Here is a 72089-nt window from a genome sequence, read left to right on the forward strand (position 1 = left end):
TCCAATAAAATCACCGCAATCCAAGCACAGCTTTATCCACAACGAGAGCACAATCTCATGACCCTCGAGTTATGGGATTTGTTAGGACAACTGATACTCATGGCTCATCCTGGAAAAATTCCATTTACACAAGACATCAACATGCCATGTTTGGGGCACTTTGAACAAACAATGTATATTGAAACTAACCCCTTTACGTGTAAGTTTTTTTGTGGTTGAGTATGTGTTGGAAGCAGATTTGATCTTGGGGCATAAATGGACTATTGCTACCTAAGCACCACTGTGCTTTGCTAGAAATAGGGTCATCATGATGGTCGATAACACAAAGTTGAGAATACCATACTTCACAAAAGAGGATCCAACCCTAATGGATTTCTATGACGCTGAACACAAAAAGCTACAAGCCTCTTCCTCGGAAGCCCTTCTACACAATGACCTACCATCTGCATCAATGATCGACTCCGATAAAGCATCTACTCCTTCAACTCCATCCTCACCAACAAAGTCCAATGCCAAAACCTCGTAATCAACTACTATTCTTGAAGAAGTTCTCCAAGCACAACCATCTATCTCTAAAAAGGAACTCAAAGGAAAAGCCTCAACCTCGTCAACTCCTCGTTGATCACCCTCACCACATGAACAGGCTACATTCTCAAAAGCCTCATCATCAACAACCACTCCGCAAGAGACTCAAGCCTTATCGTCAGCAACTCCCATGAGTCTCAAAACCACAACCTCAGCACCAACAACAATGTGAAGGAGGGACCCAAACTTTCTACTTAAACCAAAAAGAAAACTCCACCTAGGCAACCAAAATCAAGGTATCTTAATGGTATCAAAATGTGGGTGGAAGAGTAGCTACTTACAGGTCAGGGATACTACAAAATCATCAATCCAATTTGGGTGCCTCGATCATTAAATCCTCTTCCTTAATACGACACTCAAAGACCAAAGAAAAATAAAAGTACTCCACAACATCGTCCACAAAAGACTAAGCGAGTTCCTCAAAGACCTCTGGTAACTCAACAAGTGTGGATCCCAAAAATATTATTGCAAGCACAAGGATACTACCAAGGTAATAGCATAAGTGTAGAAGCTACACGACAAATATAAGAATCTATTCTCTCAAAAAGGAGAGTAGACACAAGAACCTGTTGCTCGCAAGGTGGTAACTTTTAAAAAAAAAAAGAAAAAGAAAACTACAAAAATACAAGGGAGTCACACATATGGCCTACCTTAAAATGGTAGAATATCACAAGGAACTCCCAAAGATCTCCAATAGCCATATATTTTTGTTAAGCTTATAGCTTACTATTCTTTTGGCTAAGTTAATGTAGCAGCGTCTCCATGAGTACATATGCATACTCATGTCCCTGGAGGACATTTACACCAAAACCTCATCATTGACAACTTTCCAGGTACATCTTTGGATGGGGGGACCATCGTAGGTGAAAGCCTGATCAATGGTACAACCCATCGCCTGAAATTTTCCTTAAAATTGCAAACCTCTCCAAATAAAAGCTTGAGTCTTCACAACCCCATTGACCTCTAATCCTTAGTAAAGATAGCTATATTAGCCTCGCAAGCCGACGTAATTATTTCATGCCTCACCAACCAGTCGCTACTTCAACAAGTAGCAACTCAATAAGAGTCCATTTGACTCATTTAATGTACTTTATGTATCTCTGCTTCACAGAGAACTTAAATATACATAAAAGCATAAAAAAGCACATGGGAAGAAGCATGTAGGAATAGACCCTACTCAACAACATTTGACAAGAATCCTGCCACAAAAACATACATCATCAAAAGGCCAATTTCTTCAAATAATGATCGTCGCTTCAATAAATCAGATGATGAACTGAGAATCATAATCTCGTTCTAATGATTTTGTCTACGTTCCTCCGGATCCTTCCTTCTCTTCTCTCCCATCATTAACATCTCTTAATTTCACAACTAACACAAATCAAATATAACTTTGCTTATGATTGCCCAAAAAAAAAAGTGAGCAAAAAATATAAACAAAAAAAATCTCACAAAATTATAAAAATGCAATCACTCGAAAAACCTCTACCACCCCCACTCTGCTAGGAATTCCCGCTAATCTCTAACCTTTTCATTTACTAACTAGACTTTCTTATTCCTTCTCTGGAGGAACAAGGACCATTGAACGGTACTCAACATCAAAAACCATCAACAAACTTGTTAATTCTTTCCACACAAAGGTCTTCAATGCGATCACGAGAACGGAATCGGCATTAGGAAGAGGGGAATGTTAACCCACTCGTAGGGTTAACAAAGCTACTGCCATTATCTTACATCTAGGAGTCAAGGTAGATACACCAAAAGGTCATATATTTAAGATATGTTATCTTATATCTAGGAGTCAAGGCAGATACACCAAAAGGTCATACATTCAAGATATGAAGCAATGGTGTCCAAATCTACAACTTGGGCGGGGGCACTAATGGTCCGACAGATACTTATGACGATTCCCGAGCGTGTGGTAGTAAGTTAGGATGAAGTCCCAAGTGATGTACTTCATGGATATATTATGAGAATAGTCATTATAATAGCATTAGGCCTCTTATGAGCCTAAAGTACCCAACGGCCACAATTTAAGTGCGTGTGAACACTTATGGCCATGTATATAAGTGAATATCTCTCATAATACAAAGGACTCTCCCATTGTGCAATAGAGTCTTGCTCTTGCTAATCCTCTTTTTAATCTCTCGCTAATCCATGCTAGCGAGTGTCACAATGTGTGAGTGAAGTGAGATGAGAGGAGGGACAAGTACACGTAGTGCAATGCGGCAGTGTGACAACGCTCCTGAGAGGCACGGTGCAATTGCTTCTCAAGGAGTTGTAGAGGTTGGAGACCTCAAAAGTTATGAGCTCTGCCATTAGAAAGATCCTCATGACAATTGCGGTTCACAAGGTAATCTTCTTGTTAGATGTGCTCCAAGGAGTATTTGGGTGAGCCATTACAATCCCTATTGTGTCTAAGGACTCTACTTTTTGAAGAAATCATCTCTCTCAATGTGGAAAGAGAAAGGTAAAATTAAAACCACATATTTCTTATTTGTGATGAAAAATATCCTATGGAATAAAAAATAAGAGAAACGTATTAAAAGTGTTACTTATTGCAACCTCCTATGCCTTAGTCTCCTAGACATGGCTATATATCCCCCGCACAAAAAAAAAAAAAACATGTGGCTTGCATGAATCCTAGGCCATAAAAGACTTGAGACGTTTTTCTATGTCGGTCAAAGTCAATCAGAGATGGTATAATCATTAATTATTCAAAGTACATCGAGGCACTGCTCCAAGAGGTTAAATATGGAAAGTTACAAACTGATTTTTACACTAATGGAACTTGGTATAAAACTTGGTCTACAGGATGCCGGTGATCCATTTGACATAACCACTTATGATCAAGCTCTTAGATACCTAATCTATCACGGCCAGACATCTAGTACGGTGTGTCACAACTTTCAAAGTTCATGCATTACCCAGGCACTAAGCATTCTCACGTCGTTAAATGTCTCTTTTGATACTTACAAGGCACTCAAGATCTTGGATTGTTCTATGCCAAGGGGAGTGATTTAGAGCCGCGGCCTTCAACAATTTTGGTTTAATAGGAGATTACGATACACGAGTCCACATCTGGAAAATGTTTCTGTCTTAGCAATTCGTGCATATCTTGGCTAAGCAAGAAACAACCAACTATAGCAACATCATCCTGTGAAGTTTAATACAGAGAAGCATTCACAGTGACAATTAAATGTGTATGGTTAAGAAGGTTAATAGAGAATCTTTATGTTTCTTCAAACACCCCTACTCCTATTCACCGATAGTCAGAGTGCAATGGCACTTGCAAAGAATCTTATCTTTCATGCTAGGATTAAGCACATTGAAATGCATTATCACCATATCATAGAGAGGCTCCATGTAGGAGAGATCAATATGATCTATTATAGTACACAGGATAATGTGGCAAATCTTTTCACTAAAGCCTTATCACGTGAAAAGTTTGAGGCCTTTTTCAAAGTCTTATCATGTAAAAAGTTTGAGGCCTTCCGCAAAGCCTTGGCCTCTTCTCTTTTAGAGATTGATCTCTGCAATCTTTATAAACGTCACATTTGCACTACAGGTTTTTTAGATATTTGGTGGTACTTCACCGTGAGGTCATACACTTATGCCATGGGCACGGTTTTTCCCAATGGATTTTTTTCCATGGCCATCCAAATGTGAACGGACATCATATGGTTAGCTAGTATACAAGCAACCTCATTTACGGTTTAGAGTTGCGTGCTCATTTGTACTTTCTCTTTGTACTTGTAGAGAGCTTCATCTCTTTCCCCGACTGTCAAATCCCGAAACCACCATGCGAAGCACGTGACCCCCAAAACATGGCATGGAAACACCCTATTGAAACGATTGAAAGTGGCATCTTTAGATAGTTTAGTAAAGTTTATAATTAAGAACTTAATAAATTAAAGGTTACCAATTGATTTATTAAGGTTACCACGTACCTTTTTTTTACACTCGTCCCCCAATTTGGGAAAGAGGAAAGTGCTCATTGAAATGATTGAAAGTGGCACCTTTTGATAGTTTACTCAAGTTTATAATTAAAAAATAAAAACAACCTTAATAAATTTAAGGTTACCAATTACATTTTCTTACACTAGCAACGAGAGAGAGAGAGAGAGAGAGAACATGGGGAATCTATTCATAAAGAAATTGCTGGCCAGTTTAATGCACCCCTCTTTTCTCTCTTTGTCTAGCATGTATAGCGCAGAGGAGAGAAGACATGGCAACGATTCTCAATGTCTAATTAATGAAATTTTCATTTTCCACTCGTTATGGCCCCCTAGCTTCTCCTCGCTAAGAACCCAATGACTACAAGAGAGAAAAAAAAAGGGCCGGTATCAGCTCAAAGGCTGTATCAACTCTACTTCTAGGGTGTCTAAAGATCATGATACAACAACGGTTCTAGGGTGTCTAAAGATCATGATACAACAACGGTTGGTGCCCTTAGGATTTTACCTACATAGCCTTTTCTGGCCCAATGATTACACGAGGCAAGACAACAAGCTTGTCCACCTACCAACTCTAATCACGAAGGTTTAGAGGCCAAACACCTTCGCCCCACCAATCGATTAGCACCGCCAAGTCTGCCACGAGGAATGCACCCACCAGTTATGATACCATGTTGGTTATATTGGGTGCATGCATATGGAGAGAGGCCAAGTGTCGTCCCCTTTTACATATACACCCACGATGCCTAGACACACATTGTGTATGGGACTATGCTAATCCACGTGGCATGGCCAGGTCTACTCCAAACTGATCACCAAAGTATGGTCAAGTTTTTAAATAGAAGCGTTACTCTTGTTGACCACAAGAAGAAACTCGTGCCGAACTTCCTGCCTGTTGGCTCAAACGGGTAGTTTTACTACTATGGAAGTGTGTCTTATCTATGGCACAGGATTCAGAAGAAAGGGAGAAGCACAAGTAGGCTGGCCGGACTCCAAAGCAATGCAGATGGCCTACGCACGTCGCGACTGGTGGCCTCCGTGCGGCCTAAAAGTAATTAGCCAGACGAAGAGGCATCTTGCACGTCTCTGGCCAATGACCTCCGTCGGACCAAAAAGAGCACGGGGCACGACTGAACCACGCCGGTCACTAAATCGTCCGTCCGATTGCTTCCCCATCTTTCACCTGAATGTACTCCTCACAATCACCCTCAAATCGAGAGGAGGTTGTCGCATGTATCCTAAAAAATTGGAGGAACCGTAATCGTTGAACTGACAAATCAAAGAAGATGGCAACGTTAGCCGCGGGGCGGGGAGGGGGGGCGCGCACCGGCATCCTTCTTGGCCGTCACAAAAAGCGGGGAAGCACGTAATCAATGAAGGACGATGACATGCCATGGAGGGATATTGCAAGAAATAATGCTCCCGATTGAATGTTGGAGATCAGCACTCGGATGAAGAAATAAGTCAAGTCAAGATGAGCACGTGGTGTGATTCCACAACAAAACTGCATTTTGCAACACCTTCAGAAACACACAAACCTCCAAGCGTGCCGATACCCACATCAACTTGCTAGAACACTCCACAATATATGCCTTTTTAACCTCTCCATGGAGCATGTTCCCAAGCTCTGTGACTTCAACAGGTTACCAAGCATCTTCAAAAATTAGCTTAGAACCCCTTTTCTGGGGGGTTGGAAGTGGCAACTTCTTCCACCACAAGTTTATCTTAAATACAAATGGCCTGAGCCACCACAGTCTGCAAGAATCAGAGCACATATTTTTGAAATACTACAGAAATGATTTGTATTTCCATTAGCTTACATCTGTGTAGTTCCCAGATATTAAGCCTTTACCAAAGAAAAATGACTCATGCTTGCTTGCACGAACAGCAACACAAGCTATACTACTACATTCATGGCCAATCTATTGTGCCCCACTCAAGCTTATCAAATCAAGAATGCATGAAAATACTTCGCTAATATGGTAGACAGAGAAAAGCGCTGATCATTGCCTGCCAAACGAAATAATCCTTCTTGCTTACAAGCTAGAAAGACAACTTATGGACTCCAGCTGATCCAGATTTCTGACACTGGGAAGGTTTTCAACTCCAGTTGTCAGATGAATTCAGAGCTGCATCACTACTAAACCCAAATGTAGCCACATCTTGCACCGCCAGACTACTCCATTCCAAAGCATCTCTGCATAATGAACCAGGAAAGCCTGATTCACTTGAGGAGGAAGTAGAGAGGTAGATACAGCCCACCTTCACAACTTGATATCTATAATACATATCAAACCCACAAAAGAGGTGTACCTGTGCATTTGCACTTACACAAAATCTCAGCTCAACTGAATACTGCTTATATTTGACACTCTTCTGCCATGTCAGATTCATACCAACATGGCACTTGGGAAGACTAAAATGTTGGCATATCCCCGATTGTACCTCTTACTAACATGTATTGTAAAGCTCCATGGAAAGCCTATTCATGCTGTCCAGAAGCACCTTGTACGTAGAAGCACTACTTGAATTCCTCTGAGTGAATCAAATTTCCCTTGAAAAAGACTGATCACACAATATGCAGCTCGCCTTTTAAGGCAGTGCAGGTGAGCACAGTCTAGGTTAGATCTCACAGTCTTTCTGTAAAACAAGCCATATACTTTACAAGACTACATGTATACAAAGCAATGCAACTGACATCACCAATCTGCATGGGAGGGTTCCATGGAAAGGTTGTACGATAAAGTATGGATGGAATCCCCTTTTGATCCAAGCCAAAGAAGTAATATCATTGACTGGTTGCAGCCTGCCTGCCTAATCCTGTCCCTTCAAGCCAAAGAATTATCAACGATTGCTTGCAGCCTGCCTGCCTGATCATTTCCATTTAAATCCAAGGCAAAGAATTTCGATCATTGACTGGCTGCGGCCTGCCACGTGTGGGTGTTGGGGGCCTTTGAGTGTTCAACTCCTACAATTATAGAGACCCACACAAGTGATGAAGATGTATGCACGAGCAAAAAAAAAATGTTTTCTAGTATGTTTATAGTTGCAAAAAGCTCTACCTGCATCCATGTGTCTTCAGCATGATGCTCTGGAGAGGTGTCTGGAGAGAGAACCATAGGAGGAAGGGGATGGATAAGCTTTGGTACCACAATCAAATCTCGTCCTAGAACCAAGATAGCTCCAGCATTATTTGCAGTGCCTGCGACCTCCACTTCATAAGTACTCTTGGAAACCGCTGCAGTATCTTTAGCTTACCTGAACCATAAACATAACCTAGCCTTACCACAATAATTAGTGGCCGAAAACAACGTGATCAAGTGGCCTTGTGCAAACCGCTCAAAACCATCCATGACACACTCGTGCGCCCTTATAATCAACTGCAAGTCATTGTTCTTGCAGAACTCCATCACTCGATCTGGCTGTTCAGAAAAGCAAAATGATTCAAGAGCCAGGCATGAAGCCCCACCTCACACAGTAAAGATCCACGGTTCTTTCCTAACCATACTTGACAGGAGAGACCAAAAACATAACATTCAATGCATAAAAGGCCCCGAACAAGGTGCATAGAAAAGTACCCCAAATGTGACAAGGCCTGGCCCTCTCGCATTAGGCCGTAAGCCCTCTACACTGTCATTTTCGGTTGGATCAGACCTGCACAAGAGAAGGGGTAGAACTTTATAACAAGCTATATTACTTAATAATGCCACTCCAAACTGAATGGCATGCAGCTTGAGACAGAGCCATGAGCTAGTACAAATGGATTTCTGTGAGCTTTGATTTGATCAGAAAACAATCATACCACAAAAGATCCATTAGCACGACCGACCCTGCCTCCATGGTGATGGGTCGTTGCAGACTCTCAATCTGCTCCACATGATTTATAGAACGACCAATCCCGCCATGCATGCAGATTATCTTTTTCTCAATAATAGCAGCTAAGGGAAGCCAATTGAATAGCTGGTTAATGCGGTGCCAAGCCCATATTCCATCACCTTCACCCTATCCACCATGTTTCGGGGTAACAGCAAAAAAAAAAAGATGGAGATTAGACCCCTGCAAACACTGTAACGCTTAAGTGAGAAAAGAAAAAAGACCCAATAACAGTTTATCTTTAAGCTTACCATTCGCTCAATGCACTCGATTCGAAAACCAAAAAGAGCATTGATGTCAAAAGCTTCATGGTTTCCCCGAATCAAATGTACATTCTGAGGATACTCAACCTGCGCAAAACTTATCAGGTTAAAATCGCCTACCTCTCCATGTTAGCAAACGTTCATCACAAAAGATTGCCAAGCCACAAAGCAATTAACCAACCTTGAGAGCAAGAAGTAGAATGATGGTTTCTAAGCTATGCTGCCCTCGATCCACATAGTCACCAAGAAAGAGGTAATCAATATACCTGAGGAAGCAGAGGCACAAAACAGCTGACTGGCATCAAACTCATTGCCTTCTTCAAAATTAAGGATAGGCTTTATGGTGCAATCAGCCACAAACAACACAATAGAATAAAAGCCTAGCAGAGCACACGAGTCAATAGCAGTATCAAGCACCTGATTAGTCCACTTAGTCTAAGAGAGAGTCACATGGAATAAATATGGGAAATGGAAACGGCGACCATACATGCACTGGAAACGGCCCAAAACTCAAAATGGAAACTTGCTGACCCATTAATTTGTATTTGTGCGGCTCACCATTATGAGGAGAAGCCATGTATGAACAGAAGTAGGAGATCAGGCTAAACTTGATGACAAGACTGAATCAACTGGGTGAGGAGGCAATAGAACCTCATACCAAAAAAGGCTGGTACAAAGCCCATTTGGCCACACATCACTAAATGGAGCTGGTAGCAGCGATTAGGCTAAGGCTGACAGCAACGCCAGACTGGACACAATGACACAGCGTACAACAAGATCTGGCTTTAAAAAATGCTTAATAAAACTCACTCAGCCAAACAGCACCAGGTGTTTTATAAAAGGGGTGGCTCTCACACAAGAAAACAAAGAAAACCCACATCACAGGAATCAGGTTTCACAATGAAAAATGTCGCAAAGAAAGGCAAATTTTGTTATCTATACCATTACAAAAGGATTTTAGAATGCTTCTATACCAATTCCAAAAGTTTTCAAAATGTTTTGTAAAGGTACAAAACGGTTTTGCACATGTTTCCTGAAATGCCTGGCAGCTATGCTAGTGGAGCTTTGTAGTAGGGGCGACACAAAACCCTCTAGTAAGGAATCCTACTGTGGCAATAGCACCTTGACCACAACGTGGAAGCCGCAGGTTGACTTGGCTGGCCAAACCTTTATTGTTGCTCCACTGCAAGCTAGGCTGCAGCAAGCAGCAACAACTGAATAAGAGCAGACCAGGCAGTCCCCCTCTACTGTGCATTTAAGCATCCACTCCTTCACTAGCATCCACCTTGTGGGTGCTCCATCCGTTCTGAGGTTTCAGCATGAAACGTTTTATTCAAAAGAAAACTCGGATTTCAGCAGCTTTACGTGATATCTCCAGCAGTCGATGGGGAGCCATACTCATCGAACAACCGCATCAGATCACCAAATTGACCATGCAGATCACCAAAAATTTTTACAGGAGCTCTAATTTGCAGAACACTGTGCTCTCGAGCAAAAATGTTCTGTGCCGCATCACACAGTTCTGCTATCTCTCCACAGTCTAGGATAAACTGCCTTCGCACAGGTGGCTTCCAACCACGTGGTTTTAACAATTGTTCTATCACCTGCAAAAAAAATTGAAAGGCAAGAAAATCTTACATTTGAGCATGTTGATGAACAGACCTGGAGTACCCCACAAAACAGGCTTCTTTAAGGGCAAGAGCTTAGGCACTTACCTTCTTAGATACGCTATTGACAGCTATCTCTCTATCCAACAACTTCCTTGCTGCATTAGCACTCTCAGGAGTCCCATAGCTCACCCTGCGTCCCTCATTTTCAAATTGATCAATAGAGAGCTGCCTAACTAATCCTCCTAATGCTCCTCCAGCCTCCGCTGCTACAACCACCTATAGCCATGAAAAATCAGAAACTGTGTGATTCCTGCCAAGTAACACCAGAACGCAATCTCTCTCTCTCTCTTTTATATTATCTTTCTTGTTCCACAGACAGCTTGTATCGGACCTTTGATTGTAACTTTTGTCTCATAGGTCATTCTAGCCTTTTGAAGACATTAATATGACATTTCATTCTCTCTCTCTCTCTCTCTCTCTCTCTCTCGCATACAGGGCTCACATAGTACGTAGGCCCTGTTCTTGAAAACTTAGCTTTTGTTTTGCTCACCTTCAGTCTACCCATGGTTGCCATGTACCACTTTTTGGTCTCATAAACCCTTTGGATCTTACTAAACGTTAATAAACCTACCTCCCCTCCCCCCCTTCTCTCTCTCTCTCTCTCTCTCTCTCTCTCTCTCTCTCTCTCATATGCGAGAGGAAAACTTGGAAATTCGACTTCTGAGATTTCTGATATTGAGATTTCTGATATCAAATCTTTGTAATTTTATGAACCTCTTAATAAGAGGTGAGATGGAAAGCTTGGGTGTGAGAGGAGCGTGAGTGTGATAAGTGCTCTATGGAGGCAAAATTGAACCTCTTTGGGAGTGTGATTGAGAATGAGAATGAGATAAGGTTGGGGATGGTCGCGTGGTTCGAGTTTTCTCAAAGCGGTTTGTAATTCATGACAAGATGAGGACATCTCGATTTCTTTAAGGGGAGAAGGATGTAACAAGCCCATCTTCAATAATAATATATGCCCATGAATTTATGATCATTTGTGGTGTAAAAATTAACAATTTTAATAAAATATCTGTTTCCACTTAGAATCTTAGAATTATGAGTCTAAATTCAGAGTTTGTGCACGATTTTATCCTAATATAGAATTTTAGAGTATCCAAAACGAACACCGGATCAAGCCTGTACGTAAATTTTTAATTATTTTCAATTAAAATACGGTAAACTTAAACCTTAAAAAAAGCATGACCATTAACAAACGGTCAGCACCCCTATGACCAAGAAGACACCCCGGACATTTTCGCCCAAAAACATTTTTTCGCACCGTCAGGCGCTCCGACGGTGCTACGACATGCATATCGAGGCCGGTGCCCCAAGTTAGATGTCCCGCCCCAAAAAGATGGCATACACGCACTTGGAAACCTGTACAGCGCCCGTGCAAGGAGTAAAGACCGATCACCCTAGTGCACGGTCCACATGGACCACCACGTGCACACCCATGCTGCCGTTGCTCCGGAAGGTACATGCATACCATAGCTTTTACATTGAATGGAGAATTGATTCTTCGCGATCTTCAGTTGCATGCTTTATCCATGAATTGAAGAAAGACTGATTGTGATTTAAGGCTTCATCAAGTTTCACTTTCATAATTTCAAATTTAGCATTATTTGTGCTTCGTTGATTTGGAACCTCACACTAGCCCATTATGAAAAGGACTTGCTATCTGTTCGCTATCAGAGAACACCACAGGTGATGATGGCAGCTAAGGAGGATGGAACTCCATCTCAACTGGAGAGAGAAATGAAATGAAATGTTATATTAACGTCTTCAAAAGGCCATAATGACCTATGAGACCAAAAAGTTACATCATGGTGGATCTGATACAATGTCTGGATAAAAAACCAGAAAATGAAAAATAAAGATGATACTACTGGCACATGGAAAATGAAACTGGAGCTGGAAGGAAAACAGAAACCCTTATAGGGTGTGAATATAGTGAGGGGGGGGGGGGGGGTACGCTATGGAGGTGAGTGGAGTACAGTGAGGGGATACAATATCATGTGGGACGGGGGGTACACTATGGAGGTGCCTCCATCTCATAATATGTGCCGCATCGGACGCTGGCGGATCTCCTCAATATCCTCGGTGGTCAGCACCCTGACTGGGTGTCGCGCATGTCTCGCAAGAATAATCCGAATCGCCACTACAACCTCCGTCTATGCTGGGATGCCCTCCTCCGTAGTCGTGGGCATTTGGACCACCCAAGCTCAATCCCACGATCAATCAATGTACCGCTGGTGTGGGTGGTATCCATGTCCTGCTGCTGCTATGGTCCATCTGGCGCAATGATGGCTGGACTAAAGAAGTCTGTAATGTGCGAGAGAAATGAAATGTTATATTAACGTCTTCAAAAGGCCATAATGACCTATGAGACCAAAAGTTACATCATGGTGGATCTGATACAATGTCTGGATATATATTTTTTTTTAAATAACCCAGAAAATGAAAAATAAAGATGATACTACTGGCACCTAGAAAATGAAACTAGAACTGGAAGGTAAACAGAAACCCTTATAGGGTGTGAATATAGTGGGGGGGGGGGGGGGGGGGACGCTATGGAGGTGAGTGGAATATAGTGAGGGGATACAATATCATGTGGGACGGAGGGGTACACTATGGAGGTGCCTCCATCTCATAATATGTGCCGCATCGGACGCTGGCAGATCTCCTCAATATCCTCTGTGGTCAGCACCCTGACTTGGTGTCCCGCATGCCTCGCAAGAATAATCCGAATCCGCCGCTGCAACCTCCGTCTATGCTGGGATGCCCTCCTCCGTAGTCGTGGGCGTCTGGACCACCCAAGCTCAATCGCACGATCAATCAGTGTACCTCTGGTGTGGGCGGTATCCATGTCCTGCTGCTGCTGTGGTCCATCTGGCGCAGTGATGGCTGGACTAAAGAAGTCTGTAATGTGCCTCTGAGTCTGGCTCTCTGTGCGCCTAAGCAGGCTATCTCCATGTCTCCGCAGCTCAAGCAAGAACAATCCCAAACACCTCTGGTCCTGGTACCCCATGACTCTGGAAAGTGGTCCAAAACCCTCTCTAAATAAACAGTGGAAACGACCACGTATCTCATAGTATGCAGTACAATGGCATATATAATGCAGCTCTGTCTCTGGCTCCCCATGGCATACTCGGCATATCCTGGCCTCAGCTGGTATACCTCTATATCGGCCAATCTCAATCTCAAGCTGGTGTGAGGATGTGCGAATCTGACCAATAGCACATCGTACTACATGAGACAAGTGCACATCCATGTAACTGGGTCTGATCACAAAACCATCTGCTGTGAGCTGAAGAAAATGCTCTCTGTAGAAAGCCATCTTCGTGCCCAGCTACTCAGTCGATTGTATCCATGTCCTCCTAATGTCCAGGTGTGATCTGCCCCTCGTGTCCTCTGAGCTGTGGTAAAGTGAAAAGAGATAGTCAATGTCAACAATGCATGATCCACTACTACCCCAATGGGCCGAGATCCAACTGTGAAGTCCTCAATGCATGAAACAAAGCTCGGCATAGCCATAACATAATCCACTGTGCTAGCACCATGTCTATGTGGAAAGCAAGTAAATCCAGCTGCTGACGGAAACCTCTGCAAGCCATTAAGTATGGCCAACCCATGTGCAATCTCCATATCTACCAAATATCTTCCATACTCTGTGAACTCCACATCCTGTGAGCGTCTGTCTAATCCCATATCCAGAGTGTCCAACTCTCTCAGCATCTCCTCCGAGGTATCATAAAAGGCTGTCTGTTGCCCGTCCGGGCATTAAAGTCCCCTAACAAGATGATGTCTCCATCCCTAGAGAACTCCCATATGTCATCATCTAGCATAGAGAAAGGAGACTGCCCTCTAGGTGCTGCATATGTCGATGTACTTGGAGCAAAATAGCATATGGCAATATACAGGAATCTGCCTGTGTCGGCCCTCAGTCTCACCCACATATATCTGGCCTGATCATCTCTCCGAACGATGTGTAGAAGCGGTTGCAGCTCCTCCCTGAAAAGAACTGCCACCCCCCCTGATCCTCTACTACTGTGTACCGATCTCGTCCCTACTCTGCAAGCTGTCTCCCATCTGTATCCTGTCACCTTTGGCATCATCTGACCAGGGGCCTGGTGAGTCTCCAAGTAGAAGACTATATCTCTATCTCTAAAGCTGTCCTCAAAGGCACCTACATCAAGTCTGAGAGATCCATTGCAGTTCCAGGCTACCAGCTTTAATTTGGTCCCATAGGTCTCGCACCGTCATGTAGAGCGTCGCTCCACGATGACCACCCTCCCTTCTCTATAAAATGCTATCTTTCCCTTTTCTCTTGCTGCCCTAATCTCTGGCATGACTTCCTTCGTATGTGCAAGCTGTGAAAGAGTAAGATCATCACCAAGAAAAATGCCTGTATTCTTTAAAGTGGGTCGTCTCTTCAAGAAATCCTTCTTCACCTCAATAGAGGGGAAGCGAAGTATGAGAGCTCTTTCCTTTGATGTTTCCCCGTTGCTTTCGCTTTTTTTGCCCACTCTCCAGGCTTTTGCGTGTGCCGAACTGTCAATCCCCATCAACACCATACGCTCTTTCACCTCCTCTTTAACTTTATCCCCGTCTTCAAGGCCGGTAATCCTCACATGCAAAGCACGTGTACGTCTTCGTTGTTCCTCTTCCAAAGTCATGTTAATGATTGTAGGTGTAGGGGTTGTTATCTCCTTACCTTTACTTTTCTTGGCGACGTCTATCCACTTCTCCGCTTCATCCATCTTCTTTTGAGTCTTGGTGATGACTTCCACCCATGAGGAAGTCTTTGCTTCGTGTTGCTTCTCTTCTTCCTTAATTGCCCGTACTTGTTCCTTGATAACCTTGAGCTCTTCTATCATGGATGGCTGAATTTCACCTTCTTCAAGTCCACCATTTGCCTTGGCCTCTGCAAGCTCCCTCTGAAGAGCTGAAATTACGCCTTTGAGCGTGTTGACTTCCCCGTGAAGGTCTTTGACTGCTGCTATGAGATCCTCCTCCTCCTCTTTCCACCGCTTACCCTCATTGAATACCATTTGGAGAAAGTTGGCTTTCTCCTTCCACCGTCCCTCCATCTCTGCCTTCCATCCCTTCATCTCCTTTTCCACATTTGTTATCCTCTTGTTTGTGACCATAAAGGTCGCCTTCGTCGGGTTGCGCAGGGGGGAAGCCATGAAAGAGCGAGAGAGAGAGGGTTATGTTGCTGCCTTGGGGGCTTGAGCAAGGGTAGGTGGGGGAAGGGGGGCGCACAGCCTAACGGATAGATAGGCTGGCCAGCATATTGCCAGCAAAACTGTGCGGCGAACAGCGAACAGGGCAGCAGGCGGGAGGGGGTGATAGCAAGTTCGAACAGAGAGGGGGCGGCGAGCAGGGCGAACAGGGCGGCGGCGGAAGCGAACAGGGCGGCGGCGAGCAGGGCGAACAGCAGGCGGGAGGGAAGGCGGCGGAAGCGAACAGGGCAACGGAAGCGAGCAGCAGGGCAGCGGAAGCAAGCAGGGCGAACAGCAGGCGACGGAAGCGAACAGGGCGACGGAAGCGAGCAGCAGGGCGAACAGCAGGCGGCGGAAGCGAACACGGCGGCGGCGGTGAGCAGGGGGAACAGCAGGCGGGAGGGAAGACGGCGGACACGAACAGGGTGGCGGCGAGCAAGAGGGAGGGCGGCGAGTACAGAGAGAGAGAGAGAGAGAGAGAGAGAGAGAGAGAGAGAGAGAGAGAGAGAGAGAAGCGGCCTGTAAAGAGAGAGCATGTAACAATGCTCTAGAAATGAAAATGAAATGAAATGATATATTAACGTCTTCAGAAGGCCAAAATGACCTATGAGACCAAAAAGGTTACAACAATTGGTGGATCTAATACAATGTCTATGTAAGAAAAGCTAAAAACAACTAAACAACTAACTGAAACTGAAAACAACTAAGTACAGTACTAGGAGCTCCTAATGGATAACATCTGGGAGGAAAACTCCAGCAACAAAGGTAAGCATCATACACATCACTATCCAAAGATGTCTCTCATCAATCGATGGCGGATATCCTCAATGTCCTCCATGGTGAGTACTCTAACTGAACGTCTCCCATGCCGTGCTAGTATGGTCTTGATCCTCAAAATGATGTGATGGTATTACTTCAAATCAAGTACATACTTTTGTAGGTTTAGAACCTTATCTTTTGACTCAAATCAATTTACACATAACGATAGACTAATGCCACATGGCACACGTACCTTATCCAGATATAAAAAAGGGTGTGTTCACACACTTTTTTTTTTAGTACAAAAACCCACTGCTCTATTATCAAAAAGTAATGTACATGAGATAGATGGCCTTCAAGGTGAAGTCATCCATATAGAGAATGCTAGAAACAGTGGAACAAGACCTCGAACTGTCGGTCATCAATATCTTGCAGATGCCAAAATCATAGAGAGACTGTCGGAGATTAGCTCATACAAAACCGTACTCATAAAGGGAGGGTTGATTGAACATGATAGAGGTTCGAGCCTTCCACATGGTCCATAATGCCCAGTATCGCATCCAATGAACAAAGCAATCATAACCATTCAGGCAAGAAGGAATAACTCCAAATATCCAGAAAAGTTTCCCTCCTTTAAAGGAAGGAAAACGGCCTTGAATGTTATGATTGAGTGTCTACAGGAAATGTCTAGATATTCTACAAAACCAAAGGAGATGTGGAACTGTTTCGGCATGTCTTCCACATCTACAACATCTATCACTGGAAATATTGCATTTAGCAAGTATCATGGAAACAGGAAGCAACCCACAAGGCATCTCCACAAGTAGAGACATTGCTTGAGAGGTAACTTACTTCACCATATTGTTTGAAGTCTTTGTTTCCACCACTTCAAGCTCTCAGTTATGCCCCAAAGAAAATCAGCATGAGTCTTGATCCAGGGTGTTGGAAGCAAACATTTATAGACCTGTTTGGCTGCAATGTTGGAAGCAAACATTTATAGACCTGTTTGGCTGCAATGTCATGTAATGTATAATGACACTGATGACCAGTAAGTTGCCTATCTTTGAGTCTGACTTCATCATTCAGCTGTGGAACAGGTTCATACTGTTGTAATAAAGTCCTTATAGTTTTCCACACCTCTCACTGATGAAGAACTAAACCATGCCTTCGACAAGCTTGGGGGAACGTTACAACATATCCCTCATCATTCACATCATCAACACTGTTGATCCCTATGGACGAAAGAAAGTAGGCCTTATGTGGCTCTCTCATTGCAAGAGGCTGCATAAATACCATGGACCAATGTATACTTTCAAGCCTGAGAGAACTACCAATCAATGCATCACGGCCTTTCCACTGAAGAGAAGAAAGAGCTTCTTACCAATCTCGCAATAAGAAGGTGGCATATGGGCAACCTGGAATTTTACTTGTGAATCTGCCCCTACAATCTCCCAATGAGAGACATGCCAATTACCATAAGCATGAGTGATAAATCATAATACTATGACACATGTCTGCCAACAGAACAGCCCATGGCTGTTTTTGATCCAAAAAGACCAAAAGCATGGTGGTTTTCATGGCAAGAACATGATATTTCAAATCAAGAATATTAAGCCCACCATGCATTTTGTATTAAAAGACTAAGGTCATGTAAAAGGGTAGGAGAAGGGTGTGTGTGTGAATGGACTTATGGTCCACTAGCTCACCTATTTAAAGGCAAAGTTAGAAGGCATTTTGAGTGTGCAAAGGCCAAGTTGTATACATAAGCAACTTAATAAACAAGATTTGTTCTTGTATTTTTTGGGTCTCTCTCCTCCACTCAACTTGATCTAGCATAAGCACCACGTTTTCTTAACATGGTATCAGAGCTTGGATAGATTAGGTCACATTTTGGTTGGTGTAGACTAGGTTATCCACATTTCACTTTTTGTGGAGAAGAACCCCCAGCCAGTGGAGGCCTTCCAGCTGCTTGTGGAGGCCATATCTTGGCTTGAGTCCAACTAAGAAGTTGTAGAAGATCCCCGGGCGTTCATCTTCGTACTGCCAATTGCTGGTTTTCTCCTCTCTCTGCCGCCCCATTGCGCCCTGAGCAGGCCGGCGCACTTTTTCTGCATCGCTGCTGTCGTACAGCTCATTCGCCGTGTGTAGGCGACTGTGGGTAATGTGAGCTTGGGGCTTTTAAAGTCCATGACCTAAGGGCCTACTACCTGAAGTTTCAGCCCCAATGGCTGCGTGAAACGACTGTGGGAGGCAAAAGACCAGGCGGCTACTGATTTTCTCCATGAAAGCTTGCTCAAGAGCTTGATAATAGTGTTCATAAACACTAATAGTGTTGATTAATACTAATGATGCTACTAATCCAGCAAAGGGGAGCCATTTCAGAGTGTTTCTAAACACTAAGTGTGTTCTTAAACACTAATGGTGAATCTAATCACCAATACAAGTGTTATTTGATGCTAAAAATGTGCTCTTAAGCACTAATACTAATGGTGATCTTAATCACCAAAGAAAGTGTTCCTTGACACTAATGAATCTCTCTCCATCAAAATTAGTGGTTGGGTACAAATCCTAAGTGCTAAACCATAATCTTCACCATCTTAATCTCCTTTTTTATGCAACATCCTTGGCTTGATTAAGAGTTGTTGCACTCTCATAAGCCTTTCTCTTTCTACTTAAGCCAAAACATCACAAATTTTCTAGTTTTCTTCTTCATAAATCAGCCCATTACTCTCTTGTAATCTCTCTTCAATACCCAATGTCACAAGGAAAACAGCCAAATTAAGAAGTTCTCAGGAGAGGGCTTCCACACTTGGCAAGTTCTTGTCAAGTACAAGATGATGTCCAAAGGTTTTTGGCCATTCATCTCCGGCACTAAGGTTATTGATCGAACTAAGGCTGAAGATATTGAAGATGATGGGCACAAGCCATCATCATGCTTCATCTTGATGAAGCTCTTATTCACCATGTGGACCAGCTTCTGACTGCAAAGGAGAAATGGGATGAGCTTGACAAGCTCTATGGAGCTCGTGGTAAGAATTCCAAGATCTCATTTAAAATTGAATTTTTTAGCTTGGAGCTCAAAGAGGGAGACGGCATTGGAGCCTTTATCTCTCATTTGAAGGGCCTTATGGCTCAACTTACATCACTGAATGCAAGAATGGATGAAGATGATGCAGTGGCTGTTTTGTTAAAAGCAGTCAAGAAGGTGTACCCCACCTTAGTCACCACCCTGAAGAACATACCTAATCCCACCCTTGAAGGAGTCATTCAATCTTGTCTTGATGAAGAAAAAAGGCCAAAGGGAGGAGCTGAATCTTCAAATGCATCGACTCCATTGAATATCGAACAAGCTTTATCACATCAAGTGAGCAAAGTAAGGTGTGTCCATTGCAAAAAGGTGGGTCATTTGGCAAATAATTGTTGGATCAAATATCCCAACAAGATGAAATGTAACAAGTGTAAACAAACCGGGCATATCACTTCTAAATGTCCTAACAAAGAGTCAGAGGCTAACTTTGCATCAGCCTCTAACTCCACTGAGAAATTGTTTTAAATTTCAATATAATAACACCTATATTCCTAACCTTGTACGCCTAATGTTATAAAGGCAACCTATGTCCAATACCACCTATTCCAATTTTTTCATAGTTGGTATTGAGGGAGGGTATTAAAAGACTAAGGTCATGTAAAAGGGTAGGAGAAGGGTGTGCGTGTGAATGGACTTATGGTCCACTAGCTCACCTATTTAAAGGCAAAGCTAGAAGGCATTTTGAGTGTGCAAAGGCCAAGTTGTATGCATAAGCAAATTAATAAACAAGATTTATTCTTGTATTTTTTGGGTCTCTCTCCTCCACTCAACTTGATCTAGCATAAGCACCACGTTTTCTTAACATTTTGGGCGTACAAATAGCAGGACGCTTGAGGAGGCGAAGTCCCTTGTTATGATGCTTGGTTTTCCACAAAAGCTCCAATGCTCGAGACATAAAAGCATCAATATCAACCTTTCTCCATAAGATAAGAGGCAGATAGAAGTGTGCATAAGCCATAATGATGGATTGCACAATTCACAGTCTTACATGCAGAGGCCAAGTGGAGAGCTTCCAATATGCAAGTTTAGCATGAAGCTTGTTTAAAACCCAAGATATGGCCTATTTTACTGACATATTCCACGCAATGGGATATCCCAAGTGACGGACAATTTGACCTTGCAGAACAATTTGGCCAGGCCATAACACATACATATGAACAAGGTCACACACACACACACACACAGGGTGGACACACACATATACATAGCCCTTTGGGGGGCAGTTCACACACAAACACAAGCGGGTACAGACGATGGACACACATACGAGCTCCGAAATACCCAACACTATCAACTTGAACAATGTAAGAGGCAATGACACTCAAAAATTAAGACATGGCAGCAAGCACAAGAATATATTAATGCAACAATGATGGCAATAAGCCCCCCAATCATGGTTTTTAAGTGGCATTAATTTGCTTGGCAAAGGTTCAGCAAGTATATCCTATGTTTAAAAGTTTTTTTTTCCATAGATTAAATATCATCTTCTCAATTTAAAGTAAATCTTCTCAATTTCGAAACTGTACATTTTGTTGCATACGTATATTTGTGGCTCTCTCTCTTCCCCCATGAGATTGAGGGGCCAGCCTCTCCCACTCCCTCTCCCTCTCATGATACAGCTGCAGTGAAGACTCTAGTGCTAGCCAAAAGAGACGGTCTCTCCCACTCCCTCTCCCTCTCATGATACAGCTGTATAGAGACTCTAGTGCTAGCCCAGGGAGCATACATGTTGAATGTAACTTATGTAAGTAATCGTCTAGAAGAGAGCATCTCTGACCAATGGGGATACCCCAAACTCCACATGTATTATGTCATGGGGCACCAACAGCTTACTCTTGATTACGCATGACAACATCAGCACCTGAAGCCTCTCAATACTCCACACATCCTCCCCAATCCAGGTCCCCAAACCTGCACATTTCTGCAAAATTGGGGCTTTTTGCAATTTCAACACAAATTGGGGCATTCAACCTTCAAGGCAACAAGATTTCTTGTCAATTTTTCTTTCAGCGGTCAATTTCTCTTCCTACGTCAAGTGCTATGAAAAGGCAATTTGCCATTGTGTGTGGTTCCCAAGGGAAATTTGGCAAAAGCAGTAGAGACATTGTGTGTGTCGTTGCCCAAACACGTGAAGTAATGGCACAAAATACAGCGGATGTATTTGGGGTCTTGTCTCAAGAGGACAAGCTTGAAGAGACATCTCAGTGGGCTTGGGATGTATTGGAAACCATGTATCAAGCTAAGAATGAGGCCAGAGTAACATATCTCAAGAAGCAGCTTGAGAATCTTAATATGAGTGAAGGTGAACCGTGACAGCATGGCACATCATCTCACAAAGATGTTCAATACATATGAGAACTTGTTTCCATAACATTGTCTTCACTGCAAGAGACTTGAATTTTCATACGTCTCTCACCCCGTCCATGCGGGGCAAACCGGAACCACTTTAGTTTGAAGAATTAGTGGACTCTCGAAAGGTTGACCACCTTCATCCTGCTTTATTTTGATGGGCCCATCACTAGCTTTCAACGTACACACTCTAAGAGTCATTTGTCACCCCCCCCCCCAAAAGCAAGCAGACAACTGTGGTGGCGTGATTGCAATAAGGCTGTAGTGCATGAGTCGTGCCTTTGGACATCATAATGTAAGTACCTACTATCGTACATATTGCAAGGGACTAGCTAAACTTACTGCTTTGTAATGCAAGCGAACACCAGTCTGGGGAGAAAGGTTTTCTACAGACACCAGTGGAACTTTCGTAACAGAGGCAACCATCGAGGAAGAATTCTCTTTGATTGCTGCAGGATCTGTTCCATCATCAATATCAGGTGCACTTTGATCTCCTTGTTCCATAGTTTGTCGGACTTTAGCTAATGCTGCACTTATAGCCTCAGCTTCAGCAGCTGAAGCTTCTACCAATGACTCCACACTTTTACTTCCTCTCCTGCTCATACCAACAAACACCATTAGCATGCCTTTAATATAGAGACATGCATAAGGACAAGTAGCTCCATAATTAAAGGCCTACCGCTGATGACCATGTGACAAAGCGTTCTCGGCACTTATATCCATGGAGACATCACCATTGACAGGAGCTGCCACAGGAGTTCCCAAAACAACAGAACCATTCGACGTTGGCTCTGGTTGGGAGACTCTAGTGCGCCCATCCATATAAGTGGGCCCACTACTAATAGTTGGGGTCACAGGTTGTCCATTTGCACTGGAAGCATTTGCGGCAGCTGCATGCAGAGCAGCACTGGTGGTCTCAACTGCTGCAGGGTCCTCAGATACCAGGAGATCATCTAGCAAAACTCCTGTAACAAAAAGGGAAGCCAAAACGTGTCTGACGAATGACTTTGAAAAGACTAGAACTTCCACTGAATATGGTTGGCACCCTAGATTACCTCCTCGAAGACCGCCATAAATGAAGATTAAGTCACCAACAGAAGCAGCGGCATGTCGGCATCGTCTAGTTAGCTCACCGGATGCCTCTCCCCCAGCTGCATCCGCACTATACCTTCCTGTACGAGGACTCGTAACCACCCCTTTACGATCCAACCAAACTCCCGCAGCAGTATCCAAAACTAAAACCATTCAAGGATCAAAAAAAAAAAAAAAAAAACATCAGCAGTGCTTGATCACAAGTATCTTTTCATACCATTGTATGATTTATTTATTATTTTATTGAAAGAAAGGATGCAGAAATTAATCAAACCTGCCACACTAGAAGCATCCTCTACCATCCTTCCTCCTCCAAGTGCACCCCCCGAAACATGAAGCCTTGCATTCACAAAAACCTGAAAGACAATAACAGCTCTCATAAATGCAGTGAGCTACAAAAGCAGGCCCAGATCCACCGCCAATTGTATACAGATTACAGTATAAACCACACAGGAAGGAATTTTCACTTACAGCAGCATGTTGATAACGAGGAGACGGAGAAATACCAGGGGCCATAGCCCATTCCCACCGACCATCACGGTGTTTCGCAAGACCATAAGCATTTGCAATGGGCTACAAAAGCCAAAGACAGCAACAAAATATAAAATTTACATCATTTCACATTAAGACGGTTTGCTCATACTCCCCCCTAGATCAAAACCCCATTTTTTGCCTCAAAACACAGTTGCAAGTGTAATAACGTACAAACGTTCAAACTAAGCTTGCACGTCTTTAGTATCCATTGATAAGTATTAGATGTGTATGCAGTGGTATAATGTAATGTATGGTCACCATAAGAAAGCATATGCCTAACTGGTTCAATGAGAGAGAGAGAGAGAGAGAGACACACACACACACACACACACACACACACAAACACAAATTTATGAACGTATGCAAGGGAGGTCAAAATGATCTTAAAGACCAAGAAGGTACAATATATCCACGTGACTGTGAGAGAGAGAGAGAGAGAGAGAGAGAGAGAGAGAGAGAGAAATGCCTACAAAAGACCCAAAGGGCCTATAAGACCATGAATAGTACAATGATACCATGGGTATACAGGTGCATGGAAAAACTAAAGAAAGAACATGAAAACTTAAAAGTGAACTATAACTCTATATTATATAAGCCTCCTGAGAGAGAGAGAAGATTATCAACATACGGGGAAGGCCAAAATGGCCTATGAGACCAAAAAAGTTGTGTGTGTGTATAATCATTAATAAGAGATGCCTAAAACATCTCCTGAATACTCTTAGAACAAAGAAATAAACTGTAAGTACTAACAGGTTGCAGTCAATGCTCCTCTACAGACAGTGCAAGCTCACTCTATGTCAAGGAAACAGTGCTACAAAGCCAACAAATAATCTCATCTTTCAGGAAACTAGATAGTGAACTCTCCACATGTTCACACAAAACATATCCTCCTTTTGTACCCTTGGCACTCATTAACTACATGGTCGGTGCCTCTTGTAAACTCTTTGTGATAACCTATGTTGCTCCACAAATTTTAGGTCCGCAGGATGATAAGAGTTTCCAAGGTGTCTCCACCCACAACAACATTGGTTGAAGCACCTGTTTGTGCAGCTTGTGCCTCCTCTTTGGAGGAAGCAAAACACCAAAAGAGCTTTTGATCTGTTTAAGTTCTTACCAACACATGATGATGATGTAGATGGTCGTGTTTTGCTGATCAGCCACTGTAGATGTAGATGCTTGTGTTTTGCTGATCTGCAGCTCCCCCTCTTGCTTGCATTAATAGCCTTCGCTTGCTTGCACCAATTGCTTCATGTTGCAACCAAGTGTAGGCATGGTGGGCTGCAGTAGATGGAGGGAAAAACGCAACTCATGTAGCAAAGAAGAAAACGCAGCTCATGTAGCAAAGAAAAAAAACGCAGCTTATGTAGCAAAAAATGTAGCTATGTATGGCGGGTAGAGGTGGCAGCAGTAGTGGACAAATGGACATGTGAAAATGCAGCCATCTGTGGTGCTACATGGCGGGCAGACGAGGCATCAAAAACACAGAAACCCTTAAAATGCAACAACCTTAAAAAACACAAAAACCCTAAAAAAATGCAAAAACCCTAAAAAATGCAGAAGCCCAAAAATGCAAACATAGAGAAGTAGATGAGCATGATGGAGTGGAGAAAAAGGGTTAGCTAGGCATGAGCATGGTGGGATGGAAAACACAAGTGAGAGGTGGATAGGGTGGATCTGATACCATGTTGTCATTACATAGTGCTTGAGAGAGAGATAAATGAAATGAAATGATATTAACGTCTCTAAGAGGCCATAATGGCCTATGAGACCAAAACTGAGAGTACATCTGAAGTTGGTGTCTCATCAAAGAGAACAACCAAATGAAACTGAAAAGTACAATAAACTAACTATCTTAGAGTTATAAGAACTATAAGTAAGACTCCTAGATGATACTGAGTAGAAAATACTGGAAAATGTATATCAAATAGATCAATGTATGCTTATCAGTTGAAGTGTTGCCCTCTCCTTAGATCAAATATCTCCGCCTTTGATCTCCGCCATGGGGCTGTCTAGACTGGAGAGGTCATAGAAGTGAGGTAGGCGCCTCCGATACCGAGCAATAATGGCTCTGATCTGGCGATGGTGGTGAGGATGTCGTGGTCGGGATCCTGGTTGGGACAATTTCATTCTACAAACAGATGCCTTCGATCTTTGGCTTTCTACTGGCTGGAACTCCAGGATTCACTTATCGCCACAATAGTCTCACTCAATATCACGCTAGATTGGACAGATGGTATTTGTTACATACTCAACAATATGACTCCTTTTCGTGCAAGCTTTGGGTTGATCATGCCTTGACACTCTCTAATCATTCACCACTATGGTTGGCTTTATATTTTCATATGCCCTTATGGGAACCTCCTCTACATCATCAAATATTCTTACACAAATAATAGCTATCTTTCGCATGATGCCTTCAAAGCTTTAGTACATGATGCCATTTCTCCACTTTCTGCTCAGTTATTAGATGATGTTGACACTGCTTGGTTTCGTTTTGTTCAGCGAATGCAGATAGTCTCATTGTTGACTATGGTAGGTATTATGTTGCAGACACCAAGCAAAGAGTTGAAATGGCTAAGAGACAAATCCAATCGCTCATGTCACTCAGCCATCTTCAAACTTTTACACAAGATCAACAAAATATGGTATGTGAAGCCAAAGCATGTCTATGTAATCAACAAAGAAAGATACATAAATGGCAAATCAGATCAAGATGTAAGCAACTCCAAGATAAAGATTGCTCATCCAAGCAATTTTTCAAAAGCTTGCATGCTGATAGGCAAAAGCATGAAATAGTGCGTGTTAAGAAATTTGATGGCACATGGGCATCCACAAAAATGGAGCTTGCAACTGAATTATCAGCACATATTTCAGAGTTCATCTCGTGTGAATTCTGATGTCCTTGATGCTCGAAAAGATTTCTTAAATTGTGTGCACTCCATTGTTAACAATGAATCTACTTTGAGGCATGCTCTCCCCTTCACTGAGAAAGAGCTGACACATGCGTTAGATGGGGACATTGAAAGTCACCTGGTTGTGATGGTCTAACGGTTTAATTCTTTGTTGCTTTTTGGGATGAGCTTAAACTTTTGATTTTGAAGATGATTAATATTGCATGGGAAACAAGAAATATGCATGATTCTTGGAAAGAAGGCCTTGTGACTTTGGTACCTAAAAAAGCATTGGGACAATCCTTTGATGATTGGAGACCAATCACGTCGATGCCAGTTATCTATAAATTGGCAACTAAAATGCTTGCAAATCGTATGGGTGGTCTTCTTTTCCATGGTTTGCATCCACAACGATATGGTTTTCTCCCCAGAAGACAAATTATGGATAATATTGCTAATGTATATCTGGCGATGGAATATGCCAAATATACTTCTCAGGATGTTCTTGTTATGCAGGTGGATATAGCTAAAGCTTTTGATTTAGTTCAATGGGATTACATTACTGAGGTCATGGCTGCAATGGGCTTTGGTTATAAAATGCAAGCTATTTTTTGGCTATATAGAGATAGTACTGCCCAGTGTATTTTTGGTAGTGATCTTTAATCGAAGTGGACTTAGGAAAAATCTGTTTGTCAAGGATGCCCTCTTAGTACATTGCTCTATGCTACGCATCCACTTTTGACATATATGGATCTTTTAACTGCACAAGGACAATTACATGGTTTGCAATTACCCAATGGTTTGCATTTTGTGGCTCAAGCCTATGTAGATGATTCTTTGTTCATGCCTCAAAATGATCCAAATGATCTCAAGTGCATCATGCAAACTTTTGAATTGTTTGGTAAAGCAACAAGACTTCATATCAACTTTTCTAAGTCCAAATTGCTTCCATTGACTTCTTGTGACTGGCATGCATTGCTATGGTCAGGGCAAATTATTCAGTTGAAAGAAAGTGGAAATCATGGTGACTTTTCTTGCCAAAAGATGATAATGCATTCAAGTATATTTAATCCACTATGCATTTTAGGAGTGCAGACCAAAGATCGTCTCAAAAGATGTAGCGCTCTCATATGATGCTTGGTTTTCCACAATAATTCCAAGGTATCAGACATAAAAGAATCAATATCAATTTTACGCCAGATCAACAACGGCAAATAAAATTGCACATAGGCCATAATGATTGATTGAACAATTCTGAGATGCACATGTAAAGGCCATGTGGAAAGCTTCCAATATGCTAGCTTGGCCTTCAATTTGTTCAATACCCAAAGAATAGCATCCTGCGTAGACATATGCCATGTCAGTGGATATCCCAGATGTCTAACCAAGTGGCCACTGGGAAGCAATGATTAGTAAATTTGAAGGAAAATTTCTAGGATGCCCTTATGCATCTTCTCTTCCTCGGTCGTGATTGGAATTAGCTCTGTCTTCTATTCGCTGGCATGGAAGAGATATGCTGACTCGAAATTCTTTTCGATTCCATTGGTCTTCGGTATTTCAGTACAAGAACCATGAGAGACATGATTTTTGGCCTCTATTGGAGTTACCACTGTGGCGGATGTTGTCACGGATAATGGACTTGTGATGACTTTCCCACAAGCCTGTTTGAAACATAACTTGAGTTTAAAGTATGGAAAACCATTACTATCTTGTTGCGGCCTTTTGAACCCATCCCACACTTGGATGATCAGGATGGACTTCATGATTGGCAACTTGTTGGTCATACCAGCACTCTTCGATTGAATGCGCTTTCGACAAGTAATGTGTACAAAGTGTTGCTTCCTTCACCATGGATTCAAACTCATGCTAATGCTTTATGAGGTTTGCATAAGACTACTAAATGGTGGAAACAAAGACTTCGAACAATTTGGGGTTGTAAGCTGCCTCTCAAACAGTGTCTATTCTTATGGAGATTCCGTGTGGGAATACTTTCAGTTTCTAGTTTTTTGGCAAATCGACATATCTCCAATGATAGATGTTGTACATGCAGAGTCTGTTCCTCATGTTCTTTGGCATTGCACGGAGTCCAGAAATTTTTTGCAAGCACTGACTCACAACCTCGAAGGACATTTTCCATCGTTCAAAGGAGGAAAACCCTTCAGGTTTTTTGGTGTTCTTCCATCTTGTATGGCTCGATTTGACACTTTCATCATTTGGATGAGATATTGGGCACTCTGGACTATTTGGAAGGCTTGGAATCATGCTATGTTTCGACAGCCTTCTCTGGATTCTTATGCTTTCTTTCGTGCCAATCTTCACCAGTCCCTACATGACTGTCCATGCCCGGCCTGGGTATGTCTATGGATCTCATGGATGGGTCCATGACGAGTCCAAGGACATGACGGGATGATTTGGACATATGTATAGATTCCTTGGACAGGCACAGCCCATGAGGAATCCAATGGCATGATGTGATGACTCATTGAGAGTAGTGACTCTCTGGTGTCTACTTGCCAATACTTGCAGTGTATTGTGGCGGTCAAGTAGGATGTATGGTGTAAAAGACAATGGATAAGCGATTTCCAAGTCAACAAGTTGCCTGGTTTTTCTACTCTTGAAATGTCCATGGGACCAAGAATGCCTTGACACCCTATGGGCGCTAAAATATTGTCCCTCTAGAGGGAGGAAGTGAAAAATCATTGATTGTATATATCTTGTGGCTAGGAGTTGTGGTATTATCGATATTGTGGAGTTGGGAGTTGTGGATGGGTCCATGACGAGTCCAAGGACATGATAGGATGATTTGGACATATGTATAGATTCCTTGGACAGGCACAACCCATGAGGAATCCAATGGCATGATGTGATGACTCATTGAGAGTAGTGACTCTCTGGTGTCTACTTGCCAATACTTGCAGTGTATTGTGGCGGTCAGGTAGGATGTATGGTGTAAAAGACAATGGATAAGCGATTTCCAAGTCAACAAGTTGCCTGGTTTTTCTACTCTTGAAATGTCCATGGGACCAAGAATGCCTTGACAACCTATGGGCGCTAAAATATTGTCCCTCTAGAGGGAGGAAGTGAAAAATCATTGATCCAGAGGGAGGAAGTGAAAAATCATTGATTGTATATATCTTGTGGCTGGGAGTTGTGGTATTATCGATATTGTGGAGTTGGGAGTTGTGGATGGGTCCATGACGAGTCCAAGGACATGACGGGATGATTTGGACATATGTATAGATTCCTTGGACAGGCACAGCCCATGAGGAATCCAATGGCATGATGTGATGACTCATTGAGAGTAGTGACTCTCTGGTGTCTACTTGCCAATACTTGCAGTGTATTGTGGCGGTCAGGTAGGATGTATGGTGTAAAAGACAATGGATAAGCGATTTCCAAGTCAACAAGTTGCCTGGTTTTTCTACTCTTGAAATGTCCATGGGACCAAGAATGCCTTGACAACCTATGGGCGCTAAAATATTGTCCCTCTAGAGGGAGGAAGTGAAAAATCATTGATCCAGAGGGAGGAAGTGAAAAATCATTGATTGTATATATCTTGTGGCTGGGAGTTGTGGTATTATCGATATTGTGGAGTTGGGAGTTGTGGATGGGTCCATGACGAGTCCAAGGACATGACGGGATGATTTGGACATATGTATAGATTCCTTGGACAGGCACAGCCCATGAGGAATCCAATGGCATGATGTGATGACTCATTGAGAGTAGTGACTCTCTGGTGTCTACTTGCCAATACTTGCAGTGTATTGTGGCGGTCAGGTAGGATGTATGGTGTAAAAGACAATGGATAAGCGATTTCCAAGTCAACAAGTTGCCTGGTTTTTCTACTCTTGAAATGTCCATGGGACCAAGAATGCCTTGACAACCTATGGGTGCTAAAATATTGTCCCTCTAGAGGGAGGAAGTGAAAAATCATTGATTGTATATATCTTGTGGCTGGGAGTTGTGGTATTATCGATATTGTCCATGCCCGGCCTGCGTATGTCTATGGATCTCATGGATGGGTCCATGACGAGTCCCAGGACATGACGGGATGATTTGGACATATGTATAGATTTCTTGGACAGGCACCGCCCATGAGGAATCCAATGGCATGATGTGATGACTCATTGAGAGTAGTGACTCTCTGGTGTCTACTTGCCAATACTTACAACAGTGTATTGTGGCGGTCAGGTAGGATGTATGGTGTAAAAGACAATGGATAAGTGATTTCCAAGTCAACAAGTTGCCTGGTTTTTCTACTCTTGAAATGTCTATGGGACCAAGAATGCCTTGACACCCTATGGACGCTAAAATATTGTCCCTCTCCAGGGAGGAAGTGAAAAATCATTGATTGTATATATCTTGTGGTAGGAGTTGTGGTATTATCGATATCCCATGGTGTAGGTTGGGTTTGCAATAGAGGCCCCTGGTTTTGTTCTGCTCAACCTAACACCATATGTATAGCTTAGTAAAATTGTTAGAAATAGCTACATAGATATAGCCATGTTGACTAGGAAAAAAAATGTTAGAAATAGTTGTGCTGTAGATGGCTGCGTTGATTGGCGAAAAAATGGATTCTTCTTCCTTGCTCTTGCCATAAGCATAGTGCTCTCTTCCACAAGCGTAGTGCTCTCAATCACAAGATATGTCTCCTCTTCAATATTTTTTAATCCAAATGTTTGTATTTTATGTTCTTCTTTATTCCTCCTCTCCGGTGTCTCTCTCTATTGATTCAATATTCTATTCTTGTGTGTTTGGTTGTGTTAATGTAAACCTTTAGGGCACGTCTCTTTAGCTAGCTCTTGAGAAAATCTCCACGTACGTAGCCTGCTGACTTTGGCATGTCCTAAAGAAGACACTGCCGACCCACTCTCTGCAGGGGTAACCCGTATAATCATATCTCTTTCGTTCCCTTCAAACCTAATTTGCAGGCCCAACTGTGTCAACCAAACAATAGCACCAAAGCAAATGTAGGTGTCTCTCCTCATCCTTCCAAAAAGGTGTGCTATTGCAATCCAGATCCTCTGTGCCTCCATGCACTCCCATAAGCAATGGTAAACTGTCTCTGAAGCTCCTACACATCTGGGACAAGCTGGGCTAGCGCCAATGACCGATCGCCACTGGTTGGTCACTGGTGGCAAGTCCACCATGTAGAGAAAGCCAAATAAAAGAGAAAATCTTTGTTTCCATGTACGAGTGCCACAACCTCTACCAAAAAGCTCCTTGAATGTCAAGGGTGATCCCATAAACCTCCCAATGTGGTCTAGAAGTAGGGACTCTCTGGGTTTTTCCCAAAACCAAGTGTTTGGCATTCCGCACAGTGTAACTGAAGAAGGGCATGCTTTTCATGGGGTTAAAAGCATCCCTCCACTCCCACTCACCAGGGTCCCAATGCAAGAATCTGATAGGACACCCATCATATAACCATAGGCTCCAAGAGTCTGTAATCATCCCTTGAGATAGATCAATATAAATGTGCTTTCTTGCCCTGCCCACCACTCTCACCGGCCGGACCACCAGACCCTCAATGATATCTTGCTCAATGCTTCGCTCCAAGAGCCATCTATCCTAAATGGAGTAGAAGACCAATACATCATCCTCGCCCAAAGTGGGGAGACACATGACCTGAATAGGTACCCCTATTCCTGAGAATACCCCAAACCATAAGTGATGAGGCCCTTCGACGAAGTTCCCTGTGATCCAATGGTTAGGTATGGTTGCATTCACCTCCATAAACCTCTAGAAGGACTTTCTTATGCTGCAGATTACGAGGTGCATTCCGATTAGGGAAGGTGATTGGATTTACAGCCCACATTTTATCTTCTCGGATGCAGAGCACCGACCTCCTTCTTCACCCTTGGTGAGATTTCTTCTGCGAGCCTGGGATTGCATGAGGAGTTTCTTGGTTCATATTCCTCCACAGTCAGTTAAGGAAGCTAACAGCCAGCCCATTGTGTGGAATGACTTGATCTTGGATGAATTTGGTAGACCTCTTGGAGCAGCCACGCATATCTAGTGGGGTGCCTGGGCGACTCTTCTCCCCTCAATGTTGGATTGGAAAAGACTCATGAGTCTCACAGAGGATGAAAGATACTTCGCACCCAGCACTTGAGAGGCACTAGTCAAGGCTCAGTGCCGGGAAGAAATCCTCTGCCTACCAGCTTGCAAAGTAGAGCCTTACACTGCACCTCCAGGTCAATGATGTTCAATCCTCCCTCTTGCTTAGGCATAATAATGGTATCCCAAGCCACTCTTGCCTTGGTGTGTACAGTGCCGATTTCCTGTGTTTTGATGGATGTATATAGTCTTGTTGTTAGAATCCCTTGGAGGCATGGTTCTTGTTGAAATTAGTAGTAAGAAGGTTAAGTTTGTCAAGAACAGGTTGGACAGCACTGTTTAAGGAGTTCTAGCAGAGAATTCAAATCACCCTAAGGTACCCAGTTGGGACAGGGATCAGTTGGAAGGCCTAGGCAAGCGTAGGAACACCTAGTGGGTATGACTACAGGCACAAAGCAAGGCAGGACAGCCTGTAAAGACATTAGAAACATTGAAGGGTTAGGGCAACACCTTAACCACTTGTGGGCATGCGAATCGTGTGACCGGGAGTCACAGGTTGGTGAGTGCTCTTAGCCTTGGTGGGCATGCAAGCAGTGTGACTGGTAGTCACAGGCTCATGAGTGTCATCTGGCTTTGTGACTCGTAGTTACTTGACTTCTAATTTGATCGCATTTGGTAGTTGGAAATACCATGGTGGTGAATCCTCGGAAACCTGCATCTTGTACTAGGAGCAAACTCCTTTTGGTAATACAAATACCTCAAAGAGGGGGCTGGGCAGGGTGTGTGTGTGTGTGTGTTGTTGGGGGGGGGGGGGGGGGGGTGGCGGGTTGCGCTTTATTTGGCCCCTAGTATGGTCCACCGTGCAGATTAAATTGTAGTTGTGATTATGTCATGTTTTGTGGTTTTAATCATGTTTAGGGTTAAATTCATTCCAAGATTCGGGCCTCCCCATTACAGCTGTGATGTGAGAGCCTGACAAAATCGCTCCCTAGTAAGTGTAAGTTTGTACTATCTCCACTGACTCCGTATCAATTGTGAAGGATTGTCTAAGCAAGAGACCTTGGCTATTTTTTGCAAAAAGAAGTTGTGGGGCTTCCCACAATTTGATAGAGCCAATGCAGCACATACCAAGCAGAAAAAGAACCCATTTTGTCAGATGGCCATATGCAACATCATAAAGCATGCATGCCAACATAGCACGCATACAAACACAGCAAATTCTTAAAAACACAGCTTAACTAAGTAATCTTTAAAACAACTTGACAAGTGCCAAAAACCATTATCTTTAGGCAGTTTTAGGCTTTGAAAAGGATTAAGATGCACAATCAAATGACGAGTGATTGAAATTGCAAGATATAACTTACCATACTAGCTGCATCTCGTCCTCCACATAACAGCAATAGGCCATCTCCTCGTGCACTTGCAGTGGCATACCTATACAATGGTTCAGATCAGCTGCTCATGATAACATTTTATTTTTCAGAAAAACTTTTGAAAGAACTGCTAGCAACTTTCATTCAAGGTTTAGCATGTGGCTGTTGCACAGCCGATTCCAGAGAAGAAAACAGTTCCAGCACTTTAAGAAAGCTATATTAAAAAAAGGCTGCTAAATACTCTCCAGCATACATGCAAGGAGGTGGACCTTCACCCTCAGGCTCTAGCCGTCTCCATTCATAGGGCTTAGATGCTGTATCTAGAGCCCATACATCTGCCAATGGGCGCCTCCCTGCAGAATTTGATTTATCCCAGACAATATATCAAAACATGAATTGGGCCATGCCAAAAGACATCCAACACAATATTTCAAGTTCAAATCTTTCTACTGACCATCATTGCCGCCAACCTCTAGAAGAAATCTTTGTCCAACTAGTGCCATGACATGGCCATACCGGGGTCCAGGTCCATGTCCTTGGACAACCACCCTAACAGTGAACCAAACACTCATGTAAAAGGTGTTCAATGATAAGTCAGATGAGACACATCTCATATTATGTGTTGTTTACCTGTGCCATCTGGGTCTTGGCTGTGTAAGATCAAGAACATGAAGATCCTCAGGCGAGAGTCCAGCAGGACCGATTCCACCCTGCATAACAAAAGTTTAGGTCCAATAAAAGTAAGTATGGAGAAGCAGGACTTTTTACAAGCCAAAATCCGAAGGCGATTCACATGTAAGCACTTGTCTGAGCATACCTGTATAACTACCATTGTTCCCACTGCAGTAGCAGCATGTGCAGCACGGGGAGAAGGAGGATCCCCAACAGGATTGAGCCTGATATACATATACATGCAAAAAGCTAAAAATACAAAGCTTTCACAAATATATGCTTTCCACAATTAAAACGAGCAGCACACCATATGGGAAATAGGAACAAGTGAGAGGGACACCATGCTACATGTTACATGGGCATGAGTTATAAGCTGATGGATAAAACACAAAATTCCACCTCGTAATAGTCTGTGGGTTTACATAAAATGACTATGCAGCCTAAACTTTCTTCTGGAACAGCCCACATGTGCATGCACATATTAATCCATACACTAAGCTTTGAGTTACCATTCTCAACTATAAGGAAGATAATACACATTAAGCTACATGCACATTACTCTCTGCTTGCCATCCTGCGCACATATCTATCTACTCTATAATCTTTTGCTTTGCCTCCTCTTATCTCATCCTCAAATTGCTTCACAATCTTCTAGTCAAGCAATCAATCATGGAGTGAGCCAGAAAAATCAGCAGTTGGCCACTGTAGGCTACTCTAAACCAAAATGCTCTAGCCCAATCTCCTCCTCAACATTCAATGCTCCATCTATGGCTGACATGCTAGTTTACATTTCAAGTAAAGAGTTGACAAAAGAAAGAAAGAAAAAAAAACAACTTAAAACTCGATTTTAGAGTTCAAGGAGAATACCAACATTCTCTTTGGCATGGTTTATTGTTCCAAAGGAAAAAGTTTGCATGTGAACATGAAAAAGGGAACTCTCTTTGAGTGTCATAATACCGTAATTCACTTTGAATGCCCTCGTCCAAGGATTCCAGAACATTAGATTAGAAAAAAAAATTACATTACGCTTGCAAATGTCCACAATTGCAAATGACACAGAGTCTAAGATAAGGTAGCTTGTTGCATCCACCAAAGATTCTTGGAGGAAAGTGAGAAAGAATATCCGTGGATTTGTGACTGGGTCACCACAGACCACAAAAGGTCATGTCATTTAGGTGGTTGTGGACTATACTAGCTAGGCTCATTCCAACTAGGACCAATGGTCAATGTCTAGAGAAAGAGAGCTGAGGTAAAGAGAGGAATCAAGAGGATAACCTCAAGGGTTTTGCCTCCGAAAATGGAATGGAAACTTGGGCCATGTAATTCCAGAACACAAGAATAGAGGACTGGTTCACAAAATCTTCCCGATAAATGCAAAAGAGAACTCTCCTCTCAAGAGAAAGGAAAGCGTCCAAAAAAAAAGTTCTCTTTTCACTTGCTTTTTTTATTTTTTAGCTAAAAGTAGCTAAAATATCAAATTGGCTTAAACAGACCTATGCGTTTATATATATATATATATATATATATATATATATATATATATATATATATATATATACCTAGATGAATCCAAGAACATGCCCAAATTCACCTTTTAGGAACGTGCATGTTATATAATCATGGTAGTCAACCCCACAAGACTATATATATACCTTGATGAATCCAAGAACATGCCCAAATTCACCTTTTAGGAACGTGCATGTTATATATTCATGGTAGTCAACCCACAAGACTATATAACTATCAACTCCATTATGCATAGTATGGACTAGATACTACGACATCCCCACTAACGTCATCAGTGCCCAATAGTTGAGTGTAGAACTATGTATCAAGATATGCTCTCTCTCTCTCACACACACACACACATAAGAGCATATATTCACACAAAGCCCTTCATATTGAGTTTCTGTCAAACCTCCGGGGATGCAGGGCAGACTCAGCCATAATGAAGCTTAGCACTAAGGGAAGTAGCAAATAGAAAGAATTAGTACAGCAACACGCACATAATGATAATGAATCTCAATGTGCTTCGTGCGAGCATGAAACACAAGGTTCTTGGAGATAGCCACGCAACTCTCATTGTCGCACCACAAGACTGTAGCCTCCCTGATCTGAACTCCCATGTGAATCAAGATTCTCCTCAGCCATACTACCTCACATGCAGCAAAGCAAGCTGCCTTATACTCAGCCTCTGTGGAAGAAAGTGCCACTGTAGGTTGCTTTTTCTTGGTCCAAGAGAAAGCACCGGAGCCAAGCGAAAAACCATATCCAGAAACTAATTTCTTAGAATCACAATCTCTTGCCCAATCTGAGTCACAATAACCTGTAAGAGTGTCACCCATGCTATAAGTGATGCCATAATCAAGAGTATCTCTGATGTACCTAAGTACCCTCATCCCTTCTTTCCAATGACTCTCTCATAGCTTATTGGAAAACCTACTCAACACACCAACTGTGAAGCTGATATCAAGTCTAGTGTTAGTGAGAAAAATCAAACTCCCCACCAGCTTCCTGTACTTCCTGATGTCAACAAGTAATGAAGAATCCTCTGTGGAAAGCTTCATGTTCACTTCCATTGGCGTAGACACAGGCTTGCAGTTTGTCATCCCCAAATGCTTTGAGAATCTCCCAAGCATACTTTTGTTGCGAAATGAAGATGCCTGGCCGCTGAGCATAACCTTTAGCCACAAGTTAGGTGTCAAAAAACTAGCTCTTGGTACTAGGTTCTTCGAAATGAGCATGAAAGCATTGTCTCACCAAGCGGGGACAGGGTCACATATTCTCTCGCCAAGAGGCCTGAACAGCTAGCCTCATAGTGACTAGGTAGACATATGAAGTGACTACATAGCCTCAGTGAAATAAGGGCTGGTAAAGTAACCCCTAGGTAGACATATGAAGTGACTAGCTGAACATGATCACCTCGGTTTTAAAAAACTGTACGACTGTAACCTGAAGTGAGATATAAAAAATCACAATCTCGGTTTTACTGAGATTCTTACCAAGATTTGTTTTAAGGTCCCTAGATTTGTTTTAAGGTCCCTCTCCTCACAGAAATATTGAAGTGCATCAAGGTGTCTCTGCAGCCCTTCTGTTGAATCAGAAAAGACAACTATGTCATCTGTATGCAAAAGAAAAGGGTGTGATCCTATACCTCCAACCTGTCAAATCTCATCAATGTACAATCCAAATACAGTGACACCCAGCCACAGCAGTGGCAAAGGAAGCAAATGAATCAAGGGCAATGCACTACATCTCAATGTGGCACTGCCTTTCGGCCTGGTGGTACCCATTCAGCATACCCATGGTGTCATGAGAAAGGGCACAGTTTCTATATATAGCCGCAGCAGTGGCAAAGGAAGCAAATGAATCAAGGGCAATGCACTACATCTCAATGTGGCACTGCCTTTCGGCCTGGTGGTACCCATTCAGCATACCCATGGTGTCATGAGAAAGGGCACAGTTTCTATATATAGCCAGGCAACCCATCCCCGGAGTTCTAGGTGCTCTTCCGACCAGCTCCAGAGTCCAGATTAGGGACATACTCAACGTGGCACTGCCTTTCTGCTTCGAGGTAGCTCCATTGAATGGACCTGTGGCATCACTAGCTAGAAGGCACAGTTTCTCCAAAGAGCCAGGCAACCTGGACCCTAGAGTTCCAGGCGTTCTTCCCACCGACTCTAGATTAGGGACATACTCCAAAAACACAAGGATGCACCCACTCGAGAGCAAATATTGAGGCTCTACACTCTATTTATGATGAGGTGACATATGATTCCCTCTTCAACTTAGATGCATTACATTCACTTGTACCTGTCAGATCCACGTAATAAGCAGACCCTTTAGACAGGTTTTTCCAGAGCCAGGCAACCTGGACCCTAGAGTTCCAAGCGTTCTTCCCACCAGCTCTAGATTAGGGACATACTCCAAAAACACAAGGATGCACCCACTCGAGAGCGAATATTAAGGCTCTACACTCTATTTATGATGAGGATGACATATGATTCCCTCTTCAACTTAGATGCATTACATTCACTTGTACCTGTCAGATCCGCGTAATAAGCAGACCCTTTAGACAGGGTTTTTCCATGCTCTGACTTTTAGCCTATGTATGGCACGCTTGTACTACCGTTCAGTCTCCAAGACCTGTTGGGTTTTTCGTATACATTAATAATTTTTTCCTTTCTCGCCTACATATAATCCTAGTATCAAATTCATTGCTGAGACTTGAACCTCTTTAATTAGAAATTTGTAAAATGCCACACTTTATATCTCTTCTTAAGCTCAAAAGTGTTTCCTCACCTGGTCCACCTGTTGGTTACCACATCATAGCAATGGATGTCAGCCGTAGCTCCTGCCAACCCTGCAATCAAAGTTGATGCAAAGACATCCCAATCAGTGACTTGGGGGTGGGTTTGCAGTCACCTGACAATGTATGCTCTACTGTCGCTGTAGCAATAAAAAATCGTGAATCCTGGACAAACTTAGAAGAGGAGGTCTCTTACTGATGCCGGCACTGCCACTGGGTGTGGGTGGCCCTGCAGCAGCTGAACTGCCTTCAAGAGCAGTTGCACCACCAAATAGTATAAGCCTAGGTCCAATGTAGCCAGGAGTGCCTTCTTCTCCAACAGCAGCAATGGCTGTTAAAGTATGGCCACACCGTGGCCCCGGGCCATCATCTTTCTTCTCCATGACAGCATTCACTGCTCTGTAAGGAGGGGCAGACCTTGGTCCTGGATGATGATGATGAAGCCCTGCCATATGTTGTGGCTGTTGCTGTGCCTGCAATGGCTGTGCTTGTGGCAAGGCCATCTGCCGTTGCGGTGAAGGTGTTTTAGGCTGAGGTGATGATGACGATGATGATGATGATGATGCTGATGCTGATGCTGATGCTGATGCTGATGCTGATGATGATGATGATGATGATGATGATGATGAAGATGATGAAGATGGTGATGGTGATGGTGATGGTGATGGTGATGGTGATGGTGATGGTGATGGTGATGGAAGAGCACTGAATGCTTCCATTTGCTGCTGCTGCTGCTGCTGTTCTGGCACGCTCCCTGCTCCAGAGTCCACTTCCATATCCTCCAATTACCAATGTCTGCTACTATTCTGCAGCAAAACATCCTGCTTCATGTAAGACCTCCATCAACACGCAGCACAGCTCCCAATTGCCGTACGGTGCAAGGACCCACCCATCGCTCGCCAGTGCCTTCCAAAATCCCCTGGCGGATCCATATACGAAACCATAGCTATGACGGGCACAGCGGATTCTCCAAAACCCTGGAAAGCTTTTGCATTGAAGCTCGATAGGCAGAGGTCTAGAGTTTGATGGAAGGGAAGTGCGCCAGAATTGAATCAAATGAGATGCAATGGCAATGGCAATGGCAATGATCAGAAGATGCGGAGCTAGGTCCAGTGCAAGCGAGAAAGCGAGCTTGTATTGGTGAAGACGAGGAGCTAAGAAGCTGCAGAGCATGGAAAAAAAAAAAAAGGCCTCGCTGGACTTTCCGCTTCAGATCCCAGACCCCGGATCCTAACCCTCGAGTTTAAAATTTTAACCCGCGGTTAGTATCCGAACCCAGGTTTTCGCTACCGGCTGGAGCGGTCCCGCCCTGCGTCTACTGACACGTGCCAAAGGATTTGCCCGCGCCTCTGTTTCTCATTTTATAGTGGATTTGTTATCTTTTGCACAAGTGGAAATCGAGTTGTCAACTTACCTAGCGTCTTCTAAGGCCTTATAAGCCCTCCCATAGCTTCGCTTCTCTTCTCTTCTCTATATTATCTTAAGGAAGAGTTTCACAAAGCTACCACGCGACAAGAATTTGGAGGTTCGGGAAAGGGAAGAGGAGGTTTGGGTAGCATTTGATTTTGGAAGCCTCAAAAGATGTGCGAACATGGGTTCCCAACTAAGCTCATAAACTCAGAGTTTGCAACCTTCATTCACATGCAAAACCAAGAGTATTGCCCCCACCCAACCGGGAGCTTTGTAGTGTAACAGATAGGGATTTCGAATTTCCCAGGCATGGCCTATGTTTGATTCCCTCTCTCTACACTCATGAATTGTTGTAAAAACGTGGGGGCGATTGCCAGTGTGTGAGTAACAATCTCCAAAAAAAAGGTGTTGCCCGTTAAAGTGCTTGAGCCTTGTGTCATGCTTCAAATCTAGCGACATTTTTGTTTTCCTCCTTTCCCCTTGGAGAGAATGGCCTTGCTATGGATTATCTTACTTGGTTTTGTAAAGCATCTCTTTTTTACATCTATTGTATATAGCCTTTCCTTCCAAACTAAGCATTTGCTTGGAACGATGCTAATAAAGCAATAAAAAAATGGCTAAATTTTTATTAAGCTTTGTTTTAAGCTATGATTGATGGCATGGATGACTGAGAGAAGAGATTATCAAAAGTTGTGTTAAAGTTAAATTGTGTAAAGAGGGATCAATAGTAAGTGTGCACCCACTTGTGTCCCCCCACTTGAATGTGCAGTAACAGAGTGAGTATAGCTTTTTTCCAAAAGTAGGCCTTATGATTTGGTGATATATGTGTATAGCTGATTTCCCCATCGTACGCACTTAAAAAGATATTCTTTTTGTTCTCATTGTCCTATCTAAATTACATGACTCCAAAGCACTTATGCTTGCACACAGGCAAGAAAAGCATATTAGGTGTGTGAGCTAAGGTGTGCAAATATCATTCTACATTGACAAATTATATTAAAGCTTATGTCTAGCTCTTGAAAGTGTGTCTTTCATCTACACCTCTACCCTTGCACAAAATAAAATCAAGGCACTCAAGGATACATAGGTAATCGTTCTTTTAACGCTCTAGAAAGCATGAGCAATTGTTTTACATATCATTTATGTGTTGAATGATAACATGAGAGATACAAAAATCATCAATGCATGTGAAATGTTTGACTTATAATGAAAAGGTATGCTTTAAAATAAACCTTTCTTTTTATAGTTTGCATCAAGTGCCACATGTCCACGATGCTTGTGATTGTAATAAATAGTCTCTTACCTATCAATACTCCAAATTATCCATTAGCAATGTGCAATGTAAGATAGCTATCAGTACCAATTTCTATATCGCATAACCATTTATCTATGATGTACTACTACTACCTCTTATAAATAGTGTTAGATATTCTAGTTAGGCCAACAAAAGAATTGATGGTGAAGTTGTTTCCAAATACCTCTTGCTTATTAAGACCATGAAAGGATCAATCAATCTACATCTTATCATATTCTCAAGCTTGTCCTTTATAGCAACCTACATATTACCACTCAATAAATAAGCTCTTCTTTAATGAAGTAGTGTAATGTGGCCATCTTTTTTATGTGCATGTTTGACTCTCTCATTTTTTCTCCAAACTTGAGGCATCATTTACTCATGCCTAGTTCCTTTTTTAATCTATATTTCACAAAGTGAAAATACCTCTTTTCATGGCTCATTTGAGGGTTGTTGTTTGTGTTGTTAACGGTGAAAGGACATTTTCCCTCTTTGAAAGGACACTTTTCTTCCCTTTAAAGTGCATATTTAATGCTCAATTTACAAGTTAGAAAGCAAGAAAAATATATCATTTGTTTAACACTTTGAGATGGTGTAAAAAGAACTAGTACATTCTTTCTACTTGTGAAATTGTTGTCCTTTTTACTAACTTTCCATTTTATGCTAGAGGATATTATTTCAAGTGAGGTGTGCTATCCAAGCTAAAGAAGTTGAGGTATTGATTGTGGTTTCTAATCTTCAAAATTTTCTCTTCAATTTCTTTGCACATTTATATATATAACTTCAAAATAATTTAAGAAATATAATATTGAATTCCACACTTATAAATTTGAATGTATTAGCAAAATAAAGACTCTAATCTAGTGAGATGTGATCTATGTGAAAAAATATATGTTGCTAGACAAGCTCATGTCCCTACTTTGTAGTATATGATTCTTAAACTACCCATGATAGAGATGCATATATTTAGCATTGATATGTGATTGTGCTAATTATCTTCGACGAATGTAGTAACAATCATGAAAAGTTTAGTTGTAACTATGTTTTTGTTTTACATCAACAAGTATAAAACTACCTAGAAAAAAAGTGTTCTTCCTCATTTTCTTGATTTTTCTTTTATGGTATTATGTTAACTTCTTTGTTTTGCCTAAGCAATTTTCTTCCATTTTCATTTAAATTCTTAGATGATGCACCAATTTCCTTCTTACTTCCTTCAAGAAAAATAGATTAAAATCATAATGGGAGCATAGCTTGATTTTTTTTCCTAATAATACTAGTTTGGCCAGAAAAATCAATATATGGTCACTCACATAGTGCTTTAAATTTATTACAATTATGATTCCAAGAATCTAGAAAAAACCATATATGATAATAATACGTCATTAGTTTCTCAATAAGCTTTACTCTTACAGTATTCTTAAATGAAATTATGTGTAATTAAATATAGTTTCGAAAACACCTATGGGCTTTACATTGATTATGTTTTTAAACACAACATATATCTCATTTAGAAAAGTTAAATAAAATAATAGTAGCATGGCTTCATACATTAAAACATGCTTCAGTTGGCTACAACTTTAAAAGGAAATGATTATATGGGTGGCAATCTAAAAGTGTGCTTCTAAAAAAATCTCGTTTTGTGGATGAGTCCATCTTTAAGACTCCTTCACAATTATTTATGTGCCAAAGTATAATACCAAGCATTTCCAACATAATTTCTTGGGTCATATCATGTAAAGACCAATGGATCTTGGGGGATTTTATATGGTGAGCAATTTCTAGCACAACAAGCGCTATCGCTTTTTTTGGAATCAGGCGAGTGGATTCCCAAAAGATTCCCTTTCTCCATCAAGAGAGAGAGAGAGAGAGAGAGAGAGAGAGAGAGAGAGAGAGAGAGAGAGAGAGAGAGAGAGAGAGAGAGAGAGAGAGAACATGTCAACATTACATCCTTTCAATTAAGGTTTTTTTCTACCAAGTGAAAATAAAAACAAATTCATTCACATACAACTTCCAAATACAACTCTTCAGTCAGAATTGTTGTTCAGCTTTGGCATGCAAGATACTAATAAGAAGTACATAATCTTGTTTACTTCTATGGGCTTCACTTGTCCTCTAGGGTGAACGTACAAAGTAAGCCAATGGCATTCGTTCCCTTCTGCACTTTCTCAAGCAAGAGATGCTCAGATACATCATCAATAAAACCATGGGCTTACCATATTGTAATTAAGCCCACCACTTTGGTCTTCACTTGAGAAATATCATCATCACTACCAAGAAGTGGTAAGGATGTGAGACCTTTCCATGCTTGTGCACCATCTACGGTCTTTTGCTTGACCTCCGCATCAGTGGCCTCCCTTGCGATACGCTCAGCAGCAACTTCAATGCTAACATTTAATGAGGCCATCACAAGAAATATGTAGGAGGGTTGTGGGTGGTGTACTCTACTAACAACGCTTAGCTAAATGGTAATTGTCAAAGTGCTATGGAGCTTGTCTCTATATTTATAGGAGTGGGAGAGGTGCATAAAGAGATATTCCTTGTAATTTTACAACAACAAAAGAATAATCTTTCTTCTTTTTTAATGACAATAATAAAGGCATCTTTCCATATTTCTTGGGGAAGAGCAAGTATGTATGTTTTCTTTTTGTACATGCAATTTCAGAAAAAGCTTTCTTGCTTGCTTAAAGGTTTCATGTGATTTGTGGCCCACCATGCTTCTCTCTCTCCCTCATCTTCCCCTCTCATTTCCCTAAGATTTCTAAACATTTACTGCTTGTAATGCGATTACCATTCATCAATAGAAGAACACAATCTACAATAGAATACCTACTTGAAAATGCAATGGACTAACAATATTCAACAAAAACTCAACTTTAATCTCATAATGGAATATGAGAAGCTTAACAAACTTTATTTGGAAGAAGTGGGATCGCAAAGTTCATGCACATTCCCTCCATAGAGAGAGAGAGAGAGAGAGAGAGAGAGAGAGATTGCATAATCAAACCCTCTATAATGAGGTTTCTTCCAATGAGATTACAGAAGTCTCAAAATACTATAGGACATGAAATGAGAGAATTCGGCATGTGAAATTCCATGTATTCAATGGTCTAAATCAGGGTAGGTCTCCTATGAGACAAGGCATTGTAGAGCTCCAAGTTTGAAAGGATAGGTTGGTGGATGAACATATTCTCGTTTTGGCTCAAACCAAGAACACACAAATATGTAAAGTGTAAGTGCCTGCATGCAAGATAAGGCTTCTTCTTAGATTCTCTATCTGTAAAACCAAGAACACACAAATATATAAAGTGTAAGTGCCTGCATGCAAGATAAGGCTTCTTCTTAGATTCTCTATCTGTAAAATCTGGACACGTGTACAATACGGTTTCTCTTTCACATGCACATTGTATTATCCAACGTGTGCAGCATCCCTGTGCAATTCGATCTTGAAAACTTCATGCTTGTGCTCCAACCTGTGCACTTCTTCTATCACCCTAGATTTCAATTTCAAAGCAGTCTTTGTTTTTTTACTGCTTCCTCTGACATCGACGTGTGGTACCTGAATCTTGTGCCATTTTGCATGCCTCAACCACCTGCCTCTGTGTTCGTAGCAGTGGATCCATATGGTGGTTTTTTATTACTTACTGTTATAAAGGACCTTGTAGCCCCACCGCTACTAGGTGGGGTGGGCCCACCTTCTGTATTCTTGCTCTCCACTTGGTATCCACCTTCCCATAATGAATAGACCTCCTTATCTGTGAGGTTAGTTCCCACAGCAACAATTGGCCATATCTTGGGTGGCAGATTGGTTTGTGGGCCTATGTTCGCATCCACAATATAGCAATGAAGCATGTGATTAGGGCAAAACCACATCCATTGTCTGATGAGACCATTAGGGAGCTTGTGATACCCTTCAAATGATGGTGGAGGCACACCCTTTGTAGTATTGCCCACACCTCTTACCACCACAAGGAGTTCCACTACATGTGACATTGCTTCCAATGTATGTCCTTTGGATTGTCCACATTGCTTTAGTCACCTTGTGCTCAATCACACTAAGCTCTGTGGCTTCCGTTGTTCTTTGAGGAGTAGTGGTTGTATCATGCTCCTTAAAATTCATCTTCCGTGGCCTCCCTGCATATTTTTGGTCTCATACATGCGCATTATACTCCAAATGATGCATTTCCTAATCGTCAATATCAATGACCACAGTTGCTGGTCTCTTGTAATGTGCAATTTCTTTATCACCGGCTAGGGGGGTAGGCGCCTTATACATGAGTGTTCCTTTAGTTTCCTGATTAACTATTTAGACCACTTGGGCTAGGCTTGTAGACATCCATTTCGTTAGTTTCTCCAAGCTTGGCCCTTTCCCATGTGCTTGCCTTGAGAGTAAGAGACTACCTTTGGGCTTTGCAAAATTGCATTTTCCATATTAGTAGTACATGCATCATAAGACAAATCTTACGTCTATATCCTTCCCCTGCAAGCCAACTCCCATGCTCGCTCTCTGCTAGGGTTGTTCTTGGGGTATTTGGACCATCATTACTTCTCTCTACTATTGTCATGATTAAACCCCAATGTGCTATGTGCACCTCCCACTAGCTCAACCAAGAGTCCATTGGTGAAACATTCATATCCATGACAAGACCGTTGCGCTAATTGCAAAGTTAATAAAAGACAAAAGGATTTGGTCAAGAAAAATAATAAATAAACAAAAAATTTGAAAAAGGCCAAAAGTACATGTAATACTTGGTTTGTACACAAGAGCCATGCAAAATTTAAATTTGATAAACATGACTACCCTTGAGTAAAGGTCAAATTGTATACTGTAGCAAGTATTGAAGAAGGAGGAGCTCAAACTCCAGGGAGAAACCCACAAATTTTTCTCTAGGGAAGAGAATCTTGTACAATGGTCCACTATGCCACCAATTTAAATCCCTCAAGCAAGGTGTATACATGTACCAATTCTATGACATCATGTACCACAAAATTTGAAGCAAAATCACTCTGAGTCACATGCACAAAGGAAACATGGGAAACTAGCGAGGGAGGGGGTGTATTTATGGCTCCAAACCCCCATGCTTTTCCTAAAAGCATACATAAACCCCATATGATTAGGCAACTTTAGATTTTTTTATTTTGCAAGCTAGGGTGCACGACATCTCTCTTTCAAATTTAGTCTCATGATTTTCTAATTTCAACCTTAACTAAATTTGGCTTGGTCACATATTTTTGGCAAAAATAATGCTAAATATGCATGCATGACTGGCCCCTACTCTTCAAGTTAAATAATCATTAGACTCTAGCATTTGGTTTTAATTTAATTTGTGCAATGTGTGCATATTCCTAAGGGCCTTGACTTGTTATTTTATTGACTAAACAAATTTAATTTTACTTTCTGGCCTTGCACATAAGGTTAAAGTCTTGGGATTAATTTTTCTACATTAAATTTTATTATTTAACCTAGGTGCATGTTAAACCTTAGGTTAAATTATTTGATGTGCAATGTGCAACTTTATGTGCACATGTGTAAGATCTATTTGACTAAATTTTTATACCAAGAGTTCTACACATAGCCAAGACTTAAAATTTATTAATTCACGTATAAAGAATACTATTCCTCAACTTTAGGCACTTTTCTCTATCTGTAGATTTGTGTTGTAAATTATGCTATATTGCCTAGCACATTGTTGTGCATTATCTTAAATTCTAGGGTTCCAAGGTTAAAAAGTGATATTTAATGGTTACACAATTTTTTTTGAAATACTCAAGAGAAATTTTAAATTTGGAATCAATCATTTCTAAGGTTTTTATTATATCTCTAGCATTTTTTCTCTCCAAAATTGTCAATGATGGTACCTTTTAGGAGGTATTTTTACATTCTCCCCCACTTATAGAATTGAGATATCGTCATCTCGATAAATAGGGAGACTATTGTAATATCTCTTCCTCCTCCCAAGTGGCATATTTAATGAGATAGAACTTCCAATTGATCAGGTACTCTCTCAAAATCTGATTCTTGAGAGGCTTCTCTCAGACTTCCAAGATAGTCTCAGGTTCAAGTCTCACTTGTCCTTGGGTGGGTAAGGTAATTTGCTCGTCACGTCAAGGACATGATGGGGATCATGGATATATTTCTTAAGCAAGTTGACATGCAATACATTGTGGACTTGAAGGTGAGGGGGTAGAAGAAGTGTCTAAGATTATTCTCCTATCTTTCAAGTAACCACATAGGGTCTATAATATCTCGATGATAATTTCTTATATTTTCCAAGGGAGATAGAACTTTTCTTGGGTCAAACCCTAAAGAAAACCATATCCTATTCTTCAAATACACAGTTAGATCTCTTTGAGTCAGGATACTATTTTTTTTGATCTTGGGCTTTATATCCTTATACGACGAAAAGAGTGCATCTGAAAATCCATCTCATCAAGCATCTGCTTGGAGACTTCTTCAAATACACATTTAGATCTCTTTGAGTGAGGATATTGTCTTGTTTATCTTACTTCTTGAAATACACATTTAGATCTCTTTGAGTGAGGATATTGTCTTGTTTATCTTGGGCTTTATACCCTTACAAACGGAGTGCATCTGAAAATCCATCTCATCAAGCATCTTCTTGGACACTTCAACCTTAATCATAGGGTCTGACCAGTTTAGGGGAGTAAGGCAGGCATATCCATAAAGAGCTTTAAATAGGGACATCCCAATGCTATGATGAAGCATTGCATATGAATTTTACTAGATGCAAATAGCTCATCCATTTCCATGGCTTATAACTATAATAGGCTCTTAATACGTCTTTAATAACTTGTTTCACTTGTTTTATCTGTCCATCATACAGGTAGAGCAAAGATCCAAGGTTATACAACCTACTCCAAAGAAGGCAATAAAAAATCGAGAAGTGAATTTTGCATCATGATCGTTTATACCATCCTCCTAGGCAAGCCATGTAATATGAATATTTCTTTAAGAAATATCTTAGCAGTATCCAAGGTTGTATGTGTCTTCTTTACTGGGATTAAATGAGTGACCTTAATTAACCACCACCAATATGGAGTCATACCTTGCATTAGTCAAAAGTAATCTTGTAATGGAGTCCATACTAATACATTCCCATTTTGTTTATGAATATCAAGAGGTTGTAACTTCCCTAGAATTTTAACTCTCTCATCCTTAATACTTTGGCACACCCAACAGTTTATGACGTTGAATTACATCCTTTTTTAGTCCTGACCAGAAGAAACTCTTCTTTATTGCCATGTAAGACTTTATTGCTCCAGGATGTCCTGCTATTATTGTACTATCATGTGCTTCAATCAAAACCTTTTTCTTTAAGTTATTGTTTGTGGGAATACACATACGGTCATTGAAATTTCAATATCCATCCTCCAATCTAAATCCCTATACTTTATTTAATTCTTGAGGGTCTGCTTCTCTTGTAAACATACTGATACAATAAATGAAAATAACTTGTCACTTGTGTAGCGATCCTTCACCCTCTTGAATAATGGATTTGAAATCATACTTATTATACTTCCATTAAAGAAGCTTTCCTACAAAGGACATCTCCAACCATGTTTTCCTTCCTTGAATTATAGAAGTTAAATACCTAGAGAGTCTACATCTATCCGTTTGGTGAGTGACCAATCTGAACCTTTGCCCTAGAAGATAGTGTCTCCATAGTTTTAGGGGGCATAAACAACTGCTAATAACAATCATGAACTACATAAATTCTCTCATCAGGTTTGAGCTTTTGAGACTCATAGGCTACTAGCCTTCCATCTTGCAAGATAACTCCTCTAATAGCAAATCCACAAGCATCTTGTTATGACTTCAAATGTTTGCCAAACTTTGGTAGCTTTAACACTAGTTTGGTAAATAGGATAGAAAAGTGTCTGTGGACATATTTGTCCTTTGACCAACTTTATGGAATTATTTAGAACACATGGATAGTGAAAATCAAAGGTTTCCTTTTTTCATATCATCAAGTACGTAGTGAAGGAAAATTGGGATTTTCTGGGATCACATTGGTCACCTCTAGGCTTTTCAATTTTATAAGAATTCATAGGCCACAAACTATAGTCGTAATGCATAGTTGTTTGGACTATATTTGGATCAAAGGCTTTAATTAGTTACTTCCTCATTGCTTTCCAAATTTCTTGGATGTGAACTGCTTCACAAATATATATATGGTGTAGTACAATCCATCTTATGCTTAAAAATCAAATTGAACTCCAAAATTTAGGTCTTAATGAAAATTCTAAGGTATGTAACTATCTCAAAAAAAATTAACTTTGAGGATTTTTATAGCTAATCAAACAATCATAGACTAGGACTAAATCTTGCACACATATTCTATATAATGTTATGCTTTGCCGCTGGATTTTGTGAGAGAAAACCACATATACACCTATCCTTTTAAGCACTTTGTTTTAGACGAAAGTTTACAAATTTTGAACCATGTTCATTAATATAGAATAAAAGACTCCTTCACACATTTTCAAACATCTCATAAGTCTTTAATTGGATATCTAGTCATTCTATATCATAATAAACTCTATTTTCATAAGTTTCTCACTAGATGATCGAAATATAAGCAAGGGTTCATATACGATATTTTGTTATCAATGTAGTTTTTGAAAGTTGAGACCATCACCTTTTTTTAGAACTAATTTGAAATGTTTAGATATGTATTCTTGACCGATTACTTTAGTGGAGATATTGATTTATTAGTATAACTAAAGTAAATCACTATATAAGCTCACAATATTATTATATTTTGGGTGTCAAAGACTCAGCAACTAAAAAGAGATTCTAAGAAGTAAATTTAATTGAATTAATTATTAATGAAATATTTTTTTATCATTAAAATTCTATCTCTCATCTCTTAAATACTATGTAAGGTTTAGAAGAAATTTATAATGAGTCGAGATCATTTTTTTCTTGTATGTAGGAACCTACTTTATAAATTCGTAATCTGTTTATAGTGCTAGATATGCCTCTACTTATTGTGATTTATCAATTATATTTAAGATTATTTTTATAGTTTTAATAATTTTCTAATAGTTGCCACATTCATGAAGATATGCCTTAGAAGACAAATGGTAAAATAGGCTTATCTTGATCATGTAAGTAGCTTGCATTCCTCCCACCTTGTTTGACCAAGATCTGATCAACTCTATTATTATTCTATTCTTGGTACTACTGACCCTATTTCTTTTGGGGTTTGGAAAGTTTATAATGGCACCACCTGATGGTTAGTTTCTTCTTCCCTACAAATTCGCTCACTGATTGGATGCTAAGTGCTCAATGGTAGCTCCTATGCACTATGAGAGAAGCAGTTCGTGGCTCCATAGTTCATGATTGGCATCATTTGGTGTATAAATGGGCATCCAAGAATCACACCATAATTGGTGGGTCCCTTCTAAAGTTAACAATAGCAAATGTATGCTTATAGGCTAGGCCACATGACGTTACTTCCACTTCTTTTAGGATTACTATAGGTGTTTATTAGAAAATATGGATCTAGAGCTCTCCATAGCCATGGAGGTGATGATGAAGAAGGTGAGCTAAGGTGGATAGAAGTGAAGGGAACTCATTATGAGTGTGTGTGTGTGTGTGCTAATTGAAAATGCACTCAAGTTAATTAGGTTATAAGATTTAAACTCCTACTCATAGAGAAACTTGAGATGTGATTGATTGATTCATTGCTTGGGGAGACCCCCTTGTATATGAGGTGAGTACAACATGGGCTTGATTTGATTTATGTTACATATCCGTAACGCCGCTACGGGCGTTACCACGAGAGGGGACGGCCTCTGGCTCACCACCCAGCCATAGAGGAAGAATGAGGATTGCCCCTCATCCCACAAGCTATATAGTGTGTGGCCTGCCATCCACACTAGCCTGGCCGCCCATGACTCCGCATGGGCGTCCTCTCCCACTGAACCCCGGATATAGCCATCCGGTCTGCCGTCGGTCATCAGGCATTACAGCCTACGTGACATTACCCCCCCTTAAGAAGAGTTTTCGTCCTCGAAAACAAACTGGGGAAACCTTTTGGAAATTGCACTACGGCGTTCCCAGGTTGCCACCTCCTCATCCCTATCTGTCCATTTAACAAGTACCTTGTGGTACACTTTATGTCGGGTTTGTCTGTCTCGATACCCAAGAATCCTTTCCGGTTCATGTGGTATTTTTGGTGGAGTGATCAATTCCACCAAAATATCTAGAGAAACTACGTTCTCTAACTCGTGAACTGATTTCTTCAGTTTACTAACATGGAAGACAGGATAAACTTGAGAACTCTCCGGTAACTCAAGTTTGTAGGCTACGTCCCCAATCTTCTTAAGGACCTTGAAAGGACCGCAATATCTAGGAGAAAGTTTATCACACTTTCCCGTTTGCATGGTTGCTGACTGCGGCAGGAACCTTTTAAAAATACAAAGTCACCTTCTGCAAAGGTCACTTGTCTGCGTCCTTTATCGGCAAATGTGTTAGTGCGATCCTGTGCGCTACGAATGCTCTTGCGTACAGCTTTGAGCATATCATTCATTTATCAAGGAACTCCTTGACAGATTGAATCTTCTCCTTTTTCAGGCCTACAGCCATCGGAGATCTCGGCTGGAATCCATACATTAACATGAATGGTGTAAATCCGGTCGTCGCTGAATGCTTGGAGTTGTTATAAGCAAACTCCAATATGGGCAAATATTCTTCCCAATTTGATTGCTTCTTACTTACATAAGAACGCAACATATCCTCGAGTATTTGGTTAACTTTTTCAGTTTGACCATCAGACTCCGGATGATCTACCATACTCATACTCAGAGTAGTATCCAACTTTTTGAAGACGTCCCTCCAAAAATGACTGTTGAACTTTTTATCTCTATCCGACACTATATCTGCGGGCAGGCCATATAGCTTGTAGAGATGTTCAATAAAGAGTTTTGCCAACCCTGGCGTTTTTACAGTTTTCTTCGTGGCAATAAACTTTGCCATTTTAGTCCTGTCCACTACCACCCACACCGAGTCATTCCCTCGACTCGTCTTGGGTAAACCGGTAATGAAATCCATGGAAATGTTTCCCATTTCCCTTGAGGAATCTCCAGTGGTGGACGAAGTAGTCCTCCAACCTTAAGACGTTCATGTTTATTGACCTGGCACTTACTGCATTTCAGCACATAAGTCTGGACGTTCTTAAACAAACTAGGCCAATAAAACTGTCTTTTTACTAGTGCATAGGTCTTCTGAATCCCAGGATGACCCGCACTTGGACTATCAAAACTATACCCCAAAGGCTCGGCTAGCCTCTCCGGACTAACTCTCGCAAGCTCTATGGCCATAGGAGAAATAAACTAGAGCCAATCTAATCATGCATCACAAGGATTAGTTCTAAAGTTGAGAGATACTTTCTCTCTTAGAGTAACATCTTTGCTCTAGAATCTTGTTGAGTTTCTAACTACCATCAATCTACGGATGGTTAAACTCCACTCTAACTCAGAGTAAATGTAACTTTTGAAGGTTTCCCTTCAAATATAACAATCAAACTTCCTATCTCTTATGCCATACTATATATGCGGGCAGACCATATAGTATGTGGAGATGTTTGATAAAGATTGTTGCACCACTACGGGTGTCTAGAGTTACATCCAATCACTTACAACTCTTTGTTGCTATTACCAGACACATCCCTTCAAGTATTGTCTGGACTCACACAACTATTCGAGTTTATGTGGTATTTGAGGATATCCCTCCTTTCCCTCAAGAAAGGTTTTTGTCCTCAAAAACTCTACTCTCAAGCGGACTACGCGCTAGTGTCATAGGTCCAAGAACAAATCTAGACCGTGTTTAATATCATATGTTATATTCTTGAGTCCTTCCAAGAAACTTTTAAACATCTTGCAACGAAGATGTGGTATCGTGTCTACGCACATATGGTGGTACTATTGATAAACTGCTTTGCAACAGATCAGTGGTTTCACACTTGTAACAAAGTGCTTCATTGTTGCATATTATTACCCTTCATAAGCGGTTACACACTTATGAATCATTTGGGTGGGTTGTACCATCTATCAAGAAAATTCCAAACTACTAATAACCATATTATCAATCCACAGATAATGACTGAGCTTGCTGCGAAGCCATAGGTTGCTAGATAATTGATGGTGATTACACAAGCCCAATGTCTCATTACATCATACATTCAATATAAATGCAAACATCACAGTACTTCGTGATGATGAACTTAGGAATTTCATCCTATCCCTGTTTGGTGTTGGTATGAAGTATAACTATGAGAACATTATTTGCTGCCTCCTCATTATAGCGGCAAAGCTACCTACCCATCACAGGTGGCAATCTCTACCAAGCTATAACCAATGACTAGCAAATAAACGAGTACTCTTGTAAGAACTTCATAACCATATCTCACACCCAACTCATAATCACTACGGATTAAATGCCAGGGCTTGCAAAATTGAATGTTATCTGATAGGTAGAGGGGATCATCAAACTACGGATGACCTCGACAACTCACTAGGACTAGTGATGTGTAACTTTTAAGTTACTCCACTCTCCTTGCTTATTCCATACCATCGAACAAATCAGTCCCTCGATTTGAGCAACGTCAACATATTTATGAGTACCTCGATACTCATGGATTGTGGTTCGGTAATTTAAAATGTTGATCTAGAGTATCTTTCACTCGAGGATCTTAATTTTATTAGCAGCTATGTATTAGTAGTGAGTAACTACGTACCCACTATCATCACACTAGTAACTCCATACAAGTCTATGAGTAACTCCGTACCCGATGGCGTACCTCCCCCGAGTGGGAGTACCATATACAACCATCTATAACAAGATGTTTAAGTCACCGCTGATAAGAAGTGACTATACAAATTGACCCCTTTATTGCACATTGCAGTACAATCTCTGGTATTACAACACGAATTTTTGGACGTCCTTATCATAGAGGTCATTTAAAAACTAGTGCATAGGTCTTGTGGAGTCTCGGCTGACCTAACCACACCACTGGTGACTTCCTACAAAAAATGTGGCGCCGAAGTCACCACCTATGTACTTTAACTTCGTAAAGTACATGGTCTTCATCTATCATCTATGGAAAGTTGTTAAACATTCCTGCGAGATGGATTTTTATCACCCTAAAATTATTGTGCACTATTTTAGTGTGAAGAGCTTTTTTCCTGGGTACCATGGTTCACCCCAAGCTCATCTTTTGCTAAATTCTCCGATTTAACAAAAGATATGTCTGCCTCCGAACACTCCGGTTCAGCCCCAGACTTTGAGTTTACTTCTTAACACTCCGGTTAAGTCAAAACTCACCAGATACAGTAGGATTTACCACTAAGCTCTCCGGCTTAGCCTTCTATCCTAACTCAGCCCGAGTTTATGTACACTACATATGTCGGATCCGATACTAACAACAACTAGGCTCATCTGGAGTGAGATACTACTCACTATTGCCATGTAAAACCTTATTAAATCCATGGAATGCTCCACTCATTCCCAAGGGTCATACGACTTATAGGGTTTACACGCACATGAACTTTGTAAGCAAAATAGCCTGTCATGCAATATTACAATTGCTTATGTAGGAAAGTAATTTATTTCCCAAATTCATATGGTAGCAACTAAAATGTGCTCACACAATCGCACACTTATGTTGAACATAGGCAAGACTACACTTGCAAAATGCTATAGGGCGTCCCCCATGCATGAAACTGTCCAACCAAACTAGTCTTATTGCTAACCTCTAGATTTAGATCACTCCGGAACTAAATCACTCTGTTAGCACTAGTACACCATCATGGTCTTGCTACCTAGAGCTTCTCCGAACTCTGTAACTGGGTTTTATCCCAACTTATGGCTATATTTGGTAATTTTCAAAGTTTAAATTTTATGTTGCACACTTTATCACTACAGACAAGTGTACATACAGACCTGCCAAAGAGTCAAGTTACATGCACAAGCCTTGGCGTCCCATTCCACCAAGACTACAATCGATTCCATGAGAATTTGATGTCCCATACCATCAAATTACCACCAAACCAATTGATGTGACATATAAAAAGGCTCTTTTCCCCCTCGAAAGATCACCACAAACTCTCGAGCAGTGGGATGTCGATGCATGGCAATAAAAAGAAGAGAAACCATGCTAGTAAGTTTAAGAACAGTTCTCTTCAATCAACTCCAATAAGGGCATCGAGCATTACATCTCAAGACTATACCCCTTCAGATTTACCTTTGATTTCTACAAATTAATCCTAAATCTGCTATTACTAATCCTTCTTCAGATTAGTACTCCTAGATAAACCATTCAGTTGAGTACTGCTAGCAGCACTACTAGGCCCTTTATCCCAAGTAATACACACATAGGGATTACTTTTAACAGTCAATCACGTGACTAAATCAAACTAGTCACCACTCTCTAGGCCCAAGTAGTGACACTATTTTGTTACTACCAACAAGGGCCAGCTTTTCTCTACGGGCCAAGGCCTTTTGTTGCTACAAACAGTAAGCAACTTGTTTGGACACAAGGCATAACCACATCAAGACTACGCTTGTACATGGTTCTCATTGCCAAAGTTTATCACAATCTTCTATCATCTGTTAAAAGATTGTGAAGGGTTATGAGCACTACGGCTCAATTAGGCTTACCTTGATTTCTCGTGATAAGCATTTCGTCTAATTTGGGCACAACTGACGCCATTACCGGTCTTCTTAGCCCAAGTAAACACACCGCGGTTTCACATTTACACTATAGCCAAACTACGTGACCTATATGGTCAATACTAAGTGTATGCTCAGCTTAAATTTAGTCTCTCCGAACCAAATGTGTGATCACCACATGTGTTATTCTCGCGGCGCTACGGCCATAGACGTGTTCACTAGGCACAACGGCCATAGAACGGCTCTCTCTCAAAGGACTCGGCACTACGGCCGTGGGATCTGTCTCTCTCTTAACACGCAGCGCTACGGCCGTGTGCGGTGGGTCTCTTTCGTGGAAAATGGGCACTACGACCACACGGCGCGACGGTCGTGTTGGGTTTGTTTCGTGGGGTGTGTCTACAGAAGAACACATTTGTTTGTCACCACAGAACAAACACAAATTTGTCCAAACAAAACTTTAACTTTAGCAAGACGACGCTCGCAAAAGTGTAAATTGAAATCTGGTGAGGCTACGCTCCCAAAGTCGTCATAAAAAAAATAAAAATTGTCGAGAGGCTGTGCCTTGCCGGGATTATCCCTTGCGGGGATTAACTTTCCTCCCCTTCTAAGAGAGGATTCATTTGAAATTTTCTCATTTTTAATTGCATAAAAAATGAATAATAAAAATATAAATAAAAGAAAAAATGATTTTTAACTCTTTTCTTTTTCTTTTTTTTTCTTTTTTTTCCTTTGCTCGTGGCGTTTGCTGGGCTGGTGGCTGGCCGGCGTTGTGGCTCCCTGGCCGCCGCCGCCGCCCCTGGGCTGGCCGGCCGCCGCCGTGTTTGGCTGGCCTGGCCGCCGCCGCTTGGGCTGGGCTGGCCGCCGCCGCGCCTGGCTGGCTACGCAGCACAGGCAAAACAGCTCCACACGCCGTCGTAGCTGTTGGGCTGGCTATTGCCGCCTTCAAACGTGGTGTTCACCTTCGACAGCCGCTCCACACGCCCCACCCACTCAGACGTGGGTCGCGAGTTTCCAGCCCAGGCTCGCGTTGATTTGGCGTTTCAGCAGTTTTTCGTGGGGTTGGTCTTCGCCCCCCCACCTTTACACACAGTCTACGTGTGGCCAGCCACCACGGGAGCAGCTGCTCAACGCAAGTCGTGGGCTCTTCGCGTTTCCAAGGCAAGCGCTTTCGCAGACATTCAAGCCTTTCGCAGCCACGTCTTTCGCAGCCATCCACAGGTTCAAATCGTGAGTAAAAACGTGGGGCTGTGGGGCTGCTCTTCGCCCCCCCCCCACTCAACGCAAGTCGCCCCCCAGGCTCTTCAACGTGGCCGTGGGGCTGGTGGGGCTGATTTCGCAGTGGGACTCCTCTTCGCCCATTACTGTTGAAATTCGCTTACCCCCAGCAGTCGTGGGGCTGGTGTCGCCCCCCCACACTGGTTATTATTAGCAACGGGCACTCTTCGCCCCCCCCCCCACCTCCCCCACACACAGCATAGAGGCGCTTCTCTGTCCATGAAACGCAGACAATTTCAATGCAGAAAAGAAAACAAAATTCACTTACCTCCAATTCGCTTGCTCCAATTTGCTTGCTGTGTGTGAAGGAGAGAGAGAGAGAGAGAGAGTTCTTCCCCTCCATTCTTCCATGGCCGTCTCCCTCCACACCCTCCATTCGAGATAAGGATAAGGAGACGAATGGTCGAAAACCATTGAGTGGGCTCCGGTCCCCTGGTCACGCGCGGGCTCTGACAATCCCATCGAACCACGCTCTGATACCAGTGTTACATATCCGTAACGCCGCGGGCGTTACCACGAGAGGGGACGGCCTCTGGCTCACCACCCAGCCATAGAGAAAGAATGAGGATTGCCCCTCATCCCACAAGCTATATAGTGTGTGGCCTGCCATCCACACTAGCTTGGCTGCCCATGACTCCGCATGGGCGTCCTCTCCCACTGAACCCCGGATATAGCCATCCGGTTTGCCGTCGGTCATCAGGCGTTACAGCCTACGTGACAATTTATGAGATAATAGCTTTGATGATATGGCTCAATGATGCTAGGCATACTCACTCCCTACCTCTTCTAGTGTATAAGGCACCACAAATCTCAACAACCCCCTTGGTGCCTTGATAGGATAGGCCACTACAAGGTAGTTGGATGTGAGGTGTTACAACATGTCATCACCCCCCTTAGTGCCAACATCCACTACAAGGTAGTTGGATGTGAGGTGTTACAACATGTCATCACCCCCCTTGTGCCAACATAGCTACTTAAGGTGGTAAGGTGTGATTGATTACACCCCCAATTAGTGCCAACATGGTCACTTAAGGTGGAAACAACAAAATTTAGCTCTACTCATTTGGTGACCTTTTTTACAATGGTTTGGGTAGTGAGGTTTTGTTGATGTAGCTCTTAGAAGAGTTTGTTGTTGGAGATCTCCTCTTTACTGGATGAAGACTCCACATAGTTAGCTTCTTGGTTCTTGAATCTGCACTCCTCTTCTTTGTGTCCTAGCTTCTTGCAATGGTTGTACTTTGGCTTGTGCTCAATTTTTCACTCACTTTCAAATTGGTTGTGTCCTATCCTTCTACAATGGAAGCATTTCTTAGTGATTTTGTTAAAGAGTGCTTGTTCCATAGTTGTGCTTACTTGCTTTAGCTTTGAGAAGAGAGGAGACACATCTTTCAAAGGTTGGCTATGGCAAATTCTTTAGTCTAGTCACCACAATGCATTGTACTCTTTTGGTATGTTTTTTAAGAGAATGGATATAATGCATTTTTATCTCCTATCTTGGCATTTATGCCATCTAATTGTGTCATTGTGATTTTCATCTTGCTAACAAATTTTCTAGTGACTCACTAAAGTTTATTTTTATCCCATTGAATTTGATAGATTTCTTGATTCTTGGCTTTATCCCCAAACACTTGGCTTAACTCATCCCATGCATCTTTAGCATGTTTCTTGGAGTCTATGTGATAGATAAGGTGAGGCCCTAGGAGTAACCTGATGAGTGAGAGTGCTTGCTCATATTTTTTCACCCACTCATCATTAGGATTAGCAAGTGCATTCTCTTTAATGAGTTTTCATAGCTTTTTATACACGAGAACATACTTCATTTGTGTAGCCCAAGTATGGATCTCGTGTATAAAAAGCTATATTTCAAGATTTGTTTTGTGGATTGCTCATAGCATGAGTAAAACACCCCTAAGAGGGTTTGGATAGATTGTGAGCAAGGAGGAAAAATGGGCTGAAATGCAAATTTGATCAAATCCTGGAGGGGAGCGCCTAGATGAGGGAAAGCTAACCCCAAAAGGTTGGGCTAATGATGGAGGGAATAAGGAGAATTAAGCTCAAAATTTTTGGACCACTAGTGGATAAGGGTTGATTAGTGAGCCTAATACTGAGATTAATACAAGTGTACTTGAGGTGAGATTGATTAGGGTGGATTAGTGAGCCTAATAATAAGATAAATGTAGATGTAGCTTAGGGGAGATTAATTTAGCTATGAGAGAGCTTTAAGTAGCTCTGATACCATGTAGAAAACATGGACCTAGAGCTCTTCATAGCAATGGATCTAGAGCTCTTCATAGCCATGGAGGTGATGAGGAAGAAGGTGAGCTAAGGTGGATAGAAGAAGGTGACGTAAGGTGGAAAAAAGTGAAGGGAACTCATCATGAGTGTGGGTGTGTGCTAATTGAAAATGCACTTAAGTTAATTAGGTTACAAGATTTAGACTTGTACTCATAGAGAAACTTGAGATGTGATTGATTGATTCACTACTTGGAAAGACCCCCTAGGCGAGTACAACATGGGCTTGCTTTTCTTTAAAGGATAATAGCTTTGATGATGTGGCTCAATGCTACCTCCCTACCTCTTCTAGTGCACAAGGCACCACAAATCTCAACAGTGTTCCTAAATTACCATCGACGGCTGATTGTTGAAGGTTTTAAGGGCACTCCCATCTTCGGCACATGTGCACTCCTAATCCTTCATCTTCACCGCATGTTTTCGGTGGATATGTGTACTCCTTCTCCTCCATCTAGGATTGCAGTCATGTTCATGCACCCTCTAATTTGATTAGAATGGTGGCATTCATATCATCTCCTTTGAAGGATTTACCCACTACATTGACAGATGTCTTTGTATACCTTCAATGGGTTTATTGATTTCATAGTCAGTCGCACTCACATCTCCTAATGGCTTAAGCTAATTTTTCATCATTGGTGGATCTCATTCTAGGCTTTTAGTTTCCTTTTTAAGTATACATGGATAGTCATAGAGGTAGAGAGGATTACTCTTAGAGATAGTCACAGACATAGTCATTCCAGGATTCTAGTTTCCTTTTTAAGATAGTCACAGAGGTAGAGAGGATTACTCTCAGAGCTCCCATTTCTTCTTTAAGTTTTAGCCTTATTGAAAGGCACACTGTGGCTATGGTCATTAACTCTTCTTCAGAGTCACTGTATAAATGCATGCTCCTTAATGAGTTTTATTTTGACTATTGTGACACCAAACCCACTCGAATGCTTTTTCCTTGGTGTTTTCTCTTAGCATAGATTTTTCGAGCGCAAGCTACCCCGAACGATAACACATACATCCCTAGAATGACCAAGGAAATGATCCAGATACAAAGGTTTAGGTAGGGGGAGTATTTCCATCCAATACACACCTAGAACATAGGAATCCAATACACACCTAGAACATAGGACTTTGAGGTTGAGCAAAGTGAGGACCTCTCCTGATGAAATCACCTTGAGACTAGGAAGTATAGCCTTCTATACTAAGAGAGGAGAATTTTCTTTTTATTCCATGAGGGAAACAACTCGCAAAACCAAGATTAAAATCAAGCTTCCCTCCATGTTAGACCTAATACGGGAGGAAAATTTAACTTCCACAAGGACAAGAATCATTAGCCTTTAAAAAGAACTAGATTATAGTGCCAATTTAATAAGGATGGGGAACCATGAGAGTTGAAAGCCACAACTATAGGGCCTCAGTAAGTGTACTAATAACTCTTGAAACATTGGTCTACAAATACTACCCAATGATGAATTTGGTCTTTATAGCCCCTAAAAGAGAAGCATCTTTTGTGGTGCTAGCCTATGGATATGTGGGACCATCCTATACTCAGGTACCTCCTAGAATGGAACCTAGCCCATGGCTACAATGGCTCTTGAGCCAGTTTAGAGCTACTTGTAGAACAGATGGAGACCGGTTCTAGAACTCACGTAACCCAAGAAACAAGAAGAAACATTGCTGCTATCCCGACATTCATCAGACCTACCAAGGGATTAAGAGAGGAAGTGGAGTATGGTCATCCTAGGATAAGACTCTCTCTCATAGCCAAGATGATTTCAAAGTTCGATGGAATGGGAGATCCCTACAACCTTCTAGAGCTTCTTTCAAATAGTTTTATACCATAGAAAGGGTGACTAATCCTCAAACTAAGATAGATGCATTTGGCTTAACCTTAGAGAACAATGCTTTGATTTGGTTTCAATTGTTAGAAGATTCATAAAGAGAAACTATGGAAGACCGAGAGCTAGTGTTCACAATAGGATCCTCTAAGATAGAAGCACACGCTTCTCTAAGATAGGTGTCGCGCATAGCTAAGTAACTTAGCTCTATTAATTCAAGTTGCTTGAACATAAAATAGTGAGAGACTACATAAATAGTCTCAAGAGTTTGAACAATAGGTGCCCCACTAAGGAAAAATCAAAGGTTGATTTTATTATTCTTGGAAGGATTAAGGAGCAAGCAACTACATGATGCATTATATGCTAAAAGGCATTGAATGCTAGGATGCCATAGACTTTGATAACAACTTTATTGGCATCCCAACCACAGATAGTCTAAGGTTAGAATCATTGACCAAAATAGCTAAGTGTTAAGAGCCAAGATTCAAATTAGGAATCCTTATAGGGACATGAAGATCCCACCTTCAGTGTTACCTCCTCAACCCTAGCCCCACCAAGAACCACTCCTATGAGGCTAGTCAAGAATGAGTTAATCATTGATGAACCTCCTAACACACCTAAATTCTATCTTAAATACCCATACTCAGTGTGGCCGGATGACCATTAAGGAATGTACACCACATGGCCCAACCCAGACATTTGATGCTAGACACACACCAACTGGCCACCTTAATATAAATAATATCAGGAACTTACCAACCAAGAGATATCAACAAACTAAGTCAAGCTCCCTTAGCTTGATTTAGATTCTAAGGCTCTCATAGAGTGGTCGATTGAGCTAACCCATAAGTTGCAACTACTAACCTGGGTAGATGGTGTATGACGAGTGGCATTGATCATTAGTGGCGCCCCTCTTAAGCCAACAAATCTAAATCCTACATTGTTGAGGTTGAGGATAGTCAGTGTATCATGTCTGACATCTTCTTTAAATGATGAAAAGGAAGTCCTAGAAAATTGTGACAAGCCCAAGCCAAGCAATTGCAAGATAAGATAGCGCTAGCCACTTCTTATGCATCAAAAACCCCTAAAAGCAAAAATTTAGGGAAAAGGAAGAGTAGGGATTGTAACAAAGGGAGGACACATGCATTGCTAAATAAGCCTACAATAGAACCACTCGAACCAAGAACTTCCTAAAGTTCTAAGGTGGTAATAACTGAGATAAAAGAGAATAACCCTAGAGACTTACTAGGTTATCATGAGATTGAGGATGTTCGAGATTCCTCCACTCAAATTACCTTAGAAGAAGAGGGGATCTTCACACAACTTTAATATTATATATGTTAAAAAAAAACAAAGAAGATTTGGATAGACAAAGATTGAGTTGCTAACATGATGCTCCCAAAGTAGGTACCTACCATTCCTTAGATAGCATGTTTACCTTTTATCACTTAAAAGTATTAAAGCTCTTATCCAAATTGAATATCATGTATGAAAGCTCATTTTGTAGTAGATCAATCACAAAAATAAACATTAAAGACCTACCATGTCTGCACCAAAAGGTTCATCCAAAGGAGATATAGTTCTAGTTCCATTTATGATAGGCTCACCTTATGTCAAATTTAATGTTAAAGATAAAATAAAATCTTATTTTCATGTTTGCTTCTAATTTGATAATATAGAAGCCAAAAACAAGAAGAGGGAAAAAAAGGATTATGCTTTAAAGAAGTTAAACAAAGGGCTTCTTTATCTGGAATCTTACAATGCCTTTGCAAAGAAGAAGAGGGCATAAAAAGACCACTCCAAAGAATCTTAGAATGACTTTGCAAAGAAGAAGAGGTCATAAAAAGATTACACTCCAAAGAATCTTACAATGTCTTTGCAAGAAGAAGAGGTCATAAATAGATTACACTCCAAAGGATTTAAACAAAGGGCTTCTTTATCTAGAATCTTCCAATGCATTTACAAAGAAGAACACCACAACTAAGAAGCATGATTGTATAAAATTTGAGCTCTATTGAATTGGGATCAATTCATAGAAACTCCTAGAACCTCTTAGAATTGGATTTGATAAAATGAGAAGATTTAATTTTGTTGCACTCTTCTCAAGTTAAAAAAGCTAAATGAGAAGTAACATGCTTGGTGTTGGCATCCCTTCCTACTAGTATGGTATTTTGTAGCATTTATGAGGACCTAGAAATTTCACCATGGAATAGGCAATTAGGTTCTCTGTCTTTTAGAGTGCACATTTCATTATTGGCAACATGAAGGAGTCTTTGTTGTGTGCAACTTGTTAAATAAATTAGGTGGATAAAATGCATGCTCTGTCTTTTAGAGTGCACATTTCATTATTGGCAACATGAAGGAGTCTTTGTTGTGTGCAACTTGTTAAATAAATTAGGTGGATAAAATGCGTGCTCTGTCTTTTAGAGTGCACATTTCATTCTTAGCAAAATGAAGGAGTCTTTGTTGTGTGCAACTTGTTAAATAAATTAGAATTAATTGTGTGAGACCTATGATTAAAATTTATGTGTAGGTATGAGACCTATGATTAAAATTTATGAGTAGGTGTGAGATTTATGATTAGAATTTACAAGTTGTTAAATAAAGTAGATATTTTATGGTGTGTGCCCTTGTACACAGGTTGTTACTGATGAGCTGCAAGAACTTTGGAATGGTGTTGAAACATATAATATGACAAAAAAAATCTTACAAAAATAGCCTTTATCTTAAGGAGAATATTTCTATAAATAATTAATTACTATATTGGGAGGCACTCTTTTCACCCTCATGTTTTGAAATGTAAATTATGTATACAAATATATTATGTGTTTACTTTGATATGCAATTAAATCTTAATAACTTGCTTATCAATTTAGAGTTTAACATAACTAATGTAATCCATGTGGAAAAGAAATTTATAATGATTTCATGAAAACATTGAGAAAGGCTGGAGACAAAGATGAAAGTAATATTAGATATGAAAGAAATAAACATTCACTCACAACTTTGGCCAAGGTCATGTGGGGAAGGTGGAAACAAAATCTTATCATTAGTAGCATCCTTCTCATTCACTAAGGATGAGAGAGAAAAGTTCTTTTAATATGTCAAATGTATCTCTATATCATCTAGATATAGTGTATCTATAAAGAAAAAAGTATCAAGTAATAAGCTTCTTAGAATGAAATTATATGGTATCAACTTCTTCTTCTTCTTCCCATTTGGCATTTGTTCTCTTTGAAGTCTTGACTAGCAATAATTAGTTTGAGAAATCTTTTATGAAGAAATTTTGCAAAGATTATTGATTCATCTAGATTTCATAAATTGCAAGATGAGACAATTTTAATCGTATATCATTTGGAGAGAGTATTTTCTTTGTCTTTGTTTGACATCACAACACATCTTCTTCTTCATGTGGTTGAGACATAGACATTTACGAACATGTGTTAGGCTATGATGAATGTATCCATTTGAGCAAGAAATAAAGAAGCTAAAAACCTATGTTTAAAATTATGTATGGCCTAAAGGACACATTGCAAAAGGATATGCTATGGAAGAAGTATTCAGATTTGCAATAGAGTACTGGAACAAATTTGAAGGAAGCTCTAAGAGAGTGTGGGATGTAGAGAGAATTTGATGACTCCAAATATGAGGAAGATATTAGAGGAAGGCATGCCCCATTTTTTTATTCCTCTTCAATAATATAATACTAAGCACATCTTTTACATTAGAGAATTTAACAGGGAGAATGTACCAATACGAATTCCATGGTGAAAGCAGTAAGACTTTTAGAATACTAACTCCATGGAGAATTTAGCAATAATAACTCCATAGTGATAGGTAAGACTTTTAGAATACTAAGTCCATGGAGAATTTAGCAATAATAACTCCATATTGATAGGTAAGACTTTTAGAATACTACCTCCATGGAGAATTTAGCAATACTAACTCCATGGTGACAGTAAGACTTGTAGAATCTATTATTTTTTCGCATACTTTCATGAGCCTATTTTGACTTTTTATATGTTCAAATTTACACATAATGTAACATGTCATTAGGATGTTTGCTCATGAGGCATAGTCAATGCAACAACAAAGTACTTCTTGTAGGCTCACATTCTCAAAAAATTTGCTTGATTGGATATCCCAAATAAATTCTTACATAGGGTGTTTTATTGATTGTTTTTTTCATTATGTATCACAAAAAGTTTCAATTGGCATGACATTAGATTTGTGAGCTTTCAAGAATCGGCTTTTAATTGGCATGACTTCATATTTGTGAGCTTTTAAGAATGGGTAAATCTATTGATATGGAATTATATGACTTTATATGAGGACCCATGCAATTGGCATGTAGAGTTTCTTGATTGGATCTCCCAAATGAACTCTTTCATAATAGGGAATGGAGAGGTTTTTTGGAGGTGGGTGTGGGACATTGAGGCTACAAAGGACATCTCCTAGAGATGTGGAAATTGGTAACGTTTCTAAAAACTCCATGGGGGTTGGGTGATGGGTGAAGAAGCCATGCGTGGGTTTTGTCAAAAGTGGTTGAAATAGGGAGACAAAGCTTCTAATACCAAGAATGAGGTATTGTAAAATATCTTTATAGATAATGTTATAGGGGTGGATGTTGTGGTAGTAAAGGGTGCTTAGGCTGATGGAGGGGGATGTTGTGGCAGTAAAGGGTGCTTAGGTTTGTGGAGGGGGTTTTTGGCATTGTGGATGGCACTACTACAAAATGAGGGTACCCTCTTGTTGAATTTTCCTTGTGTAGGAGAGCGGTGGGGTTTTGTATTTTCTCATAGCTTCATCTAAGACACTACTACTAAGGGTCTCCTTTTCATTCTTAACATGAGCATAATTGTCATCTGACATCTCTCCTTCCTCCTCATGCTTCAAAGTGAATTTCTCCTTCCTCCTCATCCTTAACATGAGCATAATCATCTCTTTTCACAAAGTAAATGTCGCTAACTTCATGGACTTACAAAACTCATTGGGCTCTATGTATTCTTCATCAATGATATCCTAGGGTTAGGCCACATGGTATACGTTGGCAGATGTAACTACTTCCACACCCTACGGTAGAGCACTAGGATGTTGATGGGTAGATACATTATGCTAACTTCTGTGCCTAGATGAGCATAGGCATCATCCACTATAATCCAGACATGACCTTGCATCTAGATATGGCATCCTTGAGGATTCTGGAGTGTATGGAGAATGGTCATAAAGCTTTGGGAATATTTGCCTCTACTGGATATAGCTGCCGATAGCAAACACCTCAAGCAGAGAGTATCATCATTGATACACTATCAAACGGTGGAGGTATATATTCACTCATAGATGCAAATAGTTTACATTTGTTTTTGCATCTATTTTATCAATTCTAGATCGTTAAGACCTAGATAGTAAACCTTAGCAAATAGTACTTCCAAGACTAAAACTTAGTCAAATTGAGTAAGTGAAGAAATATTTAGCATCCTTAAACTCTTATAACTAGAAATTTAGCAACAAGAATATACAAGGCTAGTACTATCATACTTCAAGTTAATACAAACAAGCACTAATTATCAAGAATAAGAATTCCAATACCAATCGACAAGAGGTATTGTTTGATTGCTAAAACCAACATAGATAGATCTGATTCAATAGATGATGCTAAAGGTTTACGATTAGTTCAAGATATATTCAAACTTCTTATACGTAGACAGATTCTCGATTATCAAAAGATGAATTGAAACTACACTTAATTTCTCAAGAATATCTTTGAGGGTAAGCGTAAGATTATAGCATTAGATTTCATTCTGATGAATTTCATTTTGATGAGTATGCCAAGAGATTAATAATTCAAGAATTATAAACACTAAAAAAAACTATAATTTTTGCATTCAAACATCTATCTTAAGACATTCAAACAATATAATTTTGAGTCAAGACCATCTCAACCTCTACAAAAACATTTGAAGAATAACCTCATTATTGAGAAATATTTCACTAACACATTACTCACTTTTCATTTGACAACTTGTGTGGACTTTAGCACACATTCTCAAAATTCTTTTCGCAGCATAGATATTTATTTATGACCTTCTAAGTAAGAATTTAAATTAAACATTGTTAATTAGTTTTAAGATAAAGAAAATTTATGTTGGAACTCAAGTTTTTGGGAGAACTCGTCAATCTGCCTCAAAATTTTATTTTTTGAAGGAGTGATATATGATGTCAATATGGTGGTATGGGACTTTAGATTAATTTCATATAGATACACTAGACACATTTATGTCTTCTATCTTGTACCATCTTATGTGTGTATGTGGAATATGCCTCTATGTCATGGGACATTTAGACTCATTTCACATATGTTCATTAGATTGGATTGTTGTATATCTGCATTATGTATTGATTGAGTTTTCCACACCAATCATGAAAGCCATCCTCTCATGCATTTATGCAACTGATGATAGTTGCAACCCAAGCAAGAGGAAATGTTATGAGAATTACTCTTGTGTTATTGGGAATTATATTTCTTACTTTATATCGAGGATGCCCATGTGTGCCGTGTTAGTAGTGGGTACATGTGATTTGATATAATGGCTGTCTATTTCTCATGATAGCATTGGGATTGATTGATGTGATTTCAATTGAGTGTTTAACTAACGTGGATTATGTCTATGAGCATAGGTAGTGAGATGTGTGAGGGTACGGATTGAGGTGTCGCACTATATGAGGGTACCGATTGAGGTGTTGTACGGATGGTGGACTGAGTGGTGGTACGAAGATGAAGATCATGTGCTAATCATGATATTTTCGTATTAGCATTTAATTGATTGTTTTTAGCTTATTATGTGGCTAGAGTTTATGTGTATGCACACAAGATTATTTAATATATGTGTGTGTACAAGTAGTTGTGTACCTATAGGTCCATTTGTATTTATTATTGGATAAAGATTTTATCATGTGTGAACCTTAGAAACTTGGGACAAGGTTACTTATAAGTAAAGAAAAAGCCCAAAAGTGAAATAGGTTCTATTAATGGCTCCAAGGGGTAAAAGTATGAATATAACATAAATACTGCATGTAGAAGAAGTAGCCAGATATGTCGTGGGGGGGGAGGAGATTACATCCAATTCTCTTGTTCTTGTGTTGTTGAGTGTTTTCATTATACTATTATGTGTTGATCTAAGGTGTGAAACTCTTTAATATTTGATTTTCAAGCTCACATAATACTTGGGGAAAAGATTCATGTTTTATCTATCACTGACAGGTGTACGTCATGGAAAGAAGGATCATAACTACAGTGCATAATGAATGCCTAATCATCCTATGCATCGATTGCTAACTCCTTCTTTTTAGCACTTGGTGTTTATGTATCAGCCAATGGCCATGCCTGACTCTTTGTTCTTCTTCTTCACCAACCTTTTTCTACATTCATTAATGTAATGGCCTGGTTTCGACAATAGTTACATTTACCTTTCTTCTTAGGCTTATCACCCCCCTTCTTGGCATCCTTTCCAGAAGATTGGGCTAATTTTGCCTTTGGCTTATAGGCGCCTTGAGAAAAGGCTTGGCCTTTACCTTTTTGACTAGCAAAAAATGCATGATCTCCCACACACATACTAGTTCGGTTGTGTTGAGATTTCTCTTCTTGCAAGAGCACTACAACCAACTCATCAAAAGTAAGGACATTGGGGCTACTCTTCATCATGAGTCGATGTGTAGATGCAAAACCCTAACATGGATTTGGTAGAGCTGTGAGAACAATAGATCAAAGAACTATCTAGATAGGCCTCATCAATACATGCTAGATCCTCCCTAAGATCTATAATCCTTATGAGAAACTCATCCATTCAATCTCCCTCATTCATATGCTAGGACTCTAACTACCTGCGCAAATAGGCCACTCGTGCCTTGTTATGCACCAGTGTAACAAGTGCATCCCCAGCATGTTTCACAATTTTACATGAACAAACATAAGAAATATTGCTCCTCACTGAAAGCGTCACTAATGCATGTACTTGTGCATCCCTACCATCCCGCCTAGCTTGTTCTGATGTGGGAGGTGCGGAGGGGGACGCCATAGTTATATAAAAACTTGTGTCACCATCCAAAATACTTGTACTATGTTGTTGTGCCTCAATGCTAATAACAACATTCCAAAGCCCTTTGGGTGACCACAATGGATAGTTGGTCCCATCAAGTTTATCCTCAGTGGAAAGCATCCCAAATACATCATTGCTTGCCATTTTACCTATAAATAGCTAGCCTCTGACACAAAATGCAAGTATCCCAGCAACCTGCAAGTACTATCAATGAACACTAAATGCAGCTGAAATGGTTGTTGCCAATAGATCACTGATGACGATGGAAATCTGCAAAGCGTATGAAAAATTGCATAGTGTCTATAGAGTATGGGAATGATACTTAGTAGGAATGTAGAAATCGATGATAATATTGATGATGCTATTGAATAGGAGCTCGAAGCTGTGGTGCTGAAGATGATGGCATCATTAGAATGGGATTGCTCAAGAATGGCTACGAAGTCATCCTTATGATGCTATTGAATAGGAGCTCGAAGCTGTGGTGCTGAAGATGATGGCATCATTAGAATGGGATTGCTCAAGAATGGCTACGAAGTCATCCTTATGAATGCATTTTCTCATGATGCTGTCTTAACCCTTCTTATAAAACATTTCCACTATCAATTGATAGAGAGCGGCCTTCTTAATGAGGCATTTGCCCTTGTCCTTTTTTATGGGACAGTTTATTGGGAATTCATTGGCCAAGAAGTGAGTGATGTCTTCACTCCATTCTAGTACGTGGTCAATCTGGAACAAAGGACCATCGAAAAAATCATCTTCCACTATTAGGGGGGATTCTCCATTTGGGATTTTGGAAATTGATCAACATGTATCACATATGCATAGACCCCTTTCTAACTATGATGGTGAAATCAAATTCCAAAAGAATCAACAATCGTTGATGATGCTATGACACATCTATGAGTATTCATCAGGGCACAACCCCCAAGCATGGACCATCCAAAAATCACATAGTAAGCTTTGGGAGTGCGTGTGGTAGTGATGACATGTGCTGGGTCGTGGACCTAGCTGACAATAGTAAAATAAACCAGCCAGTAGCATTGGTGCATATATATATGTGGGTAGCCAAATCGATCATAATCATCTACTTTCCTCAATGTTGGACTTCACAAAGGTTACAACCCATAAGCGAATGGCCAAGCTGAGAGCATAAACAAAACGTGGTGTGCCATTTTCACCAAGATGATAGAGGCATCTAGAAGTTGCACTTCGCTCTATGGGCCTACCAACCGCCTACAAGGTGGTTGTGAACATCACACCTTTCCAGCCTACATTCAGGCTTGACGTAATCATGCCAATGAAACACTTGGTTACAAAAACCTCTGCACAGAGAGATTGGTTGCTTTAAGAGCAACTAAGTGAGCAAAGGTTACAAAACACTTACATGGATTGATGGTTGAATAACTATGGTGCAAGAGTAGTGGTCTAACAACCAACTAAAAGGCAAACGCAAGAGGAAAGGGAAGATGGTACTCATCTAGAGTTTCAAGAATAGAAAATGGAAGCTCAAATACAAAGGCCAAGGTCCCTACCAAGTCATAGAAATTGTTGCCTCTCATCCACATGACATGCTCTATTAAATCCACAAGAATAAGGAGGTGAAACAAAAGAAAGACAAGGAAAAATAGAGAACACACCTCGAGGCGATCATCGCCCGCGATAAAAAAAGAACAAAAGAGGCTACAAGCCACTAGTATACATACCTCTCTACCCTTCAAGATATGGCTGAAACATAAACAACAATGGAGCATACTTGTCTTGAGCTAGAGCTCTCCCAGAAAGACCACATAGCTATGTCACTTGCCTTGGTTGATACTGGGGCTAGTCACAACGTAATGTCTTGGGAGATGTGGACCTCATTAAGCCACCCACCCCTAACACCATCCACATCTACTCTTATCTCGCAACTACCCTTATTGAAGTAAATAACTTCTAATCTATAGCCAATGTCAGTTGCTTTGAAGCAGAATTTTACTAAACGTGTTCTGTGTCTATGTGACCCTTGAAGGCATACAGACAGAGAGAATTATCAAGGGGATGGATGCGATCATTGATTGTTTAATCAGATGGCGAAAGGGTACCGCTACACTTGAGCTTCCTATCCTTATACTTCTCTAACTCAACACCTCTCTCGCCTCACTGCGTCGACTACTCCCCTTAAACCATTATGGTGATCTAAAACCTCATTGACAGAGAGATGAGGGCCACCTCCCAAACAATAGCCTCAACAACCCCCTCTAAGAGAGATCCCCAAGCAAGAATAGATTCCTAAGAGCACCTTGGCTAGCCAAGGAAAGAAAAGACCTGGCAGCCACCGTTTACCCAGAAGCCTTGCCATAAGCATAAGTATGCCAAGCTGAAGCCCCAACAAGCAATAGAGTTTTACCCACAACTGGAGCCCCGTCAAGACATTAGAAGCTCAAGGCTTCTACAAAGGGAACCCTTCCATTTGGGTCCTAAAAAATCAAGTCACCAACGCCATTACCGCCTAACCTGAAGAAAGTCAAGCAGTAACCTCGA

The 72089-nt window shown here is 40.9% G+C and overlaps 1 protein-coding gene across 2 annotated transcripts; it reads right to left on the reverse strand.

Moving 5' to 3' along the window:
• Positions 1–6317: 6317 nt before the first annotated feature.
• LOC147638854 (serine/threonine-protein phosphatase BSL3-like) lies at positions 6318–40077 on the reverse strand. Of its 2 annotated transcripts, none has more exons than XR_015263873.1 (21): positions 38875–40077; positions 38672–38732; positions 34515–34593; positions 34328–34407; positions 34152–34246; positions 33951–34050; positions 33689–33758; positions 23314–23415; positions 23117–23198; positions 22806–22985; positions 22430–22715; positions 22093–22345; positions 10393–10563; positions 10043–10281; positions 8859–8943; positions 8666–8764; positions 8344–8543; positions 8120–8195; positions 7828–7959; positions 7604–7743; positions 6318–7509 (listed from the first exon to the last, which is right to left on the reverse strand). XR_015263873.1 is itself a non-coding variant. In XM_086785218.1 (21 exons), exons 1-21 carry the CDS (start codon positions 39452–39454, stop codon positions 7426–7428), a joined length of 3198 nt encoding a protein of 1065 aa, XP_086641344.1. In that variant the 5' UTR covers positions 39455–40077; the 3' UTR covers positions 6318–7425. The 2 variants fall into 2 exon arrangements, 1 of the variants encoding a protein (XP_086641344.1); XM_086785218.1 differs by having other exon boundaries at positions 7828–7963.
• Positions 40078–72089: the final 32012 nt, after the last annotated feature.

This window comes from Cibotium barometz, chromosome 4, assembly GCF_041138505.1.
Source record: "Cibotium barometz isolate CiBa-2024 chromosome 4, ASM4113850v1, whole genome shotgun sequence".
Classification (NCBI taxonomy): domain Eukaryota; kingdom Viridiplantae; phylum Streptophyta; class Polypodiopsida; order Cyatheales; family Cibotiaceae; genus Cibotium; species Cibotium barometz.

Coding starts and splice junctions, on each gene's coding strand:
- LOC147638854 (XM_086785218.1), bottom strand. CDS start 39,454: ATGGAAGTGGACTCTGGAGCAGGGAGCGTGCCAGAACAGCAGCAGCAG. Junction 8,944..10,042: donor TCGACTGCTGGAGATATCAC/GTAAAGCTGCTG, acceptor CTGCTTCCTCAG/GTATATTGATTACCTCTTTC. Junction 8,544..8,665: donor TCGAGTGCATTGAGCGAATG/GTAAGCTTAAAG, acceptor CATGGTGGATAG/GGTGAAGGTGATGGAATATG.